Source organism: Theobroma cacao, chromosome 5 (assembly GCF_053813885.1).
Source record: "Theobroma cacao isolate CCN51 chromosome 5, ASM5381388v1, whole genome shotgun sequence".
NCBI lineage: Eukaryota > Viridiplantae > Streptophyta > Magnoliopsida > Malvales > Malvaceae > Theobroma > Theobroma cacao.
The window spans coordinates 14,358,166-14,430,254 of NC_142643.1; the positions used below are offsets into that span (position 1 = coordinate 14,358,166).

Sequence of the window (72,089 nt, forward strand, 5' to 3'; positions counted from 1 at the left end):
ATCCTTGATAACTGAGCATGAGAATGATTTTTGGTACGAGCCAAGCTTTTCAGGAAATCATAAGCCTAGTTGTTTATTTGGTTGAAATGAGTTGAAAGGTAGTGAAATTACAATATGATGACTTATTTTAATTCGTCTCTATTTACTCGCCTTTAGATAGTTTAGATGGTGTCGTTTACTCACTAGGTTTTTATAATCTCACCACTCTCATTTCCTCACATTTCAGGCTTGGAGAATTCCATAGTTAGCTGACTTTGACAAGGACCTTCATTTGGACTTGAATCAGCAAAAGTTGTAGGTTTTCAGCTTTCGATACATTTTGGTTAGAGGTGGACCCACGTGTCGCTGTAAAAGTAATTTTATGCTTTGGTTATTTGCTTTATAGTATATATGAATATAATTAACTTTCACGCTATAAGAATTATTTACTGATAGCTTTATAAAAAATTATTTTATAAGAAAATAATTTATTTTATGAAATATTTTTATTATATTCAAATGGTCAAATTTTCACTTCAAATGAATATTTTAGATACTTAATTTGTTTTTAAATCACTAAATATATATTTTCTACTTACCTACTAAATTTTTAGCAAGTTTTGAGATTTTCGATGAAAAATGACGAAAATGCCCCTATGACCCAGAAAACAATATGTTATGTTCTGATTTGGAAATGACTCGTAATCCTTTGAATTACGATATTTGATAACTATTGCTCACTGGGGAAGTGCGAAAGCTGATACGAGAGCCTTGCGAGGTTTTGATCAGTATTCGGGGTGAAGAATGTCTGTTGAGGCTTCGCGGCAGTTGTCACGGGCTCGATGGAAGTTCTGGGTCGTGAAAATTCAAATGGTATTAGAGCATGATTTTGGGTTTAAAAATCAGAATATTTGGTTTTAAAATTATTTGAAGAAATCTGCACTGACACTACATGGCCCGAGTTAAGTTAAGTCAAATAGAATGTATGAGTTTGCATATAAAGACCTGTTTGTTTTCAGGGTGTATAAGAGATTAAGTGATTGTCGTTTGATTTCATATAGGTTTTGAAGAGTGTTGGATTACGCTTAACATGTCTAGGGGGGACAGTGATTCTGATATTTCACAGAGTGTTAGTGAGGGACCAACATATTTCACTGTTGAAAGCCGATGGTGTCCTAAACTTAATAATCCAGAAGGAGATCCATTTAGAGTACCTACTAATTGGGCTCCATCAGATTTGGGAGCGAAAGTTAAATTAAGGAAAAGTCCTAATAATAGTGAGACTGATGAGAATGTTGATAGTAATGATGTAAATCAAGGCATGAGAAACTTTCTCTTAAAAGAAATTGAGGAATATGCCAAAGGGAGGAAGAAAATGAGGATAGCAGAAGAAGAATATTATAGTGAGAAAGCATTGGCATCGATCGTTAGACATTCTCCCCCAGACTGTGGGAGCAATGTAAGTAAATGGCAAGAGAAGAAAAAGGGAAAACTTGAAACGGACTCGAAAAAGGATCAAGATGATAATGATCTTAAAGATGTTTAGTGCCTTGTTGAAGCTTGTAATACTGTAATCCTAGGCAGATGTAGTATAAGAAGGATAATAATCCCTTGTATAAAAGGCTTAAGAGTTGACTTTTGTCTTGTATAATATAAACGGATGATGGAGTAGTTGTTTAAATGACAGAAGAGTATAAAAATCTTTTAGTATGATAAAGGTAGATTAGTAATATAAGTATTGAGGATGAATAATTATCTTAGTGGCAAGATCGATTATTTTAAATAAGTACTGAAGGTTGAAATAGGAAGCCATTAATGGTTCCAGCAATTATTAGATTTAATACGATTAAATCTTGTAGTACTATAAATTGATCACCAGTTAACGGGGTTAAGTCAAGGATTATAAATTTGAGTATAGAGGGAATTAGAAGGTGATATCGTAAAATTTTAAGATGAGAAATATAATCGGTTACGACTATGAGAATAGTGGGATACTATAAATAATGAATCATTAGGCGAGTGATGAAGTTGTGATCTATTGAACCATATGGGAAGATTGTCCTAAGGTGGGACATAGGACATGAGGATTTTTTAAGATGCTTATAGAGGGAGATATAAATTGTAAAGTATGTTTTCTCCCACAAGTTTTAATTTATTCGAGAAATTATCATGGTAAAGATATGTGAATATTAGTAGTCAAATATGCCCTAAGGGATAACTGTGGCATATCACATAGATAATATAGATACGTTGCGGTCAGTATCCCGATCATGCATCTGTGATAGAAAATTTACTTTGCTAATTGTGGTATAGACTCAAAAAGGAGTCAAGTCGTTGAGAACGACTAAGGTAGTAACTCCAAAAGTAAAAGATTTGTTTTAATTAAGTAGATTCTAACGGCTACATTGAAATAAATTACCTTGTGGAGTATTAAGATCAATAATGTATTGATCAAAGTCAAATCTTAAGAAATAAAGAGGATGAGAGATTAATGAGAAGGGACATCAATGTTAAGTAACGAATTTGTGAATAAAGGATTACGATGGTGGCATAGAAAATGAGTACTATAAAAGATTACTATGAGGATTTATAATTCTTGTATTAACTCAGTTGAACGAAAAGTGATTAAATGAAGCAACTCTTGTGATAAACAGCGAAATAGTGAAGTTGACGTAGAGTCTTGTTTATAGTCAGTGACTGTAGCACCGATTATAAATAGGAGGTTGCGTAGACTCTTTATCATGGAAAACCACCTAGCGTAATCCTAAATGACATAAAGATTCATGATTGAGAGGATTATTGCTTATCAAATTCTAAAGGGTAATAATAGATATAAGTGAAGTATTCAAGTTGAGTTGGAAATAAATATGAAGAGCAAATCAAGATTCCCTATAAAGGAGATAACAGGAGAAGTTGAGCATCGAATAAAAAGATAATACCCCACATTTCCTTTGAATTTGATAAGAGAAATTTTGAGGACAAAATTTTATTTTAAGGGGGGTAGTGCTATCAAGCCTAGGCCTAAATTATCTACCATGTTACACATGAGACTGATAAAGTAATTATATATTTGAACAGTCCCGAAAGAATATATAAAAGTCGGTATTGTGCTTAGAAGTACAAGTAAGTCGATTTATACCTCGAACTAATTAAAATAGGGACTTTAAGGTGAAATTAAGAGTTTCACAATCTAGGGATGACTCAAAATGGTAATTCGGAGTTCGAGGATTAATGTGGAGTCAAATCGAAATTTTCACTATATAGGGGTAAAATGGTTATTTGCCACCTAGGGACAAAATGGAAATTTTAGAAAAGATTTTTTGGCCCCATTTGACTTATTAGAGTATGATTTGAGTATTAGAGTATGATTTGAGGTTTATAAGTGAAAAATTTTAATTTCGATATAATTTGGAGTATAGGGGCGAAATGGTAATTTTACCATCTCGAGGGCAAATCGGTAAATTTTCACCCCCGACACTTGTCAAGTCCAAGGAATTTTATTCATCATGGAAATGGATAAACATGAGAAATGTGTGGTGGAGAATTAAGCAATTAAAAGTCAAATATTTAAAATTTGAACCAATAAGGAAATGCCATGTGTCTGCTTTTATTATTTGTTTGTTTCTTTATAAAAAAGGCATAAAAATCAGCCCATTTCTTTCATATGGCCGGCCAAACCAAGAGCAAAGAAGAACAAAGGGAGAAAAGAAAAAAAAACCCTAGGTGGAGAAATTCAAGGGAAAATTGATGAAAATTAAAGGAAACAAGTGACAAAAGGTAAAATTTCTCCTTTCCCATGCATTTCTCCTCGTTTTTCATTGTTAAATTACATGTTTTTATGATGAATTCATGGCTGGTTGGAATGGGTATGGAGAGAGAATGATGTTAGATTGATTTGATTCTAAATTATGTTAATGTTTTTAGTTAGTTAAGCATGTTTAGAAACAAAACAACAAGAAAAGAATTCATTTCTCCCATGAACCTTCAATGGCCGAACCCTATGTGAAGTGTAGAAGTAATGAATTGATTTTGTGATCAAGTGAATTGGTTGAAAAATTGATGAAATGATGATTTACGGTGAGAAAATGGAATGGGAAAATTTTTAGTGATAGTGCACCACAATGGCCAAAATTTTCAAGAAGAATTGTGAGGGTTGTTAGGCTGAATTTTAGATTATTGGAATTTTATTTAGTGAATTGAAATATTAGAAATGAAATGGAGCAATTTGGAGCCAAATCGGACACAATTGTCATTTAATAGAGTAATAGGCCGAATTAGGTCAATATCGCATTTAAGCAGTAGTCGGATAAGTTGCATATCATATCATGCATATACACCGAGCCGGAATTAATTTTATAATGGTCAAGTATTGATGTGGTGAATTATGTATTGTACATTGTGGATAAGTGGTGAGTAAATTACACTGGTAAAAGTACAGAGATTGTGCTTAGAGACTGAGATTAGGAGTACATCGACTTCTAGAATTGTGAGTAAACTTATTATCGTCTTAATTATCTAGAGTAGTTTTATACAATTGTGTGATTTTATGAAAAATGAATTTAAATGGTAAATTGCTATGTTTTAGGAGAAATTGTGATTTTATAAAATAATTTTATAAATTTTCTGGAAAATTGAATACTGTTTTTGAAAATAGAGTAATTAGAGACTGCCTGCTTGTATTGTAAATTTATGGTTTTAAATTGAATGGCTTATGACAATATATGAGCATGAATGGCTAAACTGATTTTTGGTGTTAGAATTATTTGTATTGTGTATTCAGCCTTGAGAGGCTAGGTTGTGATAAATTGCCATGTCATGCAAAAAAAGATTTTATAAATCAGGTGGTAGATAAAATAATCCATAGTCATTGCAGTGGTGGGGGTTTTCGTGGACTGCCTATGAGAGGGGCACGGTAACCCAATTATATATTTACCTTCAGGGGGAGATGTTGGATGAAGTATCTCCTGAGGTAAAGATTTGAGTGCACTTCCCGTGGACCACCGCGTGAGAGTGAGACTCAGACAACGCCAAGGCATGGCTAAAATTTAGGATGTAAAGACATTTAACAACCTTGACGGATTCGGTTGGGATAACCCTCGATCAAGGTATCCCTGATAATTGAGTATGAGAATGATTTTTGGTACGAGCCAAGCTTTTCAGGAAATCATAAGCCTAGTTGTTTATTTGGTTGAAATAAGTTGAAAGGTAATGAAATTACAATATGATGACTTATTTTAATTCGTCTCCATTTACTCGCCTTTAGATAGTTTAGATGGTGTCTATTTACTCAATGAGATTTTATAATCTCACCACCCTCATTTCCTCACATTTCAAACTCAAGGAATTTCATAGTTAGCTGACTTTGACAAGGACCTTCATTTGGACTTGAATCGGCAAAAGCTGTAGGTTTTCAACTTTCAATACATTTTTGTTAGATGTGGGCCCACGTGTCACTGTAAAAATAATTTTATGCTTTGGTTATTTGCTTTATAGTATATATGAATATAATTAACTTTCACGCTATAAGAATTATTTACCGATAGCTTTATAAAAAATTATTTTACAAGAAAATAGTTTATTTTATTGAATATTTTTATTATATTCAAATGGTCAAATGTTCACTTCAAATGAACGTTTTAGATACTTAATTTATTTTTAAATCACTAAATATATATTTTCTGCTTACCTACTAAATTTTTAGCAAGTTTTGAGATTTTCGACGAAAAATGACGAAAATGCCCCTGTGAGCTAGAAAACAATATGTTATGTTTTGATTTGGAAATGACTCGTAATCCTTTAAATTACGATATTTGATAACTATTGCTCACTAGGGAAGTGCGAAAGCTGATACGAGAGCCTTGCGAGGTTTCGATCGGCATTCGGGGTGAAGAATGTCTGTCGAGGCTTCGCGACGGTTGTCATGGGCTCGATGGGAGTTTCGGGTCATGACAAACAGTTAGTACATAGTGGCAACCAAATACTTGCATTTATGTTCACCCAAAACAATGTCAACCATTGCTAACTCATAGTGGCAACATTAATCAAAATAAACGTATACTGTTTATGACATGTATCTGAGTGATTTACATCACGTGTACATATACACAAGCAAAAGACTCTCGACTTCTAGCGGAGTGACCTTGGGTGAAGGTTCAGCTATTGAATGCCTGATACCTACCAAGGGTGAACACGAATGGACTCTTCAAGCTAGGTCCCAACTATCTACAAATATGAAAATATGCAATTTAAAAGAGTGAGTATAAACCTAGTGAATGAACATAGGAAGGGAATAAGCAAACGATAAGGAATGTGTAGAAATCATGATGCACCTATTTTAAAAACAATGCAATTTAGTTTGATTTCTTGCTAAAACCTTTCATTTCAAACTTTGATTAATAATCTCTTAGTGTTGAAAAACCCATGATCAACCATAAAGATAAATGAGTGAAAACCATAGTAGAATTCAAGCCAGGTAAGCATGATAGAGGGATTCTCGCTGCAGCGAAATTCAGAGCTGGATCCATGCCCAACCACCCCAGAGTTTCTTGCTGCAGCAAGATTCATTTTCGCTACAGTGAAATTCTAGCTAGATAAAAATTAAAGTTTTCACTGCTACAAAGAAAATCCACTCGTGCCATATTAAACATTAGATTGAACATATTTACAATAATCAAGTTTTCTCAATATCCAATACAATCACATATTATTTTCATAACCTTTTTATAACATATATAAACAATTTCATAATATATATGATTATCTCTATGGCATATATATATATATATATATATACAAGCATGTATACGCCTAACGGTCCTCAGCTCATGTGCCTTCCCACATTGCACATAGCTAGATATAGACCACTACCAGTCATCAGCTCATGTGCAGTCCCACACTGCTCACGGCTGGAATCCTCCACTGATCATCAGCTCATATGCACTCCCACACCGCACATTGCTGGAATCACCCGTCATTACCGGTATGTGCCCTCCCACACTGCACATTGCTGGAATCACTTGTCATTACTGGTATGTGCCCTCCCATATCGCACACACTTGGTTATAATTAGCACACAGTATTACTTATCAATACATATCATATATCATTATATATATATATATATATATATCAACATAATATAAGAGCACATGGATTCATCGTTTCACACATTTCACAATAGAAAAATGTTTCCTCAAGGGCTTGTTCCCATGCACGTTTTGAAGAAAAGATAATTAAAATTTTTCAAGTGATATAATCCAACATATATGCATTTATCCCAAACCATTTTAATGCAAGTTCACTCACCGGTCTTTGTTGATTTTTAAATCGACTCCAACTTCCACTAATGCCCCGAATGGAGATGTGGGGTCTCGTTGGAACCTGTCACACACAATAAGATCACAATCAACTCAATTCACATAAATATAATCCCAAAAGCTATTTCCTAAATCATGTTCTACTTATTCTTAACTAGCTTCCACTTACCATTAAGTGGCTATTTATTTTCACTATTCTAGTCACACTAAAGATGAATAAACAACCTCAACTACAAAACACTCACAAATCTAACCACTAGCCATTCTCAACAACTCAAAAATCAACTCAATTTCATTACTCACCTTGGTAGATTTATAATTGAATTCCTTCTCAAAATTTCTCAAGCTATTATAGAAAGTCTCTCTTTCTCTCTCTAAACACCTAGCTAGTGAGCAAGTATTAAGGTAAGACTTTTAAGGGTTTTAAGGTGAAAGAGTAAAAGAGCACAAAGGACTCTGTGAAAAGGTACACAAAAGCATGAAAATTGGGGTTTAACTTGAGAAAGTCATGGAGGCTTTTAAGGAGGTTTCCATGGAAGATAAAGAATGTGAAATGGAGAGAAGAGATGGGAAGAAGAAGAAGAGGTTGCTGAAAACTAGAAAAAGTTGCTAGAAATTTAGATATTTATTGCTAAAGTTGACTAAAGTTTCATTTATTTATAAAAATGTCATTCTATATTTGACTTTGCCTTCTTTCTTTCCTTTGGTTTAGCTTTTTTACTCTTTTAACACTGAGACAAAGTCCATAATAGTTTAGAAGTACTTAAGTTCACGAAAACTTAAAATTTCGACTCGAGATGCAAAATGATCATTTTGCCCTTTTCTTGGAAATCATTATTATTTCTATTTTCTTCATTTATTTTATCCTTATTTTCATCATTCATTTATTCCTTAGGCCTATTTAGGCTTTAATAATATTTGAAAACCTACTTCTAGGAGCTCACTAAGGAAAATGATGAAATTACCCCTAGTCCATTTTATCGCGTTTACTTCTAGTTACATGTCTATGGAGGTCGAGATTTTCATAATAGAATTCTTAATTTTTAATTGTCCAATTCCCTATTTGACTAGATATTGACACATTGATTGCTCTTATCGCAATTGAGCAAGGGGAGGACAATTGATGATAATGAACTCAAAGTTCGTAACTTGTGTCAGCTTGTGTGGAGACAGAGTTAGGATTGTGTCAAGCCGATGATTGTGATCACCACGACGCGTTGAGGCTAAAAGAGACGTTGTGCTTCCTGCAAACTCAAATGTCAACGGATAAAATGTCAAAGAAATCGAGGAACAATGAAGCACTTCTTGAGGACACAACTACCACCGATATGTTGCAATTTGTCCCATACTTCCCAGATGCGTAAAGCACACCTAGTCTTCATTCCATTGATCCAGGTAAAACGACACTAATGCGATAGTTTGAAAGTAGCACCTCACCATCATTGGCACTATTGTTGTCTTACGTCTAGTAGCATAGGTGTCTACTTACATATCTAACTAAAGCACATGGGTGAGAATGGCTAGCAAATATAGGGCAGCCCGTATGTAAACCCTATACAGCATCATCAAGATGAGAAGAACATGATGTCCGTAACATACGAAGAGTTTAAGAAAGATAAGCGGGTGAGATAAGGTACAAAATTGACATTTCATGCATGTGCATTTTGAATTAAATGAATTCGACCACCTTTTCTTCCCGAATCTTAGATACACAGGCTCAACGTCAAGATCTTAAGGAATCAAGGTCTATAGTTTTTAACACAATTAGAGAAACTCAATAGCCAAATGATGTTTAAACAAAATGACGCATGCGTTAACGTCATTTGCAAGTGCCTTACAAGGTTGAAGTCAAATTTCTCTAGCAAGTATTATTGCATGATTGATACAGCATTCTTTGTAAGTTTAGGGTTTGTGGCTCTGCAATTATGATAATATCTCTGTGCGTTATAGTTATGAAAGGCTAATAACTTTTAATATCTTTCATAGGACATCATCTGTATGCTAAGCATTCAAGAAGGGGAGAAGCTTGACCCCATGGCTTTGCAAATTTTGCTTCTGTTGGTGTCTTACGTGCAAGGTGATCTACCAAACTACGGAAGAAAATGGACAGATGTCAATTACATTCTGCCATCGTGTAATATGGATGAACATTAGATTATTGCAAAGATCGACTTGGTGAATTAAAAGATAAAGATGATGAACTTTGCACAAACTTCTACTACTATTGACTCCAAACTGCATCAGAAGCAAATGCAATGCCTTAATACGTTGATGCCCATCATATGCCACCAATATGGATATTTCAATTATACGCGACCCAAGAAACAAGATTTGATGCCAATGCCATTAGAGATAATGCCCCAAAATCTGCAATACATCGATAAAGGATCATTACAGCTGCAGGATGTTTACTGTTGCATATGTTAAAGACATTTTGCTATCGAGACATATCAAAGTGAAGCATAATATGATTGCCAAAAAGGAAGGAGTTTGCTTTAGAAATATTTTCAAACAGTTGTGAGGGTGAACCTGAAACTCACAAATGGCCAGTTGAATGAGCATTTCTGAATATATTTACTTTAATTGAATATACATACAGTTCACAACTTAATCCAATGTCTAGGATAACCAGCTTTCCCTTTTTGCATCTTTTGAAATAAATACGAAAAAAATTATCAAACTAGGGGAATGTAGTTAAAAGAGATTCATCAACTTGGTAATACTTGTAATATTTTGAGTAGCATAGATTTGGAGGGAAAGAACAACTAGATTTGGAGAATGAATGAAGATGGTGACTAAAATAGGGAGTTTTTACCTTTAACAAGTTCTTTTTAACTAAAAATACAAGATGTTATGGCAATTTGTGTTGGGATAGGGCTAATCATGCATCAAATGCAAATAAAACACAGAGGAAATAAATTTAAAAATTAAATTTGCGCCTCACCCTCCTAGGATCTCTTTCATGCTAAATTGAGTACAGAATTAAATTAAAAATAAAAGTATATGATCATATCACTTTACCTAAATAACTAAGGTTGATGAATCCTTTGTTAAACCACCAAATCAACCTTCGAAAAGCTCAACCACCTCAGCCCGGTTATTGTAAACCAAAGCTGTCCAAGGAATACTTGTGCAGCCTCTAATGGTGATCCACACTAATGAATGAGAAAATCCTTCTGTAAGGATTGGGAGCGCTAAGCCTTGACAATGTGCTAACAAAGATGAGTTTCATAACTCATAATCCACACAAAATTGTGGGGCTGAACACACAAAAATGAAGTGAATGAAAAACTATTTTTCTTCACACAATGAACGGCAAGACAAAAGAATTTCTAATGTGCCGTTCACTTCTCTCTTTCTTTTTCAGTCGTTTTCCACTCTCATGTTTGGAGGCTATAGCAAGGTATTTATACCTTGGATTAATTTTAAACCCTAATTACAAAACTATTTTGTAATTGCCAATTAATCCAATAATTTGATTAAATAATTTAATTAAGTTCTTAAGAAGCCCAATTAACTTAATTGTTTAATTTAATCAATTAGGCCCAATAACTTAATTAAACAATTTAATTAATTAAGCCCAACAATTTAATTAAACAATTTTAATCAACTAGGCTTAATGACTTAATTAAACAAATTTAATCAATTAGACCCAATAACTTAATTGTTTAATTTAATTAATTAGGCCCAATGATTCAATTAAACAATTTAGTTAATTAGGCACAACTTAATTAAACAATTTTAATCAAGTGCTTGAGAAGCTCATAACTTCTAATTTGATTAAGTCCAACTTAATCATCTCTCCCATTTTATTTTCAACATTCATTTTAGGTGTGTGACCCATTAAGCTTCTAACATGTTGGCAATGAACTCAACATATAATTCTTAAGTTAACTACTTTAAATTTATCATTAATCAAGTTAACTACCTAGAGTTCATAGACCAAGATTGGGATCTAGCAATCCATCATGGCCACCCAAATGTTAGAAGAGTCAAGATGGTTTGACTCAACCTTTCAATGATCAGCCTTTCAGTGTAATTCATTCCCTCATCATATATCCCGGAGATGATAAGAGCATGGTGCAATGTCTACTCTTACTGAACTCCATATTCGTTCTTAAAGTTTGATCATCAGCTTTATAAAGACTTATGAAACTCCTTTCATAATCTTTAAGTCACCCTGGCCAAGGACTTCAATAAGCTAATATCAACCAAGAACAGCTAAGATATGTCCCCTACATCACTTGGGGTGATGATTCCTATCTTGACCACTCATTTGCCTTCACATGCTTCATGCTATACCCAAAAGCATCCTGTTTTGGCATCCTTGGTTAGGCACCCATAGGGATGAAATCAAAGCATAGCACTCCACACATAAGACAACTTGGTGTCTCAAGTCTAGGGAGTATTTACACAACTGACACATGAGAAGTATTGCATAGACACTTGAGTGAAATACCAAATGCACTTCTCATGGCAGGTCATGTTTAGTGAACTTGCTCTCCTAGGCAAGCACTTACATTCTAGTCCCAAGTATCTCTATACTTCAACCTATGAGATCGGTTGCTTACTTTTCAAGTAAGGAATATAAAATGTACCAGTCTCTAAGTATCATTGATGTTCAGTCTCAATGATACATTGACCAGGAACATTTTGAGATTACGCTTTGATGCATAAAGATCTCATAGCTGCAATCCATTACAGTTCCCTTGCAAGGCATATTAATCTCATGGACTTCATCTAATTAGACTTATAACTTGTTATAATTGATGTCTTATTGATGAAGGAAAATCTTTAATCATTCAACATGAATGATGTTGTTGCATGATTAGAATCAAGCCTTAACCAATCTCAATTGGCTGTAGGGCTCATCTTAACATCTCCCATTAGAACAAAGCCAATTGTTACCTCATCGTATGTGGATTCAACTCCATCTAGCAATCATGTCTCTATGTAGACTCGTTTGTGCCCTTTAATGTGGTTAATTGCTTTTATCTATCTTCATGATGTCCACACATCACATTATGTCATATCACTATATCTAGATCCAATGAGACCCAGGTTCTACTATTATGGCTCCATTGTTACATTAACAATGTTTAGAACCCTTTATTAGTTCCATGAACTAGCGATCTAAATATCTTCCTATTTGAGCCCTTTATAATAGGATGTTTATGACTTTATTTATATACACGTATAATCCCTTTTGCTTATTGGAACCATTCCAACTAGGCTATGTTGTTTCCATCATATGCATGTGTCACTCTATGTTATACCATTTGGCCCTTTTAAACTTTTTATTATCATTGGGCTCCCACTAAATCCAAGAGCCTTTGTGAGAATAGTATTCAAACTCTTTTGAACATCCTATGATGCATGTACATCTCAATATATGCTTGTAATCATATTGGTTTGGAATATCATAATGGGCTTTTATGTTGGAGAAATATGGACCAAATCATATTGCAATATGAAGTTGTTTTCTTTCTTGAACATTCATTTGTATGTTTTGCTCTTAAGAAAGTTCCATTTTATATGAATCAATATTCAATATTTTGATCAATTGAACATATTTCATAATTGATCAAATATCATTGCAAGGATAAACATGAAGCTAGGATAATTGAATATGACATAATTATTCCAAATAATTATTCAAACTTGAAACATATAAGCTTCCACATCTAAATGCTAAAGACAAATGTTTCACCAGCCATTCCCATGGCAATCACATAATTAATGTTTCAAAAACATCTACATAAATTATCCAACATGTCGATATAAATAGGAGTGTAACCATCCAATGTAGCATCTAATGCCTTAGGTAGTCCATCCATGGGGTCACCTCCTCAGCCAAGATCCTACTCATCTTTATCTTTGGTCCCTACAATATGTCAAACATATGAGAACTAACTTTGAGGTATCATATACCTTTAATATATAAAGTAGAATTATTTAGCAAATGGTACCTAAATCAGAAACTTCAATAAGCTTCTTCTTCTTGCTCATAGTAGCTAGGTACTCCTTGCAGTTCCTCCTCTAATGTCCAAGTTTGCCACAATGATGGCAAATATCCTTTCTTTGTCCTTTTTGACACCTCCCTTAGGCTTTAAGGCCTTCTCATTTTGGGAATTTACCTTCTTCCCTTTTTGGGCTTTCTTCTTTTGTTGCTTCGTATGAGCCTTGGAAGAAGAAACAAGAAGCAATGATCCCTTATCTTTCCTGATGGACCTTTCTGCCGTGTCTAGCATATTCAAAAGTTCGGGAAGAGTGGCTTCCAATCGATTCATATGGAAGTTCAACACGAACTGACTAAAGCTGTCAAGAAGATATTGTAGAACTAAGTCTATACTTAGCTCATGATCCATTGCTAATCCCAATTGTCCAAGTCTTTCGATGAGCCCAATCATCTTCAGCACATGGGGTCTAACAGAACTGCCCTCTACCATCTTGCATCGAAATAGTTCTTTAGAGATCTCATATCTCTACGTGCGCCCCTCCTTATCGAACAGTTCTCTAAGGTGAAGAATCATGGATTAGACATCCATATGTTCATGCTGCTTTTGGAGCTCAAGGGTCATACTGGCTAGCATCACACATGCTGCCTAATCATCGTCATCCTTATGACGTTGATATGCTTCCTTCTCCTCAGCATTAGCATCAGTAGCAACGACTGGTGGAATAGAAGTGTCAAGGACATAAAATTTCTTCTCCTGTTTCAAGACGATCTTGAGGTTCCGAAACCAATCGAGGAAGTTTGGGCCAGTGAGTTTATTTACATCCAAGATGGTCCGCAGTGACAAATTATTAGCCATGTATATAAATGTAAAACCTGACCCTATAAACACATGTCATGACATACATGCACTGAGTAGCATGTTATTACGCTAGGAAAGCTCTTAAGAATAGACGAAACTCGGTATTATACTTAACGGTACACTTGAGTTGATTTAACCTCGAACTAGTTCAAATAGGAATCGTAGGATGAAATTTAATATTTTACAGTCTATGAATGACTAAAAATGATTGTTCGGAGTTCGAGGGTTCATTTGGGGAAAAATTAAAAATTTTGATGTTCAGGGGCAAAATCTTCATTTTGCCACCTACGATAATAATTTGATCATGGAGTGAAATTTTTGACCAAGATTAACTATTTGGAGTATAATTTAATGATAGGAAGTGAAAATTTTCAATTAGACAATTTTCGGAATATAGGGGCAAAACAAAAATTTTGTCGCCCCGAGGTAAAATCGTAATTTTCACCACCCAAAAGTTGTCGAAATCATATGATTTATTTATTTTTGGTATGAATAACTATGGTATTTTAAGTGGTGAAAAAATTGAAGTTTAAAGGATGAAATTTTAAAAACGGGCCAATGGAAAAGTGACACATGGCACTTTTAATGATTTAATATTATTTTAAAGGAAAGTCAGCCCATTTAAACCCCACATCAGGTGATGGTCGGCCATAAGGAGAAAATAAGAGAGAAAATGGAGAGGAAAGGAAGAAAAGAGAAAAACCAAAGGAAAACTAGAAAATTCAAAAGGGAATTCACATTTTTCGTCCGTTTACGCGTCTGACGGTAAGATTTTTCGACTTTAGCTTGATTTCTACCTTTCCTATGCCTTTGTTTCCTTTTAGCATGCTTGAGGAGAGAGATCAAAAAGTGATATCAAGGACTGGCCGAATTTCAAGGGGAAGGATTTTGAAATTTTTATGTTTTGATTCTTAGTTAAATTGGTAGTTTTAGTTAGTTAAATGTGTATAGAAATCAAATAGGGCAAGAAAGCATGAAATTCTCACAATACCCACCCTTGGCCGAATATTCACTGATGTACAATGATAATGAACTATTTTTATTCTAAGAGAAATGAAGAGAAAATGATGAAAAATGGTTAAATGTGATAGAAAAACAAAATGAAAAATTAACCGAGTTAATGTCCCAAATTTTACCGAATTTTCCAAGGAGGAAAGTGAGCTAATTTTGGTGATTTTAGAAGATTATTGGCTGATATTTAATGGTTAGAAATGTTGGAGAGAAAATGGGACAATTTAGAGCTAAAATGGAGCGCGTTAGCAATTTATCGGATAAAGTGCAAAAAAATAAGTTAATACCGCGTTTAAGCCGTTTTAGGCTATTGCATTTCATACCATGCATTAGTATAGGATTTAAGTCAATTATATACTGATTAATCATCAATGTGGTGAATCGTGTAATTTTTACAATGTGTTTAGGAGGAGAGCCTTCCGATAAAGGCAAGGAAGTCGTACCCGACGAACAGTGATCGGGGCACCTAGAAAGCATTTAATTTGTACAAACGGTGAGTAAACCTATTATTATTGTAAATTATCTAGAGTTTATTTTTAAATGCTCATTATGTATTTTATGAAACGAAAATGAGATTAAAATGGGACTTTTGATGTTTTAGAAATAAATGTGCCAAATAAATATATTGTGTTGATTATCTTAAATAAGAAACTTTTGATCATGAAATTGAGTAATTGGAGGCTGCCAATTATCTTGAAAAATATATTTTCTTATGAATGGCTTATGATATATGAGTATATGTGGCTATATTTTATAATTGCATTGGGAATTTATGTAAATTGTCTTTTACTATGCAGGCTGGGTAAATAAATAAAAACCACGTTATATTGTCAAAATTTTATTAAAATTGATGAGTTTAGTCACTGCAGTGATGGGTTTTCGTGGACTGCCTATTAGAGGAGTATGGTAAATCCGGTTACATAGTTACTCCGGTTGTAGAGGCTATGAGGGTAACTCTTGGGATAGTGTTAGAGCTCACTTCACGTCGAACCCCCACGTGAATGTGTAACTTGGCCAAAGCCAAGGAACGGCTTGTTTTCAAAACTAACATGTGTTTAATATGTAAATATCTTAACAACCTTGGCAGACTCGGTTAGATGCCTCGGCCAAGGTATCCTCGAGGACTAGTTTTTGGCTTGAGCCCTGTTTCTAATAAAAGTCATAAGCCTTAATAACTGTTTTGGTAAATTATAAATATTTTTATGGTTTAAGAAATAAATTGAAAACCTTATAAAATTGTTTGTGATTTGTTGTTTAAACTTGCCTCCATTTTACTTGCCTTTAGATATTTATGATAATGTCTGTTTACTCATTGGGATTGCAAAATCTCACCCACCTCCTTTCCAAATATTTCAGGCCTGTGGTAGCTTGTAGATACCCGATTTTGTCGAGGATTCCAGTTGACCCCTTTATTTCACAGACAGTAGGTTACTATCACCAACACTTGGTGTATTTATGGGCCACTCGTCATTGAAATTATTATTGTACATTATAACTTTGTAAATTATTGTATGTATGAATTTATTTTACTTCCAAGTTACAAAAGATTTCTTACACGTGTTTCTATAAATATTATTTTATATAGAAATGCTATATTTTAATCAATATTTTGAATAGTAATTGTTTAAAACGGAATGTTTAACAACGATTGCTCCCAAGAAAGGCAAGAAACTGATACGTAAGCCTTGCGGGATTCCGATTGGCATTTCAGGTAATGAGTGTCAATCGGGACGTTGCGACGGCTGTCATAGGCCCGAGGGAGGTTCTGAGTCGTGACAATAAATTATGCCTAAATAGATAAAATAAAGCAATAAGTAAACATCATGCATAAACTATTAAAAACAAGGTTTTAAAATTTTAAATAGTTCTCCCACTATTTTCCACAAGATGATAACCCTCCATATCACCTCAAGAGATCTTTACTAGGATCCTCTTAGTGGGCTAGGATCCCATCCACATAGTCATGGCCTTGAGTGTGCTCAACAAACCATGATAGGTAGATTAGGTAGGTAACTGAGCTTACCAATTGTATCTCTATACAACTCCTAGATCAACTAGGTGACAACACATTGCCTAAACATATCATATATGTTTCGCCTAGCCTTTGCCTCTAGTTTCCATAATAATCAAGTTTCCAAGCATCTGGATTTTATGAAACTAGTTGAGTAGGACCCACCAATAGCTCAAACATACTCATGTAAAAGTGTGGCCTTGAGTGTGCTCAACAAGCCTCCAATTAAAAGAGCAGCCAGGTTATCTTGCTATATGGTGGAAGGCAACTTAATCATACGTGGTATGTGACTCAATATTTATCGAGGGATTTTATCCTTTTCGTTTTATTAAGGTCTCATTTGATTAGCATGCATAACATTTAATATATAGCATAAAATTAAATCTATCACATGCTGTTATACTAAGATGGTTATGGACTTTTCTACTCTAGTTATGAACATATAAAGTAAACATGCTCAATATGATGATGATCTTGCATTTCATTTGAAAAATGTCACTCAACAATTGAGGATCATAGTTCAAATCATTTGGTGCTTAGGTTTGAAAAGATTTAGTAATATTTTTTTTTAAATTACTTAGTAAAGGAATTGATCATATCAAGGCCTTTAGCTAGCTCAAATCATATTTGAATTAATTCTTTTAGTAGGTTCTTTCTAATTAAACTTCTTTAATTAGAAATCTAAACCAATTTAGGAAACTTCCTAATTTAAGTATCTATCATAAACCATTTTAAAAGGTTTCATGATCCAAATCATGTGTCCTAAATATTTTAGAAAGGTCCTTATCCACCTTTTAATCTTGTATTATCCATTCACTAATTGTAATACCCCGCACCCTCGTTGGATACAAATAAGACCTTATTGATCAAACGAATGATCGTTTAATGTGAATTGGCGTGCTAAAGAGTGACAAAGGATAAAAGGAACGTTCAAGAATAAAATGCTTCGCGCGTGCAGAAATAATAATTAAATAATAATATTTACGTTGGAGAGGAATTAGTAAGCTAAAGAATGATTCGAAAGTAAACAGAGATGTAATGATCTGTTTCGAGACCAAAGAAGGCAAGTGAAAATTTTTGAAATAAAATAATATTAAAATATTAATATTTTATATGTTATCGGAATTAGTCATGAAAAATGGAATATGACTAATTTAAGTGGGGGAGAATAAGTAAAGAAGAATTTTGAAGGAAAACGATGATAATTATGTCAGCGTGATTTTATTAAATCGAGTTAACGTGGGTAAGTAAATATTTAAATATTATGGTGACACCGCGTTGAAATGCGATCTTGATATTTTGCTTATACACGTATAAGAAAAGGAAGATAGAAGGAAATTGGAATTTTTACACGTGTCAGAAGAATTAATTTTAAAATATGAAAATTTGAGGGAGGTGTGTTAAATAAAGTGAAGTTAAGGCATAATATTTAAATTTTATTGTTTTCAAGAAATAAAAATAAGATGAAAATAAAATGGATGATAAAATAATGAAAAAAATATAGTGAAAAGTCAAACCAAAGAATTCTAAGGTGAATGGCCGGCCATACAAAAATCAAAAGAAGAAAAGAATGAAAAAAAAAAAAAGAAAAAGAAGATAGGCGAAAAATCTAGAAAAAGTGGTCGGTCAAAGTTGAAGAAGAATAAAGGAAAGAAGAAAAATAGAAACAGCCGACCATTTGAGAAGAAAAGAGATAGAAGAGAGAAGTCGGTTATGAAGAGGAAAGAAAGAACCAAAAGTCGAGCACAAGAAAGGAAAGGAAAAAGGAACGAAACCTCTGCTCTTCTCTTGGCACGGTTTTGCTGCACTTTGAGGGAGGAAAATAGAGCTTTTTGCTACAATTTTTGGAGGAAGAAAAAGCTGAAAATTTTGAGGTAAGAAAGCTGATTTTTTTTTTAGGTTAATTGCTGAAATTTTTGAGGTTTTTATGGCTGATTTTGGTGCTGAAAATTCAAGGTTTTTGTTACTGAAATTGTGTGAATTTGCTGCTGGAAAATTTGGTGGTTTTGCTGCCATTGAAGGACAGCGTTGTGCTACCAATTTGAGGGAGAAAAGGCAACTTGGTGCTGCTAAATTTTTGAGGAAAAGAGAGTTGAAAGTGCTATCACTAGAGGAGGAAGAAAACGAGCCAAGGAGAAGAAAAAAGAAAAGGAACGCTCGCCTGAAAAAAAGAGAAAAATCTGCCAAGCCGAGAAGAAAAAGAAAGAACGTGGATGAGAGAAAAAAAAAAGGGGAATGGTCCAAGTAGAAAATAAAAATGGGCATGGCCCAATAGGAGATAAATGGGCTTAGCCCAAATAGGAAAAATTGAAAAAAGCCCATGAAGAGGGGGGGGCAAAGGTCATAAAGAAATGAAAAAGGCCCAATGGTAAGTTAATATTTTATTTTAAAGTTTATGGGTAGTTTAATATTGTGCATATTTTAGATGAAAAATATGCAAGTTGCTTAGGGAATTTCTAATTAAGTTGCTACCCATACAAATATGTGATTAAGTATACTGAGTTTAAATTATTGATAGGAAAGTTTGTCGTGGAGGCGTGCCGAACGAAGAATGTGACCGACAAATAGGAATAATTATATACGCGTACAAATCAATAGTGAAGTAATATCCCATTATTATAAGGTGAGTAGGGGGTGTCAATTTTAAAAATTTTGTATATATATACATGTACTTATATTTTACGTGAAGTGCAAAATTTATGGAAAGCATGCGTTGATAGAATTTTAAGGAATTGTGGGTGTAAGTTATTTTTAGAAATCATTTGGAACATATATATATATTATACGTAAAGTGTTTTAAACCGGGAAACAAGCTTTTCAAAAAGATTTACATCAAAGGAAATTGTGCCTTATTGTTTGTGTGGTGTGCATTCATGAAATTTATTACATATTCACCATGCTATTTTGATACAAAATATCATGCAAATATTTACAATGAACATTTTACGAAAAGAGAGTTTTAACGTGATGTGGGGATCGATATTTTGAGAAAGATTTAAAATATCCCCTTGAAGATCAAATTTGAATTCTTTTAAAAGGTGATTTCATTTTAACCAAGAAATTCAAGAGTAATTGGAGACTGCTACTTGTTGTGTTATAAATTATATTTTGAATCGAATGGCTTATGATAATGTAGGCATGATTGGCTGGATTGGTAAATGTGCTGAAAATGTATGAATTGTTGATTTGCCTTGAGAGGCTGTAAAATAAAATAATTACCATGTCATGTTATTGCAAATTTTATTATATGGTGGGTTTAGCTTGCTGCAATGGGCGGGTTCTGTGGACTAGCCTATTAAAGGGGCACGATAATCCTGTTATATTCTTACCTCGGTTAGGGAGGCGTGTAGGGTAACTCCTGAGGTACAACTTTAAAGTTCACTTCACCCCAAACTACCACGTGAGGGTGAACTAAGCTAACGCCAAGGAATGGCTATGTTTTCAAAATAAAAATATGATTTATGCATACATGACTTTTTAACAGCCTTGGCGGACTCGGTTGGGATAGCCCCAGGCCAAGGTATCCTTAACAACCGAGTATGAGAATGATTTTGGCACAAGCCAGGTTTCTAAGAAATTCATAAGCCATGTTGTTTGTTTTTGACAAAAATGTAATGGTTTTATATGAGTTTAAATAAGTTTTAATATTTTGAATTATATTTCTCTGCATGGTGAAAATGGAATTCAACGGTTTTTTACAGCTCCCCTATATGTTTATCTAGGAAATGAATTTGTAATTCCTCGCATATGGGGTGAGTTATGATTTGGGCATGATTTTAAATATTATTTGGTTTCGCGGGAGCTTGCTAAATTTTATTGATTTGATTCGAAAATGATTATGAATATATTTTGATGTGAAAAATTTTATTACCTCGATTATTTATACTTTATAAGAAATTCTCGATTTTTATATAAGGCACAAACCCTCGTTTGAAATGAGTTGATTTTATAATCTTGCATTTTTATATTCAACTGATCTGCCGTTTGCTTGTTTCCCATCTACGCCTTACTCGCTGAGTCGATGATTGTCACTGAGTCTATGAGACTCACACCCATTTATTTCCTCTGTTGTAGATAGGGATCAGTCTAGTGTGCAGTCAGTGACGCATTCTGTCCACCACGAATAGGTAAAGGCATCTCCTAGTAATTTATTCCGAGTCACTCCGCTGTTAAAGGTCAAGTCATAGCATTTTATTTATTAAGTTGTAAACGAATTCTAAATTTTTATATAAACATTAATTTGGAGATTATAGATTTTAATGCATATACTTGCGAATAAAAGGAAAAAGTTTGTATTGATTTTTATATTTATGGTTCAATTTAGTATATGAAAGTATCAATATTATATGGTGATTGAATGTAGTGGATTAACGAGCAAATTCTAGACAAGCTTGTTCGAGACTTGACGGGTCTCTTCCGAAAGTCTTGGACGCTGACAGCGACCGGGGAGAGGTCGTTGCAATAGTGGTATCAGAGCCCTAGGTTTAGTTGAGTCCTAGGATATTCTTGTGTCAAACAGCGAAGTAGTGGAGTCGACGTAGAGTCTTGTTTATAGTCAGTGACTGCAACATCGATTATAGACAGGAGGCTGCGTAGACTCTTTATCTTAGAAAACCACCTTGTGTAATCATAAGTGATGATTAAATAACAAGAATTGATTGCCAATGTCCAAGTTTGAGATGCCACCTAAGACACGAACTATTGTTGGAAATATTTTAAGTAAATGCTTCTAATGAAAGGGTGATATGATGATATACTCCTTTAACCAAGAGTGGAGGAAAGTGAAGTCGAACTAATAAGTCTGTAATAACCCATTCACTTGGTGGAGTTAAAACTTGAGCCATGATTGTCAATGGAAAGAAATTTGATGACTATGGATGATATTTGAGGATGATATAAAGGAAAACCTACGATAATGATAATAAGAGGTATATTTTGACTAGAATAAATAATGATCATTGAGATCCACTCGAGGTTTATAAATTTAAGTATTAAGGAGATGTAAACTAATGCTCACGTGCACGGAAGTTAGTGCATTGTGATGATTAAGTTTGTTCTACTTATATATATAAATGGTGCTGAACTTTCGAGATATTTTAAATGCGAATATGTGGTGTATAGCAGGTTAAATGGAGCTGGTTTTGAATCTAATTAAGTAACGATGAGATCCCAATGTTCTATGTAGTCAATCTTAGTCAAAAATTTCATCCAACACTCACATCTTAATCTCGGGTGGAAAAATGACCATTTTGCCCCTAGGTCATGAAAATTTCAATTTGACTCCAAATCAGTCCTCGAACTCCGAATCACCATTTTAAGTCATTCTGGGATTTTAAAATTCTTAATTTCATCTTAAATCTCTATTTGAACTAGTTCGAGGCTTAATTCAACTTAGTTGCACCACTAGGTACACTACCGATTTTTGACTATTTTTCGGGGCTTTTCAAGTATGCAAGCATATTGTCAATCACATGAATGACATGGCAAGTACTTTATAGGGTCGGGCTTGACAATAATGGCTATACACTTCATCATAATACTCAATCAGCTGTTGCTTTTGTTTCCCCATTGGAAAGACCTGGCTTCTCAACATGTTTGTTTTTCTAGCCATTCTTCTTGCCTTGTAAGCCACCTCTCTCACGTACCTGATCAAATAATCCATCTGATCTTACTTCTCCACATAGGCTTGTTTGTAGGATTCACCCTAATCTCGAATTCAGGCGGTTTCTTGCTTGAGGTGTTCATATTCTTATTGATAAGTTCCCATAATCCCCTCAAGCTCATCATACTCTTGTCGTAATAACTAGATGGATTATTGCTGGAATCTCACCTAGTTTCTTAATCCATCATTATATGCTTGAAGCTTATTGCCTCGATTTTCTTTCATTTGTATTTCCCTTTGGAGCTCCCTAGTTGTGGTGAAAAACCTATTATTTAGGCCTTTGTACTTCTTTTCCCAATCATTCTCTACTTTTCGAACCTTCTTCCTTTGTCTAGGTGCTTCCTTTTTCATCTTTTCACACTCTTTTTGGAGATATTCATATCGTTGCTTCTAATTGGCACTTCAGCTTTAGACTTTTTTCGAGCCAACTCACTCTCGAGCAAAGCATCCCAAGGTTTTGAATCAATTGGGTGATGAAATGAATCTTCCTTCAAGTATACCACATCCTTAACTCGTTAGGCATGCCACATCAGGTACCTAATAGTAACTTCATCAGTGTACCTTCCTTGGTTTACTTGGCTTGTCTTCTTCCATACTCGTGCAATCTCCTTAATTGTTTTCAAGAATCCAAGCTCTCCATAAGCAAACTCCAAAGTGTTGAGTCGGTGTGTCATCAGCACAAATTGCTCTGATCTGAATTGCCTTCTCACCATGAATAGGGCATAACTGATCATTCCTCATGGTCCCATTAACGGTACCCAAGGTTCATCTCTACATTTGTACATAACTGGGCGACGGGGTATCCAAGGAGCTCTCCACGTTACCTCCACACTTATGAGTTTTCTAAGCTTGGAAATCCATTACTTCTTAGTCTTGTTCTCTGGCCATTCACTCTCAAAGAATTCTTTAATGGGGGCACTTTGTGGATGACATGGTTTTCTGAACCGCTTGACTTTACATTCAAAGTGACTTATTATCTAGATAGAAAGAAGTTTTGCGCATCCCACAAATCGTCCTTCCCCCTTTCTCCGACAATAGTTCAGTGATCTGAGAGTTTCTGCTAAGATTAATGGTGAAAGATTGGCCTTGTTGATAACTTGCTCAAAGAAGTCTATAATTCCCACTTCTATATGCCCCAAGACTTTTGGAAAGATTACTAGCCCATATATTCCTAACGCCATCGCAAGCTAACCTTGCTCGGTGTCTTGATGCTTCATGATGTAACTGCGTAAAAAGCTCCATGGGATGCATTCATTGTTCCCTTTTTTCCTTAAGTGTTGGTTGACTTCCTCTAGAGTTGTACCCATCATTTTGGCTAGCTTTTGTCTATGCCCAATCTTTTGTCCTTTCCAAAATATTTTGTCATGATTATCAAGATCAATTTGGAGCAGAGTTGAATATTCTTCAATTGTCGGCACCATATCCACCTCATTCAAAACAAAACATCTATATGATGGATCCCAAAATTGCACGATGGCCTTCAACAATTGATCATCAATTTGAACCTTAAGGAGTCGGGCTATGTGGCCATATCTCTTATCAAAATTCCCTCGAGTCATGGACCTCCACCTTTCCCATATATTAAGCAAGTATGTAAAGTTGTTCTGTTTAAGATCAAGGTAGACCCTATTAGGTAGTGATGAAATGTGACCTTTTGCCAAGCAATCTCCCTCTCTCAGTTGAGGGCTTGCCACATGCTGAGTCAGTTCATATATCCCGTCATATCCCAAAAGTGGCCATGATGACTCCATGAATGCAATTGGATTCTCCCCGTCAATAGTTGTCAGATGAAAAATATGTTTCCTATATGTAATATTATGATGCAAATGTGCATATGCAAATAAAAAATGATAAGAAGCTAAAATCAGTATAGTAAATAAAATTAAAGAACATTAACTTGTATTTTAAGAAAAGCAATGATTCAGATCATGGGTATTTACCATGTCATCACGCGTTATTTACACCATGATTAATTAGTATTTTGGTGGGAAGTTTTAAAATAAAGGGAGTAAGAGAAGTTCCTTCACATGTGCTTAATCAAAGGGTATATTCTCATAAGTAAAGCTCTACCTAGAAAAAGGCTCCTCACGATATTCTGTATGTTGGGTTTGCATTTGACAAAGCAATAGGTTCCCAAACTGCTCCTCACTGTCATCTACTTGGACTAGTAAGGCACCCCGATCCTCACCCATTACAGGCTTTGATAAAACTGGGTTCAATTTGAGTGGGAGTCTTCAATAGCCCATGCAGAGGTTATCACCTTACGAGAGCGTAGCTACCAAACCCCCTCTTAACAAAAGATATAGCCCGGTAGAAGGCTTATGCATGAATGCAAGGTGTGTCGTGTGTGTGAAGGAACATACCACCCTTTGATCACATCCCTTTATCCTAAATTCCCCACAATTATTTAATGGCAATAAAGTAACAATAAGGAATTAATAAATGCAATAAATAGTAATGAACAAAGTAAATGCTCGAGATTAAAGAAAACACTAAACTATCTAAGGCTTAGGATAACTTATGATTAATTAATGGCTTGAATCTCCACATCCACAGTAGAGTCATTAAGCTTTCATAACATGCAGGTCCGGGAACCCAAACGTTAGATGTGGAAAAAAAGTTAGGAGTCGCCACTAATCTTTTTTTGACCTAGATGTGATTAGCCACCTGTTAAATTTGTTCTATTTGATGAAGTCCTAAATTAATTTTAGACTCGTCTAAAAAACAATAACCTAGTTTGTGATTTGTTTGAGTTAGGTTAAGGAGTACGGTTACACATGGGGAAGGATTAGCACCCCCGTGTCGCCCGTTCCATGAACGGTACCATTTAATCATATGTTATCCTACATAAACCTTAACTTTTGATTTTATTCCTATGTTTCCCTAATCTTTGTTTATTTATTTAATTCTTTATTATATTAGCAAATTAAATCTTTTTATTCAGTTTTATGGGTGCACATGATGCAGTTATGAAATGATGACATGATTTACCAATTTTAAATAATGAGAAACAAAAACCTTGTATTGAAAAATCATTCATAGACCATCCCAACACTTTGGTGAAGTCTCGAAGTTTTCCTCACCTAGAGATATCTTCGGAAGAACTTGTCTCTACAAGTCCTTCGAGGAAATCCCATCATCAGAGTTCCCGTCCTATTAACAAGATATATGTGTCATATGCTATGCCAAGATAAATATCGTGAATGATGATAAATGAGTGCATTTATAAATATAATTTAGTTGATTTATATATATTTTATAGTCTAATACAATTAATACCTCATTTATTTTTACTATATATATTTTAAAGAAAGATTTTATTTTAATCAACAATTTTTAATTAATATTCTAGGTCAATATATTTTTATTTTATTGAACTATCTTCTTGAATAAACAACTAATCTTTTATTTACAATAATTGTTTAAAGAAATTAAATAACTATATAGATTTTAATTTAGTTGGAACATTATATGAATTTATTTCTTTATGGATATAGCGTAATTGTTTGAATTAATCAGAATATCAGAATACAAAACTAGGATTTATCTTGAGACTTCAGAGAAAACCCTAATTGAATTCCATTCCTAGGAAAGTCATCTTAAAAGTAGCAACTCTTTGCCTTTTCAGATGAAATTCCATCATCGGAATTAATCCAAAGCAACCACACTATTTTTTATACTTATAATTCTATATTGTATCATATTTTTATATTTATATATACTTATAAAAATTTGTGTAATTAAATATTTCATATCTCTTGCCTATCTAACCTATTTTCATTTATGATTAAAATATATTTTATTTTTCTTATATTTTCTTTCACCTAATAAATCTATTTCTTCATAACTAGGTATTTTTTATTTTTTTATTTTTCCTATTTATATCTCTCTTTTTTTATTGAATATTTACTTACTTTTTGTATTTTACCACAACTAAACCTATTTTTTTACAGCTAAGTGTTTTTTATTTAGACATTTGTTTTCTCTCTATATATGTATTCTACTTAACTAAACTTATTTTATTATATTATTTTTATTTATTTTTTAACTAAATATTCATATAAGTTATTCTTTTATAACTAAATATTTTTTTATCTTTCACTTACTTGAATATTTTTAGTACTGAATATTTATTTAACTTTCTTCATATATATATATATATATATATATTTTAACCTAAATTTATCACTGCATTACTTAGCCATTCACTTTCTTCCTATATATACATATTTTCTATCTAACTAAATCTACTAACTTATAATTAAATATTTGTCTATCTTTTCATTTACAGCTTTATTTATATATTTTTACTTTTTGTGTGCATATATTTCATAAAAATAATGAAAACTATTGTATAACTAATAAACAAAGAAAATGATAAAAGGCAAATCCAACAAGGTTAAACCCAAATCAATATTCAATGAAAGACCCATTCCTTAACAAGTTGAAACAAGCCCAAAGTTCCGAATAGGTCCCGAGCTCAATTTGGCTTCAAGGGTCACCACTAGCTTGGTCCGGTTTTCAAGTGCCCAAGCTCCAAAATGTACCATCTGGTATGGTAAGGAAAAGGCCTCCCTTGGCAGCCAGATACGATGCTGTTTTAAAGACCCCAAACCCTAGGTACATAACTTATTTTTCTTCCCTTCCCCTTCATTTTCCTCTCTTTTTTTCTTTCTCTACCGTCAGATACTCTCCCTTCTCTCTAAACCTTCAACTCACTTCCTTCTCTCTCTTAGCAATAGCCTCCCTTTCCACCGAAGCCTCACTCCCTAAACCTTAGTGATTGCTTTTCCTAAAAAACGATTTCCCTAAAAGCCATAAAACCCCCTTTACTCACCAACCGCCGTATCCCACTTGTTTTTTAGTTTTTTGAGTTTTTTTTTTTTTGGTTATGGTCTTGCTGGTTGATAAAATAGGAAAGTTAGGATTTTTGCTCTAGGGTTTTCTAAGGGTTTTAGGGGTTTTTTGGCAATCCTAAAAGCTGGAACTTTTAGGTTTATCTTCAAAATCCCGACTCTTTTGTGAATTTTGGGGAAAATGGCAACTTTATAGCTACACTCTTTGAGTGTTGGGGGTGCTGGGGGTGCCATCTATGCTACCTCAGCCTCACGAGGCACTTGCAAGATGTGAATTTTTCACTTCTGATATGGTGGCGCTATCTTTGGCAAGGTGCAAAATGCACCGTGATGAGCCATGCCCAGCTGGCATCTCTAGTCTCTTTTTTTTTTTTTTTAATTTTCTTATTTTGTTTTCTTGTTCTTCCTAATTTCCAGAATATTCTAGAGCTTATTAAGTTTTAATCCTGGCTTATTAAACTTAATTTCATTTAGTTAGTTTGATCTATTTTAATCTCATTTTAACCAGGTGTGTCTGCTTTTACTAATAGGCTCAATATTTGGGTCTATTCATTAAGCCCATTAGACACTTAATAGAATTTCACTAATAATAAAATAAAATAAGGCACATAAAAATAAAAAGTCATATATAAATATTAATTATATATATAAAAAAATGGTGTCTACAATTTACAAAAGATTTCTCTGCTTGTGTCTTCTTGTGAAATATCTTATGCATGTTTCTACATTCAGTAAATGGATGACCCACCACACAATGGTAATCGCAATAGCATGGATTAGACTCTTTTTCAACCATTGGTGGTCACTATATGTAAGGCAAATTTACTTGTCCATCTATAATCCATTCTTGAATGAGTGCTTTTACTCTGTCAAGTGAAGCTGAAAATGGAAGAGGTGTAGTAATCTCTTCATCTTGCCTTTTTTTAAAGTTGTCGTGCCTTGGCCTTAAGTTTTCTAGAGGTCTTCTTCTTTCCCTACTTGCTTATTGGATTGTGTTCATAGTCAAGGTGTTCCTTTTGTTGAAGTGATTAGCTCCCTTTTGCCTAAGGACCGTATTATTGGTCTATCATGCAGCTTCAATTAAAGTGGCAAAAGTAAAAAGAGGTAAGCTTTTCAAATGCACCCTATATTCATCGAACATACCTTGGATACATACTTTGATGAGCTCTTTTTCATCATGAGCATCTTGTACATCCAATACGTGTTCCCTGGATCGTTGGATGCACTCCATAAGATTCTCTCTTGCCTTTTGATGTTCTCTCCACAAGTCAATGAGGGTCACATACTCATAGGTAGAAAAGAACTTTTCCTGGAACATCTTACACATCTGGTTCTAGGAGTCAACTAAGTTGAGAGTGAGATTAACGTACCAAGTGTAAGCTTTCTCAGTGAGGGACTTAGAGAACTCTTTCAGCGTTAAATTGTTGTCTAAGCCTATGACTCCCAAGGTTTCTACAAGCTTCATGACATGTTCTAGAGTATCACCGGTCTTGCCATTGAATTGTTTGAATTTCGAGCTAATGTAATCTTTAGGGTATGGCTTAGCAGCTACCTTAGCAAGATAAGGTAGTTTCATATCAAACTCTAAAAAGTTGAGACTCTTGTTTATTTGATCGAGTAGTCTCTCTAGCTTCTTCTTTGTGATAAAACTTTATGCACTAATGGAAGGAGTTACCATAATGGGATTGGCTACAATAGAGGGATTGGTGGTATTAAGGAATGGGTCAATCGTGCTCTCTCCATTTCTTCCATTTTCATTGTTCTTGACCACGTTAGTGACATTCTCTATTGGCATAGGTGGAGGTTGAAAGGTTATGGTAGTTGAGGATGCAAACTGGGTGATGGTCTCCATCATTCGCTTGTTGTTTTCCTTCAACACTTGCATCAGTTCTTAGAAAGCTTGGAGCACTTTCATGAGCTCTTGGACATAGATGGGAATAGTCATTTCTTGGTTATCGAGAAAACTCTTTATTCTTCTGATAAAAATTTTTGACTAATTTTTCACTTACTATAATCATTCCTCTCTAGTGGAGTCACCAAGATATAGAGGGTTCTTTTGGTAAGAAAAGAGAACATGTTGCAATGAGTGAATCAGAATGCGCTAGAGGCTATAAAGAGGAAGACTAGAGTAGTCCTTGAAGTGTAAGTGCTTTTGTAGCAGGTGGTGAAGGATAAGAAAAGATGAAGGAAGCAACAGATTACGGCGATTGGGAAAGGTTGAATAGAAAGAATGTTTGGAAGAGTCTTGAGAGAGCTTTTAAGACAATCTTTGTTGGGTTTCTAATGATTTTGATTGCCTCCCAAACTCCTAGGCTCTCATATTTATATTGTATAGGAGCACTCTCTTAGGAGTAGTTACGGAGAACACGTTCAATCATGAAAGAACGTGCTTGCATGGAAGGGCGGTTAAAGAATATCTTATGGGATATTAAGAGAATGATCATGTAGTTGGGTAGTGGACGTCAATTTTTTTGGTAATGGAGTAATGACACTTGATAATGTGCCACATGTATTCTTAAAAAAGGAAGAAAAAAAAGGGTTAAAGCACATATACTTTAAGGAAAGGTTAAGAGGAAGTCCTTTTAACTATCTCTATATTTGAGCCACTAAGCCAAGCTCTTTAGAACATCCCAAATGTGAAGGTAACTCATGAACCTTGTCACTCGTTCTGAGTTACTTTCACTTCTCCGCATAAATATCTATTCTCTGCTTGTTCTAGGGCTTTTCTACGCTCAAAACGCTCTTGGGCGCTTCCATGCTTGGAACGACCTCGAATGTTTCTGCATTGGAACTCCTTGATGTAATTTTTTCTATAACACAGTACTCGCATCATTCAAATTTTAGGTTTTTGGTTTTAGGAAAAATGTTGAATTTGGGTCTTCAACCAACTACATTACATTTAACTCCGTCATTTATGGGTTGTGTGTTGAAGGGAAAATAGCTGATGCAGTGATGTTGTTTAGTGAGATTGTTAGGAATGGTTATTATCAACCTAATTTGATTACTTATAATACAATAATAAAATGGTCTTTGTAAAGCAGGCCATACTAGTGGGGCAATCAGATTGCTAAGTAACATGGAACAAAGTGGTTGTCCACATTGTGTCATACAACACAATCATCAACAGTCTTTGTAAGGACAAGCTTGTAAGTGACCCCTTAAACATTTTCTCTAAAATGATAGGTAAAGGCATTACACCAAATGTTGTGAATTATGATTCCTTAATTCATGGTATGTGTAATTCGAGCCAGTGGAAGGGAGTTAGGAGATTATTTACTAAAATTGTTGCTAACAATTGCAAACCAGATGTCGTTTCTTATAGTATATTGGTTGATGCATTTTGTAAAGAATGGAGGGTTTCAGAGGCTCATGACATTGTTGAAATAATGATTCAACAAGGTTTTGACCCCGATACTGTTACATATACTACATTGATGGATGGATATTGTTTGCAAGGCAAAATGGATGAGGCTAGAAAAGTTTTTAATTTGATGATTATTAAGGGCTATGTACCTAATGTTTATGGTTACAACATCATGGTCAATGGATGTTGTAAATTTCAATAGATAGATGAGGCCATGAAACTATTTCACGAAATGTCTTGAAATGGATTAGTCCCTGACATTGTTACTTACACTGCACTTATAAATGGTATGTGCCAAGTACGGAGACTTTCACCTGCACAAAACTTTTTAAAGAAATGATCCTATCTCAACACATGAGAAAATAAAATAGAACTCTTCTATATATTCAAGAGGCGGCTAAGGGATTCTTTTATAGAGTTAATTGATCTACTTTATAACCAATAAGGATTATAAAATGTCTTGAGCTAATTGGGCATTTATTTAGTATTCCATCAAATCATATTTGATTTAGCTCAATACTTAATTGGATTAAGCTCCTATAAAATCAATTAGATCACATCCAATTGAACTCAAATTAACTTCGACAATTCACCTTATGCGTGTGATCCATTAGGTTCCCAACGTGTTGGCAATAAATATAAATTAATTCAATTAAAAATTTATATTTATATTTATAGATCATGAGTGGCATCTAGCAATACCTCATGACCACCTAAATGTCAAGAGAGTTAATATGATTTGACTAACCTTTTAGTGTATAGTATCTCAGTGTAATTTGATCCTTTCATCATATATCCTAAATAGATAGAAAGCCTAGCTTGGTGTCTACTTTCTAACTTATCCAATTAGTCTTCCAGCTTCTATATTGACCTATCAAGATTGCCTTGGCCAAGGACTTTCAATCAATATAAACCAGGTGCAAATGAGATATGTCCCCTTCAAATCACTTGGGCTAATGAATCCTCTCTAGACTAATCATTCATCTTCATATGCTTCATGCCATGCCCAAAAGCACCCTGTTTAAGCATCTGGTCATCTGCAAACTTGTAGAGGTGAAATCAAAGCATGACAATTCACATACAAGATGACCTGGTATCACAAGTCTAAGGATTACTTACACTACTGACACATGAGAGTATTTCCATAGACACTTGAGTGAAATACCAAATGGAACTCTCATAGCAGGTCATGTTCAGTGAACTTGTTCCTTAACAAGCACCCACATACTATCCCCAAGTATCTCACATACTTTAACTTATGAGATCAATTGCTTACTTCTAAAGTAAGAAGGCTTAGCCTGTACTAGCCTTTGAGCATTGTCAGTGCCCTTACTCTTGACAATACAATGACCAGGAACATATTTAGGAACAAGGCTTTGATGCATAAGAATCCCATAATTATAACCTTTATAATTTCTTTGCAAGGCCATTATGTTCCAAGGACTTTATCTACATAAGTCTCTCATAACTCCTTATAAATAAACTCATGGATAAAGAAATACCTTATACATTATATAAAATATCCATAATGTATTTAACATGAAATATGACTAATTAATATAGTGTTTTACAAGCACAAAATCGATTAGCTTGCAGGGCTTACACTAACATGAATTTCATTTTTTGGATTGATTTTATGGTTGTGAATTTCATTGCCATAGTTGTTGGTCGTTCGACTGGTCTCATGATCCTTGGTGTGGAAACTAGTTCTTGTATCATTTAAATGTCAGTAAGTTGGGCCAATTGAGGATCAATGTTTTAAACAGTTCCAATTAAGCTATTCTTAGGACATGTCTCAAACTGTTGTGCATACTTGATTTTTGTTTTTTGTGATTATGATACTGATAAAGTGAATACTCACTTGGCCATAGATATTGGATTGAAAGGTCTTTTCCAAAGTAATATTATTGGGATGTCTGATTAATTGAATAATATTTTTATTGGTATTGTTTTCTTTTACTTAAAGCTTTTTATGTTATATAGTTTCTTGTTCAATGCATGAACATGATCCATAGGGTAATTTTTTTAAAAAAAAAACAACTTACATTGTAGAATAAATATTAAACAATTATAAAAGTAATAATCATCAATAGTTTCATTCGTTAAATGCTAAGTTTTACATAACGTCAAAGAAAATAATAATAATAATAAATAGGGTTTCGTAATAAAAAAAATTTATTATTATAGAAGTGAAGTCTTATTCAGGAGTCTTTGATCTTTAAAGTAATAATTTCCTTATATAACCAATGATGGTAATTATTTTAAATTTAAACTCTAAATAAAAGAATTCAATATAAATTTCATAACTAATTAAGTAAATATTTAAAATTATAATATGATTTCTAATGACAATTTAGAAATATAATATATGTTGATTTCTTTCATCAATAAAAAATTTTAGATATATCTAAACTTATATATAAATTATAGATAGAAAACTACCTTCTATTTTAATAAAACTAAAATAGATGTTCCCAGTCAATGATCCCATATCTACTTAAACATTTCATTAGAGGATAGCCCTTTTATTATTTAGGTGATTAAAGAAAATTGATGATTCAATTGAATGTCGTGAAAGAGTTAATCGAAAGTAAGTTTTACATTTTCGTTTAATAAAACCATCAACAGCAAGAGGAGCAGAAAGCTGGCGTGAAAGATGTGAAATGGGAGAAAACTCTTCCAATCCATCATGGATTTATGGCGTTCACATAAGTCTTGTATGGTGTGACCAATGGCAATAAGTCCATGACCAACCTCAACCCAGTCTATAAGCAAGAAAAACTAAGCGTCTCTCAGTCAAGTCTCTTCCTGCCAAAATAGTCAATCATTATAAATTTAAAACGACTGGAAAAATCACTAAACGTTTCCATTTCCACTGAGTTTCTTTCTGCTTTCATGTTCACTGTTCTACCTCTGAATTTTCAACACGAAGAAAACAGACTTTTTCCTCCTCTTTTCCTTTTGACTTTTGCTTCGTTGGAGTCTTTGTTGGAAAAGGAGAAAGCAAAAACAAAGGACGAAAGCACATAGCAGGCTTCCTACCCGTTTCTTATGCTCCTATCAAGAAAGAACCCCTAACCCCACTCTTACATTCAGTGTGGAACTCAACTGACTAAGCTTCTTTCTTTGAGTTTTTCTTCTTCACATATGCCCTCAAGACTGGGATATTTTTACCTCCTGGGTTTGCCGTGCTTTGTTCTGCATGTTTGCATTTTAGGCTATGCTACTTGAGTTTTAATTCTTTCCTTTCTTGTTGTTTTTCTCTTTTCATTTCCTTAATATTTTCTCAATTTTGTATCTTTTTGGGGTGTTATCATTTTAATAATTGTCTCCCTTCCTGGGAAGGGGCTAAGTTTTGTAGATTGAGTTTTATGCAGAACCCTTGATAGATTGTAGATTTCTTTCTCTGATGAATTTCTGCTGGGACATGGCTTTGAATGGCAAAGCCCTAGCAGTTCTCGGGTATAACTTGATCTGCTTCGCGTTGGTATTGCTGAGTGGTAGAGTATGCCAAGCCACTCCGAATGATATAGAGTGCTTGAAATCAGTTAAGGCCTCTCTAGAAGATCCTTATAGCTACCTAAGCTCGTGGAATTTCAACAACGGCACCGAAGGCTTTATATGTAAGTTTACTGGTGTGGATTGCTGGCACCCGGACGAAAACAAAGTTCTCAATATCCGCCTTTCGGATTTGGGTCTTAAGGGACGCTTCCCTCAAGGCATTGGGAAATGTGAAAGCTTGACAGGTTTAGATCTTTCGAGTAACAAGCTGTCAGGCCTCATTCCTTCTGATATATCCGAGAAACTTAAGTATGTGACGACCCTTGATCTCTCAGACAACAATTTTTCCGGTCCCATCCCGCCGAGTCTTGCAAATTGCAGTTTTCTAAATGTACTTAAACTCGGCAACAATAGGTTAACTGGTGCAATTCCGCTTCAACTTGGTGTTCTCAACCGCATCAAGACATTCAACGTTGCTAACAATCAATTGTCAGGGCAAATCCCTGACTTTGGTCCCAATGTTACTATCCAAGCAGATAGCTATGCAAATAATCCTGGACTCTGTGGGAAAATTTTGCAGCCCTGCCCAGGTATTCCAATGAAATCTCGGGTTGGCACTATTGCAGCATCAGCTGTTGGTGGGGTAACAATCACAGCAATTATTGTGGGCATCATCTTATTCTACTTCTCTCGTGGAGCCGCTATGAAAAAGAAGGAAGACGATCCTGAAGGCAACAAATGGGCCAAGACCATAAAAGGCAAGAAAGGCATCAAGGCAAGTTTATCTGTTCAATATCTTGCAAAATGGTTGAAGTTGAATGTTTTAAAGTTAATTTCTTCTAGTTATAATAGCTTAACAACTTTGATGCTGGTTGTTAGCTTCTAGTTTTGAACAAAATACCTAAATAATAATAATAATAAATAAATAAATAATGTTTTTCTATTTATAGGTTTCGATGTTTGAAGAGTCTGTCTCAAAGATGAGGCTGAGTGACCTGATGAATTCAACTAATGAGTTCAGCAAAAGCAATATCATAGGAATGGGAAGAACGGGAACAATGTACAAGGCGATGATTCCTGACGGTTATTGTCTTATGATTAAGAGGCTGGAAGACTTTCAACGTTTGGAGAAAGAATTTGTGTCTGAGATGAATACACTTGGGAGTGTGAAACACCGCAACTTGGTTCCCCTATTAGGTTTTTGTGTTGCAAAGAAGGAGAGATTTTTGGTGTACAAGTACATGGAAAATGGGACACTTTATGATAAGCTACATCCAGCTGAACCTGAGGTCAGGAACATGGACTGGCCCTTGAGACTCAGAATTGGGATTGGAGCAGCCAGAGGTTTGGCATGGCTTCATCACAATTGCAATCCCCGAATAATTCATCGAAACATTAGCTCAAAATGCATCTTGTTGGATGGGGATTGTGAGCCCAAATTATCTGATTTTGGACTTGCAAGGCTCATGAACCCTATCGATACTCACTTGAGTACTTTTGTCAATGGGGAGTTTGGGGACCTCGGATATGTTGCTCCTGAGTATCCCAGAACTCTAGTAGCTACCCCAAAAGGAGATATTTATAGCTTTGGAGTTGTTCTCTTGGAATTAATTACTGGAGAGAAACCCACCCATGTGGTCAATGCCCCAGAAAGCTTCAGGGGAAGTTTAGCTGAGTGGATCACACAGCTGTCAAGCAGTTTTCTTCTTCAAACTGCCATAGATAAATCTTTACTAGGAAATGGTTTTGACAGTGAAGTAATGCAATTCCTGAGAGTTGCTTGTAACTGTGTGTTGCCGACTCCGAAGGAGAGACCAACCATGTTTGAAGTCTATCAGCTTCTGAGAGCCATCGGGGAAGGATATCATTTCACAACTGAAGATGAGATTATGCAACCCTCTAACAGCAATAACACTGATGTTCCGGAACTTATTGTAGCTCAGGAAGCAAAGTAGGTTTAGTGAAGGAAAAAGGAGAGAGAGTTAGAGTGCTTGATGCCGTAAGAAAAGGCATCTGCAGATTTGTGATGTTTTTAGTAGCATGCTATAGAATATTATGCATAGATGAGATGTCTTAATACCAATCGATATATCTGTTATCAGTCATTAGGTTATGTGCTTGATACCATCAACTTGACAAGGAAATTTGCAGAAGGAAAATTCATTTGCATCAACATAGGGAAAGACAACTACAGTATATTTCTTACTAGTTGATATCATGATATAAAAGCCGCATAAAAAAGAAAAAGAGCGTATTTCCTAAAACAAGCTAGTAAGTTTAAAAGGGAGAAAGCACTTTCGCTATTGGATGTAAAAATTCACCTTGATTGCATCCTCAAGCAACCTAATGCAGCGATGAAGAAAATATAAATCTCACAAAAATCTCAAGGGTAAAAAGATGACATCAGGAAAAATAAAAGGAAATATACCTTAGTTGAGTTTGCCATGACCAGAAGCCATTTAAGAAATAAAAAAAAATTAGAATGGAAGAGAATATCCACGGAGAGACGTTGAATCCACACCTGACTCCCGCACCAGTGCCACTCTTCCAGTCCGTGTCACCTTCAACAAATTAAAAAAAAAAAATCCGAAACAGAAAGAATAAATGGCTGCCAAGCCAACAAATTTATATAAGGAAAAAATGATTTAAGAACCATTTAACTAATTCCTTTTGAGTTTTGACACAAGTGAGAAAAAGAAAACAAAAAACAATCACACATAAGCATACCTCACTTAGACCTTAATTTTACCTACAGATTCTCTAAAAGAAAACAACAAACCCGTTAATCATTAAGGCTTGATACACCACATTACAGTAAGCATTGTGCTCTTATAACTGCCCACATCAAGAATTTCCCAGGAAGAGGAAAATGAATTATGGACAATCGTAGTTAAAGAAAGAGCTAGTCCATATAAAACAACAAATTGATAAAAAAAATATTAATATTTTTTTAATTGGTAAGATGAATCATGTCAATCAAGAATACTGAAAATTCCTTGATCAAAAAAAAAAAAAAAAAACAAAAGAATACTGAAAATTCACACAGGTTGTCAAAACTTCATCTCTAGCTGTAGATAATTGATTTGGTTAGAAACCAAGGCACAAACCTCACAAATTCCATAGGGCTCTAATAATCTCTGAAGAGCAACCATCTTGTTTAAATCACCTGTGAGCTGGAGAGAGTAGGAATAGTTATTAGATTAGATAATAACAGAAACTAAAAAGGAAATGCATATATCAGTAAGTCCTGAAAAAAAAAGGATTCATAGCTCAAAGTTGATAAATTCATCTAACAAAGGTTGCATAATTGCTTGCTCATACTGATCCAGATATTTCCATGTTGCCATTCCTTATACTGATCCAGATATTTCCATGTTGCCATTCCTTCCAGAATCATTTAACTAAAAGAATAAGAAATTACAAGAAGAGCTTTGAACATGGGATGCTTAAGTGAAGCCTGCCAGATACAATGGCAATGAAGTCCAATTACCAATTTGATTGGCAGGTTTGGTACCCCCAAACTTCAGTGCCCTCAGAAGCCACTAGCATAAAAAGCACCTAATTTCACATGGTTAATCATTTTATCAATAAATCTTATTGCAAATACAAGACTGAGCATCCTTAAATCAATCAATGTTGTTCAAAGCTCCTCAACTGCAACCAGCCCGCAGGGAGTACTCAGAAGTTGTCTCTAGAAACTAAGAGACAACATAATCACCTCACTATAAGTTGAAAAATCTGAAAGACTATCCCAATCAATATTAGCTTTCCAATATGGACATCTTTAGATTTCTAGAGTTATGTACCCACACAATTCTTGTGCTAGGTTTATCAATTATGATAACAAAGATAGGGGCTTGCAGAACCAGAATAGTGAAGTCGGAGAATGATCATTAAAATATAGATCTGAAGAATTTTCTTAGAGGGGGAAAAGATAGAAGTTGAAGGCTGCAACATATGGAATTTGAGAAGGAGCATTCAATTATAACAAGATTTGACCTCAAGAGTAATTGTGTGATCAGACACATCAACAGCCTTTGCTCTGAATATGCTAGCAATGTCAAGGACATCCCTTCGAGCAGCAGTGTTGACAGCAACTTTTACCAACATCAGCTCTCGCTCTGCAAATGGTAAGTGCGTCATATCCTGCACCTGAAGCACATTTTTTAAGTAAGCCATTCACTGATTCAGATCCTAAAAAGTTGGAAGATGGGAAATCAGTATTACAATGAAGAATATATCCACAGGTATATTATTAACCATCTAACTGCATTTTTGGTAATAATATAAAATGGGGAGCACTGATCCTATACTAACAAGACAGTAGTATTTTTTTCATACTGCCGGTCAATACTGTCAACAGGTATTAAGAGATATAATTCCACAAAATGAGGAGTGGTTTAAGATAGTTAGTTTTCCATTTTTTTCTTTCTTTCAAGGTTTTCCTTCTAGTTGTACTTGATTACTTTGAATGCTGTGAATTTTAGATTGCTTATCATATTTCGATCCCACGCCTCTTACCTCATAAAGATCTACTAACTTCTGAAGTTGCTGAACCAATTTTCCAATTGTCTCATTAGTTCCAGGAACAACAGTTGTAATGCGAGAAAGCTCATCTCTTTCAGCAGGCCCCACAGCTAGACTCTGGGATAAGTCTTACATGAGCAACTCACCAAAATTAAAAGGCACAAAAAATGCATCACCAAGGCAAAATCAAGCTGACCTGAATATTATAGCCTCTTCGGGAAATAACCCCCGTAACCACATTGAGAACACCAGGAGTGTCGTTCACAACCATAGATAAAGTGTGTGACTGAAGCCCACTTGACTGAAACATTGAATGATTCACATAAGGAATAAATGTGAGAAGCGAAGGTACAGAACAAATTGTAGTACAGATGTGAAGTACTGCTTCTGCCATCCCTAACTTTTGTAGTCAACAGTTGTAATACAACAGCAACTAATTCTACAGACATTATTCAAAAACCAATTTACTAGCAAGAAAGGTCAGTAAAATTACCCATTTAAATACCAAAACTGAAATACAGAAGTCTTATGATACTGAAATCACACCACAATGATTAACAAATATCTTAATTGACAACTAATGGACTGACCAGATACATGGTCAAAACCAAGAAGCAAAGATAAAGCTAAGCAAGACATTATGCAACTAATGGAAAAGCTCACAAACAGCTTCACAGCACTCAGGACAACTGACTTACTCAGAGAAATAAATGATTACCAAAGCTAAAATTTAGAAGACAAATCTATGTACCAAACAAAAAGATTTAGAAGACTAAATAATAATGTAAAGAGCCATCAGAGATAAACAAGTATCTTACATCTTCATCAAAGAGAACCCCCCAATGAGCATCAAGAACTTGATTTATTGGGAAGTCATCATAAGGTTCCACAGGATATACATCACCCTTCATACAAGAAATAAAACTTAAGATTATCCAATGTTCTAGGACATGATCCATGGTGAAAGTATGCAAATTTGATAAATTAAGAGTGTAGAAGAATTATAATCCAGATTGAGTAAAATATGAAGACCAAATTATTCAATTCTGCTTGCCAACTCTTAATTTTATCATTAGGTGGAACTTTGGACATATAAATCAGAAAATATTCAGTAAGCCAAAATCTAGCAAATTTTGTTAACATGCAAGCAAACATATTCGTAATCCAGCTCCAAGCTGTATTCCATCTTTTAGAAGAATCTGCTAGGCTTCAGAATCCAAAAATACAAAGTCATCATGTGACTCTAGGGTTCATTTGGTGCAGAGAATAATGGAGGCAATAGGATAAAATAAGACAAGGAAGTGGATTGGATATGGTAAAATCATCCTATCTTATGCTTGGTGTGTGCAAATACTAAGAGCAGGTTATATTATGTTAATCGATCCTATGTTCGGTGTATGCAAATACTAAGAGCAGGTTATAATTATGTTTATCGATCCTATGTTCGGAGTGTGCAAATACTAAGAGCAGGTTATAATTATATTTATCGATCCTATGTTCGGTGTGTGCAAATACTAAGAGCAGGTTATAATTATGTTTATCGATCCAATGTTCGGTGTGTGCAAATATTTAGAGTAGGATAGAATTATTTTTTATACTATCAAGTGTATTCCAGATTAAGAGTAGGATAGCAGATTCTTGTTACCCCCTATACATATCGTCCCATCCTATGAGATTAAAATAATTCTCCCCTTTCCCTTGGGATTGAACATCCTATCCAAGGAGGATGACTACTATCCTCCACTTAAGGCGAACATAAAAAATGGGATAGCATGATTTGTATCCTATCCAATCCATTATCCTACACATCGAACATAACCTTAAATCATAATAAAGAAAAGTTTATATAAGTATTTAGCATATGCAATGCAACCTCCAAATTAGTTCCATAAAGGTACATATCAAGGTTTAAACGTTGAGATTCGAAGACAACCCAGCTCATCTTTTTCCCCATTCAGTTCAGTGTGTAGTTTTACTAGGTTAGTTATTTTGACAACCTCAATTAAGCTTCTTTCTAGGCATCATCAATAATTTGGCATTTAAGTTTTAAAAGTCAATTCCACACAACTAGGGAAAAAATGGTCAAATACAACTATAGACCCAGAGCACTTTTTGCATGTAACAGGGGGAAGGGGGAAAGAGAGAAAAAGCTCGAGCTAGTGTGAGAAAAAATGGAAAGGAGAGTGAAAATGCTCAGGCTAGTGTGAACTGGTAATCCTCCTAGGTGTTAGAATATAAATATAAAAACCTACCATAAGTGGAGATAAATTTATATAGCCCCATATAATGAGCAAAATGACTTCTGGTGGAAGAACAAAACTAAAAGAGGCATGGAACAGAGAAGAGAATGCAAAGCCTTCCTAGTATAAATAAAAAGGATATACCTTTGAGTATGTATGGGCATTACCGTTAAGTAATTGTTTGGCATCCCTTATAGAACCACCATTAGTTGATCTACTGTCAAGATCTGGATAAGAGGCTGCAGAAAATCCCCAAAAAGGAGCTGTCTGACCCAACTTTTCACGCCTCAAAGCGATCTATCATGATTGTCATGTTCAAATCTCAGCAAACATATAATGGTTTGATAGCTTGATAAGAGACCTCAAAAGTCTAATTTTCATCCATTACTATAATTTAAAAATACTTTAATATCACAGTGACAATAAGGTCACAAAAGAATGACATTAGAGTAATATGTGGGAGATGAAAATCAAAGGAAATCTTTTTGTTCTCTCTCTCTCTCTCTCTCATGCAAAGGCAGATAAATAAACATGGTCAAATACAAAATAATTATACCGTACAAAGCCACACTTGATTAACATATACCATAACTTCATTTAAGACACATTTACAAATTACATCTATAACACATGCCAAGGAGAGGAAACATTGTCGACATAATCCTTCTACCATACCCCCCAAAGGCACCTTTCCCAATGTAAATGGGGTTTTTGTAATAGGGAGAGGAAGCGTTACAAACAAGTAAAGGATGCGGCGGAGGCGGTGGAGAGGAAGATTGGAGCAATTCCTAAAGTATTAAGTCTTGTGGCAGGTAGAAGAGACTAAGAAGATAATTAGGGAGTAGAAGAGAATTATAGAGAAAATTTAGAGAGAGAAGCTCTCTAGAGGAGAATGTGTTAACTCCGAGGGGAAGAGAGAAGCCTCTCTAAATGAATTGTGAGGCTCTACATATAGTGTTAAAAGTGACAGTTACTCAAGAATAGGTTTTAATGAGACTACTGATTGACATTATTATGAAGAACATTAATGTGAGTAACCGTTACTGTAATTAAGTGCAATAAGACTTGTTTTAGAGTAAAAGGTAATAAAGAAGAGGTACACGTGAAAAGGTACAAAAAAAGAAGTTGTACGAGAACAGGTACAAGAGCAGAAGGTGTATGCGAACAAGTATACAAGAATAAGGTAAGAGGGCGAAACACTTGTACTTCAAGAAAAGGTTAAAATGAAGACTTCTTAACTATCTCCATATCTAAGCCACCAAGCCAAACTGTCCGGAACATCTCAAGATGAAAGTAACCCACGAACCCTACCACTTATTTCCAGTTTCTTTCACTATCATCCAAGTAAAGTGGTTATTCTATACGAAGTAGCTATTCTACTTGTATTAGTTGTTCCATATAGAGTAGTGTTTTACTTATTCTAATTGTTCTGCGTGACGTAGTGCTTCACTTGTTTTAGTTATTCTGCATGAAGTAGCGCTTCACTTATTCTAATTGTTCTACGTGAAATAACACTTCACTTGTTTTAATTGTTCTCTATACAATATTATGTTATAACATAATTCTTTAACCAAAATCAAGTATCTACACCCAACTTCTTATTTTGCTCTAATAGTAGAATTAATTCCTCTAAAAGGCAAAGCAACCCAACTCAAGTCTAAAGTAACATCTAACAAGTTTGGGACAGCAACAATAATCATTTAGCCCTGCTCCCTATGAAACGATTAAACATGAAAAATGTAGTAAAGAACAGCAAAGAGAAAGGAAAGCATGACTAGTCCTTAGAAACAAAACAACAAAAGAAAAATTCAGCTCTTAACATCAAAACAAGCCAAGCATATTAAACAGAAGAGGAAGACGATCCAAATCATTTATAAGGAGAAAAAACAACCCACACAAAGTGGGATTGCAGAAAGCACATGTTCAATATTATAAACAGATTATGCTACTCCCCTCACTATGTAGGATGTAAATTAAACATTAATTTAAAAACAAGAAAGAAATTCAGATTAACAAATTCTCTGATGTTACTTCCCCTTTCTCACTTTCCAACAATCTCCATTATTGGAATAAAGAAAGCAATCCCTTGATAAGAATTAAAGAATAAGATTCCCAAGCTGAACAATGTGATATAAAAAAAAAGTCAATCCACTCAATTCACCACATCAACAATGAACAGATGAGCAATTTTTCAGATCTATGGTCACCTTAGGGATGTTATCAACTCTTTACCAAAAAACAAAAAAAGAACAAAATAAAGTGATAGCATCACAATGCAAATTAATAATAGTCCTGCACACGAATTTACAATTTACAAAGTTGGCACCATCAACTCCACTGGACATTCAGAACAACTTGTATCCAAGGTTATTTCTCCATCAAGAGTTTTGAAGCTCAACAATAGTCTCTAGAATCCTTACCTTGCTCATCTATGTTCGATCCCATGGATGATCTATTTTGTCCTTTAAGAAAATGATTGAAACAAGTTCATGGATGCTTATTTCTCCCTATCTTTATGTAGTTGTTTTTCAATTAAAATATCAATTTCATACCTTTCCGGTCCTTGCAAGTTCTTTTATCCCAAACTTGCTCAAATTTCTTTGTACAGCAGCCATCTTTCCAGGGTCTCCAGTGACCTAAGACGTGCACATGGATTAAGATCATAAACAAACTAGAAAAAAAATCAAAATACATCAATTTTGCTCATTAAGATTGTATTTGCATTGTAAGACTGATGATAAATCAATGTCCATGAATACATATTTAAAAATGAATTTTGTTTAGTTAGATGAAAGCAAATAATTACGTCAAGAAAAGGAAAAAGAATGAAAGTTGACCTATTATTACAAATCAAGGAATTTAAAAAATGCACTCTATCATCTGGCTCATCGGTCGATGCATGATCTCTCTCTCAAAAAGAGTAAGTTCGAAACCTTCTTCCCCAAATATATATAAAAAAAAAAGAAATTTAAAAAATGACACCTCTTAAGGTTTGATTCAAAATGAGAAATTTGAGTCTTCAAAATCCCTCATCCAAATACTAAGAATTTAAATTCCATTTTTTATTTTTCCAAGCAAAGTAGTTTTAATTTTAAATTTTGAAATCCTTTCTACCAATGATATCCCTCTATCTTTTATTTTGCAAAATACACACTAAAACTCAAAATAGAAAACCAACAAACTTTGGCTTAAAAACAAAACCTAATAGGATATACAATACCAAACAAGGATACTAAACCCAAATATAAATGTAAAAGGATAATGTCATATTTAGTCCTATAATTAAGAAAACGTCTACTGTGATACTTTTACTAAAAAAATGTACAATGTCGTGTCTGAACTTTAATTCTATTTATTAGATTAGTTCCCTTGTTAACACCTTTAACTCAATCTGCTTAGGTGGCATTGCACCAATAGTAAAATGCCATGTGTAAAATAAAGACTATGGAATATTGTTTGAATTTCCGTGTGAAGACACGTGGCAACCTTCCATAAGTAGATAAAGGTTTTTCAATAAAAATTTTTTGAAAAAACCTCATTTCCATTTGAAAATGTTTTTTCCTTTTTTCTTTTTTTGCATTTTCTTTCCCTTTCCTTCCTTTTTCTCTCTTCCCAATGCCTGGCCTAGCCATTGCGATCTGGCCTTCCTACCACTATTTCAAGTTTGGTATCCTCTCACTTATAGACAAAAGATCATAATGAACAAGCTTTTTTCCTTTCAAGTTTTTATGGGATCACTTTCCTACCACTATTTCTCTTTTGTTTTTTTCAAATCCATCCAATCTAATGCTTTCTTCCTTTTGGGGATTTTTTAGGAAGAAGAATGAAAGAAATAAGGGGGTTTTGGTTGTCTAATGTCTCTTTGGGTTTTATTAATTTTTATAATAATTTCTTTACCAATAAACTTGACCATAAATCCCCGAAAGTAAAGACCCAATTGTTTTATCACGTGTCAAACATGTGTGTGCAATACGTGTAGATATTAGATGGTCCCATGATGGCATGACATATTTTAGCATCCTGTCAAGTTTTTGTTGGTTAATAGACACATCAATAGATCTTTAATGGTGTTAGAAGTAGAGGTACATTGATAAATTGAAGAGCCATCTAAGCCTTACAAAGTGTGTAGACTCAACTAAATCTCAGTCAAAAACTAAACAAAGTCTTTCTCAATGGTCAAAATTATAAGCAATCAACAAATTGTATAGTTAGAACCAGTGGAGGTCCCATGACATCAAAGCATGCAATCTATAAATCAATTGCACAAAGCAAACTTTACAACAGATAAAATCAGAAAAGAAGGGAAAAAGAAACCCACTTCTTCCTAGAAGAATCAATTAACTTTTGAAGGCCGTTTGGTTCAAAGTAATCAAATCTATTCCTGAGAAGCTGGTAGAAATCCAAAAACATTACTAATTTTGGCAGTATAGTCTCAGTAATGTTGAGCATCAACTGACTCTCTACCAAAGGGTCCAGATTAGTTGTAAAATTTGGTAAAAACATTACCTCCAAAACAGTTGTTTATCAGAGATTACCAGTTTTGCTATTCCAGACTCTTTTTTGGACAATTTAACCCTTAATGAAATTTTTTCCAAACATGTTTACCCCTCCCCCCCTAGAGTGCAAGGACAACTTTGCCCTTCATGCATGGCCATTCATTGGAACATTTTATTTTAAAAATTAAAAAAATCCTAATTTGAAAATATTGCCTTTTTCAAAATATTAAAAAAAGAAGAAAGAAGGAATTTCAAAATTAGGATTTATTTTTAAATTTTTTATTTTTGTACTTTTCGAAAAGTAAAATTTTAAAATTTTCCCATGAATGAGATTATGCCACATAACAATTTAAAATATATTAGATAAAAATATTTCTCTCTTTATGTAAGTTTTAAAATATGCTACAATTTTTATAATCCAAAATCACACAAATGTGAATCTAGTATATATTAATTAATAATGGCTTATTATGGGGGAAAAAGGATGCTAAAAGTTGGATAAAATGTGTTGAAAAAAATATACAATTTTTTTAAGTCCAAGGGCATTTTAGGAAACTTATCAGATTACTATAGTCATTCCCAAAATATATTACCTTTGAACCAAACACAAACAATCTATTGACCAAACCAAACAATGGAACCATTTAATGCCTTCAAATGCCTAGGTGTATTTGAGTCCATAACAAGATGCTTGGGAATCCTATTCTAGTGGTAGCATTGCAAATCCTAGACTGAGCAGCCCCTTCAAAGATAATGGAAACTTAACATTCATAATCATATAACACGCTACGGTTGGCACCAAAAGGACACTCAAATTTGATATGCTATGAACTATCTCTTCAATTACATGTTACAAGATGGTCTACCATCTCTACATGAATGCTTTAGGTTCATTAAAGCCATAATGTCATTAGAACTTATGTCCACATGGTTAAAAACAGATTATATCTATTTTCCAAAATCATAGCATATACAGATGAAATAACCATAAAACATTTAAAGATCAAAAGGTCACCTCAATAGTCAAAAACTGTTCTGAAGTATCCACAATCTTTGCTCTGAAGATGTCGACCAGCCACATGACCTAAAAATTAAAGCAAAAATAAAAGACCATGTGCTCAGATGTAGGAAAAGGAAATAGAGTAAAATTCAAAGTTCGTAGTAACACTTAAGAGAATGATTTCCAAATTACTTGAGCAGATAATTTAAGTAGTTCATATAGTAACTTAGCTACTCCTAATGAGTGAATACCTGCTTCATAACAATACATTACCTCAGCACGAGTGTCAGCATCAGCATGAAGCTTTATAAGCATTAATTCACGTTCTACATGTGGTTCCTTGGAGATATCTTCTACCTGTTGCGTAGATAAAGTAGATATTGGTAATTCCAAGAAAACAAATTGCATATAAGCATTTCCTTAAAAAAAAAAAAAAAAGCCATCCAGGTAGAGAGAGTAATTAAATTCTATGCTTGTTGCTGGCAAGGGACAAATTTGAAAAATGTTAGTATTAGTTTGAGATGTAGGGAGACTATTTCAAGTTAATGCAAGATATCCCACCAGCAAATTGTTAAAAAATTAATTAGAGAAATTAAAATTTGAAACCTCTCTATCCCCTCTCTCCCCTTCCCTAGCCCCTGGTGGCCAGGCCCAACCCAGCCCTCCTCCCCCTCCTCCCTTGCCCAAAAGACTAAATAAAAGAAGAAGAAGAAGAAGAAAACAGTAAAAAAATGCAGGGAAGAGTAACAGAAATTGAATTTATGACCTTTATGACATTGACAAGCTTGTTAAGTTGCTCTACGACTTGTCGCAGAATCATTTCAGTCCCAGATACAACTATGGTAAAGATAGCCTTGTCCTTGTTAAGACCAACAGCAAGGGACTCAATGTTGTAACCCCTCCGAGCAAAGACCCCTGCAATCCTGTTTATTATTCCACTCTCATCTCCAACAAACACCGAAATAGTGTGGCGTTTCACCCTGAAAGAACAAAACTAAATCGGCCGTTACAATCACTGCATAAGGTAACATTTCGATAATAAAATCTTAATACAACTTGAAACAAGAAGAAGATCTCGGAAAACTAGTAACCAAAAAAAACACTAAGCATCTCCAATTAGTACAGGAAAATCCAATTAAGCAGAACCCAAATTGGGAAAAGAAATTTAAAAAAAAAAGCTGCATTTGTGAATTAAAAATGGTTACAAATCTTAGGATAAAATGAACAAATAGCGAAGAAATAGAAATTAAGTAAGTGAAAGACTGACTTGGAAGCAGTGGCGGGAGATACAGTCTCATTGAGAGGCAATGCATTGGCTTTTTCAGTAGTGGCAGAGACGACATGCAAGCTCCTTGACCTTGCTTTGAAGCCATTATAATAAATGCTACATTGCCTCAAATGTAGAAAACCAGTTGTCTTCCTTGAAAATGGAGGGTTTTGGGTGGGAATGGTGGTGGTAGAGTACGGGGAGGGGGAGACTGAAGCAGCCGCCATGTCTGGTTGTTCTGTAAGTTGTTACTGCTTCTGGTTCTTTCATAGAAAGAAACATGTCTACTTATCAGTTATGTTTAGTTGTCAGCTTCTTGCAACTCGTGGTTTTCGTTGTGAATCACGATAACGCCACCTGGCTGTGATGTAAACTTCACGTGAAACGTTTGTGTCACGCCAAGGAGCAAACCATACTCATCTTCTTTTTGTCTTTGACTTTTACCGATTTGCAAAACGTTTTAAATATATATTTTTTCTTTTCTCCTTCAAAGATTGCTACATATCCATCCATTATAGGATGGCAAAACGTTTTATACATGACCGTATATATCTGCATAAATTGTGGACTCATCATAGTATCATGTGACATAAAATAACATAAGGAATAAAGTGAAAATATTATTCTATATTTTGATTAATAAAATAACATAAACTAAGAATTGTTATTACAATTTATTATAATTTTTAATTCATAAAAAAATTTTGAAATAACAAAAGAATATGTGAAAAAAAGATAACAATACCCTTTATTATAATATATGATTATTTTATTTTATTTTTTAAATATTAACATTTTATTTATAATTTAAAATACTATTACAATTAAAATATTAATAATTTTAATTTATTTTTAAATTTAAAAATATTAATTTTTTATAATATATAATTAAAAATTTAAACTCTTTATTATAATAAGATTTATTTTCATCAAAACCAAAAATACTCTTTACATAATTTAGAAAAATTTATACCAAAAGACAAAATTAAATAAATTTTTTCTTTTTAAATCATTTAATTTTTATTTTCATTAAAATTTTAAAATTTTAATAATTTATTATTAAAGTATTAGTATAATTTTTATTTCGTTATTTTTTCTCTATTTGCATTTTCATTTTTTTAAATTTATATTTTCATTTAATAATTTTAAACATTAAAATATTTACATTTTAAAATATTAATATGTTATTTATAATTTAAACATTATTATGATTAAAATGTTATAATATTGATAATTTTTTTTTAATTTAAAATATTAATTTTATAGGTCTAGGTTTGTAATTTTTGAAAGTAAGGACATTTTAGCTTAAAATGTTTTGGACCTTATTCCCATGGGTGTGGAATAGCTAATACCATAGAAAAAATGATAATAACTATTTTAAGATTTTGCAAGGTTGTGAGAAATAGCCATTCCTTTGAAATGGCTATCCTTTCCTCCAAAAACAAACCACATAGAGGGAGAAATTTTTTTGAGGAATAGAGAAGGAATGGTTAAACATGCCAACTGTAGGCACCTTAATTTGTCCGAATGTAGCAAATTTTGAAAAATAACTAAAAAATATGACAATCAAGAAAATATAGAAAGAAGAGAAGAGATAAATATGAAAGATAAGATATGTTTACACTAATCCTACTTTTAGATTAAGTCTAAAAAAAGATTAAGATCAAATCGAAACTGAAAAACCAATTCAAATAGAAGTTCAATAGCCTCAAATTAAAAGGGAAAAGGAGGAGAAAAAAAAAGTGAGTTTTGGAGTTTCTTGAGTTTTGGAATTTTCGACTTTTATAGATCTAGAAAAATCGATTTGGTCTATAAATAAACTATTTCGATTAAAGAGATGAAAGCACAGAGAGGATTTTTTTTGAGAAAATTTGGAAAATATTTCATCGCCAATGAATGGCATCTGACATCGGTGGATGGTGGTGGACATGATGGTTGGTGACCGAAATTTGGATAAAGGAGAGATTTATTTTCTTCAAAGGGAGAAGCTCTCAATTAGATAAAGAAGAAGAAGTAGGAAAAAAGGAAAAGAGGGAAAAAGAGCTTTTATACTATAAGAAAAACAACGTAGTTTTATTTCAACTAAAGGGAGGAAGTTTTATGGGTTGAATCTCATCAATATGGCCCACTCTTGTTATTTTGGCCTAGTTCAATTTATTTAGGTAACTTTGACTCAATAGCTTGGATTTATTTTTGGGTTTCTCAACTTAATTAAGTGAGTTCTTGTATTTTTTTTATTGATTTGTTTTTAAATATCTTTAATTATTTTCTGTTATGATTTTTTATTTATTTATTTATTTATTTTGATTTTTCAAAATTAAGTGCTAATACATAATTTATGTAAATCCTCCAATGATGAAACCTCAAGAAAACCAAAAAGTGGCCTTTTGAGAATTTTTAGATGAGAGAATTTTCCAAAATTTTACCGTAAGTGTTTGGGAGATTTTAGAAAATTTTCAATATCAAGAATTTTTATTTATTTTGAGAAACTTTTACCATAAAATTAGGAAAAGAAATAAATAAAAGATAAAATTATAGAATTAAATAAATAAATTCTCCAATGACAAAATCTCAAGAAAACCAAAAGTGGCTTCTTCGAAATTTCTAAGTTAGAGAATTTTTCAAAATTTTACCATGAGCATTCAAGAGATTTTGAGAAATTTTCAATATTAAGAATTTTTATTTATTTCAAAAAACTAATAAATTAGAAACAAGAAAAGAAAATAGAATTAAAATATTAAATTAGATTTTATTTAATAATGTTTAAAAGGACACATAATTGATAGGGTACCAATTAAATGGATGTTGTAGGGTGCTAATACCTTCCTCAGATGTAAAGGACTATTGAACCTAATTTGCTTCGTAGACTAGAACCTATTATTTTTAATAAGCCTAAGTCAAGCCTAGGACCTCATAAAAAAATAGTTTCGCCTAGGTGGTCAATCGCACCTAAACAAAAAAAATTGATGGCGACTCCTTTTAAGTCGAACGATTGAGTTTCCAAACTCACCACATTATGACATCAGTGTCTTTGGTTCGTAAGAAAGAATAGAGTAAGAATGGAATAGTCATTCTATAAAAATAGAATAAGTGATGAATGATTATTATGCAGTTTGGTTTATATAAATGGAGTAGGATAAGAATTCCTATTATAAATTATTCTAATGTTTGGTTGGCAGGAAATAATTTTAAAAATAACTAAAGAATAAGTGATAAATGACAAAAATATAATTAGTTATAATATTTAATTTTTAAATTAAAATATTATTTTTTAATAATTTGTTAAAAATACTAATAAATTATTATTTAATTGTTAGTATGATTATTTATTTTAATTTTCAAAATGTTAGTAATTTATATTTCATGTAAAATATTAATAGTTTAAAATTAAAACACTAATTTAATTATTTTATTTTATTCTTTATTTTCAAAATACTAAGTATAAAAATTTATTATTAAAATTTTAATTTAATTGTTATGTTTAAAATATTAACTTTTTATAATTTATAATTAAAACTTAAACCTTTTTATTTTAAATTCATTTTAATTTTTTCTTTTTTATTTTCTTTTCTTTCTTTCTTATTATAATATTTAATTTTTAAATTAAGATATTTATTATTAAAAGTATTAATATATTGTTATTTAATTTTTAATATGATTATTTATTTTAATTTATAGAATATTAATAATTTATATTTCATTTAAAATATGAATATTCATAATTAAAACATTAAAATTATTATTTTATTTTATTTTTTATTTAGAAAATATTAAAATATAAAAAATAATTAAAATTTTAATTTAATTTTTAAGTTTAAAATATTATCTTTTTATAATTTATAAATGAAACTTAAACCTTTTTATTTAAATTCATTTTAATTTTTTTTTTAATTTTAAATTCATTTTAATTTAATGAGAAAAGTAGAAAGGTAGTTAAGTAAAGAGAGAAAGAAATTGCTAAAAATGAATAAATTACATTTTATATAGTATGATAATTCTTAACATTAAAAAAAGACCTTAGTATTGGCTATTCCCTTATCCCTCTGAATGGTCATTCTTTCCAACCAAATAAAGTGTTAAAGAATGATTAAGAATATGAGAGAATGGCTAGTCCATTCCCTCTAACCAAACATGCAAACCATGACATCCTCCCTTAGCTCCCCTCTAAGAGCTTCTTTTAAATATGAGATTTATGGTTCCTCTCTAAGACCATGTATTTTCTTTAACGTGGGATTCATGGCTGTTGGTGTCGTTAATATGTGCTAAATGGGGGGTGAATAGCACAATTTGGATCTTGATTGGATGAGGAACTAATTTTCAAAACAAAGAAAGTAAAAATAGAGTAGACAATAGACAACAATTTATAGTGGTTCAATCCAATACCTACATCCACTACCTTGATTATTCATCCAAGGATTTTCTCTACAATTCACTAAGAATCCGGTGAAATTCACAAGCTTCCACCAAGCTTTTACAATGGCTTTTCGCAGGTTTAGCCACAACCTTTACACTAGTTTTTCCTAGGCTAAACTAAAACCCAAAGTGGTTTTCCAAGGCTTAACCACAACCTATAACATTCAAGCTTTCCCAAGCTTAAACAACCCCTTAGAGTGACTCCCTCACTCTAAGTATACAAGAAGAAGTGATAAAAGAAAGTACCTATGATCATTAGATGATTTGATTGGTACAGGATTGAGTGCTAATCACAAATGCAAAGAGTAGGCGTTGAGGTGTAGACAAGTGCAGTGAAGGTTTTCTGGTTTTTCAACTTTCTATAGCTCAAATCTCATTCAAAGCTTCAAAAAACTTCTTTCTCATTGTTGGAAGACCCTTTTATACTTGGAGATGCAATTATGATGGCAGTTGGGCAGTTCATGCCCGTTGGAAACAGTTGAAGATAAGTTCTAGCTGTTAATCTATCTTGTAGTGCTCTTGTTCAAGTTGCAAACAAAAAGCTCTTAGTCGACTAACTTGGTTGACTAAGTTGATTCTATTTCTGGTTTGTAGATTTTGGCAGAGGACACTTAGTCGATTGACTTGGTTGACTAAATTGGTTCTGTTTCTCAAACTCTTCAGCCCGTCATTTCTCCAATTTGAAATTTGGTCAACCAATGTTCTTCTTTGTTTTACCAATAAGCTTCTTCCTTGTTATTCAGTTATATCTTGTTGAATTTATCCTTCTTTTTCTTTCAAAAATACTTTTTGAAAGGTCAAGAGCTTAATTTCATATAATAATTTCCTACACACTTAAATAAAGGAATTAGACACAAATGAGTGGGATTGTTTTATTATCATCAAAAACTAATGGAGCCAACAATCTCTCTCTTTTTGATGATGACAAAACAATCATTGATTAATATCATGGTGTCCTTTTGACTTATTTTATTTTTAGTAGAAAATGGGGATTGCTCTCCCTAAGTATAAGCTCCCCTTTAGTGTGTGCATAATTTGCTTACTTTATTCTAGCAAGTTTTGTTCAATGTTACATGGAGGGAATGACAATATACATTTAGATTCTATATATGTGTATATACATGTTCATCAATGGAGAGTGATTTGTAGTCAGAAATTTTCAGTTGAAGTTTTGACAGATTTTCATTAATATTCCAACTGCTGTTAACATTCAGATTTTGTCCACATTATTCATGTTTCAACTTGTTGATAGTACAAACCATCTATATCTATTTATACCAGAAATTATCCATAATTGTATAACAAAAATCATCTATCAGCATGTGAATCCATATCAGCATAGCAGCAGTAAATTTTGTTCATGGTAGTCAAAATGCTCAAATAATAAGATATCAGTAGATTTCAATTTTTAACAGTTAAACAACATAAACATGTCAGCATTCATGTTTCACATACATCCATATAAATAACAGAGTTAAAGCTAAGTGTTTATGTGCCACCAAGGCATAAATAACAGTTAAATAAAAAGTATTTCGAAAATGCCCCTGGACTAGTTATGCTTCCTGTCTCCTATTTCTCTAATTTCATGCTCCTTGGGTTCTGCTTTCTTTCCTTTTCTAGGTTCTTAGTTCCTCTACCCTAACATTTTTTTGTTTTTAAACATTATTTTATGGTTCCTAGTTTCTGCTCCCTTGGTCCCTGGTACCATACTTCTCTCCCTTTTTGTCAACAACAAAAGAGGGGAATTCTACTCATCGGATGAGGCAAAGGGTGAGGATTCAATCCCATAGAAGGGATTAATAGGGAATGGAGAGGGTTCTCGAAGAGGAGATGACTTTTTAGAAGAGGGTTCTAGAGTGGACTTTTTTGAAATGTGAACTAGACTGTGAGGAGAAGAGGCTGAGGCTGGTTTGGACTTTTCTGCCAATTTGGAAGACTTTCTTCTTTTGAGAAAAGTTGTTTTGGTTGCTATAGTCTTCCTTCCTTTGGTTGGTTGTTTTGCCTCAGCTGGTGGTGCTGTGGTGGCTTCTGGTTTCCCTGTTTTGGTCTTTGGTTTAGGAGTTGAAGCAGATTTCTTTCTTTTTCTTACATTTGCACCATCCTTTTGAGTTGCTGTCTTGATAGTGTCTTTTTCAGCTTGTTCCTCTCTAACAATTTGGTGAAAAAGGTCCATAATTGAAACTTCCTTTAAATTTGGAGAAGATGCTTGTTGTTTCTCAGTTTCTGCACTAGCTACCTTAGTCCCTTGTTTTGAGTCATTTTTACTTTGAGTTTTAGGGGAGGGTGATTTGGTTGGCTGATCAACTCCTTGTGGGGAGTCCTCAATTTGCAGAACAAGACTGGCAAACTTGTAGGTAGAACCTTCAGCTTGAGTACCAGAACTTGCAACTTTTCTACTGGTTCTGCTGAACCTTTAGCACCTTGTTGTGCAGGTGCAGTGCTAAATGTGGCTAAACTATCTGTAGCCACAGGTTCAGATGCCATTTTTTCCTTCTCTTTCAACTTGTTTTCCAACTCAGTGATCTTATCTTCTATTTTCTGTAGCTTCACTCCTTGGTCAGTCAGTTTACCGTTGATCCTCATAAGCAAATTAAAAATCATCTCATTCGAAAATCTGAAAGAAGCTTTTTCAGGTTGAGCAGGTAGACTGTGATATTTTCTTGGGCCAGTTTTGGAGGTTTTGATAAACTTTTCTCCATCGAGCACATACCCCATTTTAATTAAGCTGCCATAATAAATGGCTTGGTCTCTGGTTTTCACCAGGTCCATATCATACATTTTAGCCCATATTCCTTTCTTCTGCACCAGGGATGTAATCACATTCCCATATGGCACATTGACCTTATCAAGTTTGCAGGCACTTCTCATTTTCTAAATCATGAATCTCCCCAGATTTAGAAACACTCCATTAAAAGCATGCTCCATCAACCAAAGATCCTACAAGCTGATGTAGCTAAAACTTCCACTCCACCCTTGAATATATACAGCAATAAAGTAATGCAATATCCTAATCTGTGGATTGATTATCAGTCTTGAATTACTTTTAGAGGAGTTTTCTTTTCTTCTAGTGATGATCTCCCATAGTGAGGACGGATCATATTTTTCTGGAAGTTCAAATTCACCTATTTCACCCTCTATTTCCAACAGATTCCCTAAGTCTTCAGCAGTTACAATAAACTTTTTTCCATTCAAATAGACATTCAGCCCATCTTCTACATAGTCATCAGATTTTGCTAATTCTTTTTCTTTTAGAGCAATGCTAGAGTAAAATTCTTTAACCAGACTTGGACTATATGACATATTCTTAAAGGTGTTGTAACCTTTAAGTTTAAGTTCATCAAAGTACTCAGATAGACTAATCTGGATTTCTACATTTTCCTTAAAACTCTTCTAGTCAATGAACTTTTCGTAGGAGATTGGTGCATTTTTTATATTCTTGAATCAATACTCATGCAACTTATTTCTAAATTTCGAAGAAGAAGAGGAACTGATACCTTTCTAGAGTAAGGGTTCTGTATCTTTCTTTTTGCGCATTTTTTGCTTGTTTTCCCTTAGCTTCTCGGCTATTTCTTTCACTGAGGCAAGCCCAATTTTCTATTTCTTCTTTTGACTTTCTGTTCCAGTTTCTTCTTCCATTGGCCTTTTTCCTTTCTTCTTCTCTGATACTTCTTTACTATGAGAAGTTCTGGCCATTTTGGTTTTGGAAATTTCTAAAAGTGTGAGTCGGTTTTAAAGGCAACTAAAAAGATTTAGGTTTTTGTTTTTAGAGCAACGGGTTGAAGAGAAGAGGGAAGAAGAGGTTGGCAGCAGTTATTACTTAGAAAACTTCTCATCTTCCTAAAAAAACTGCCTTACTTTTATTTCTTCATATTTTCAAATCTCCCTATAAAATTTTGATTATTTACCTTGGGTAGCTCTGCTCTACTTTTCTTTACACCCGGTAAATTAAATTTTTAACACAATTTACTCCTATTTATTTAAACTCACTAAGTTTCATTATTTAAGAATATCAAACCCTCTCAGTTGACTAAGAATTCCTTAGTCGACTGAATGCATTCAGTTTTCACTGTGAGAGCCAAAGATTTTCTTATAATTCCTTCACATTAACCATCCCCAAAATTCTTTTAATCTCACAAAATCTATCTTCACTCAGTGGTTTGGTAAAAATGTCTGCTAATTGATGTAGAGTATTCACAAAATCTATTTTAACATCATTTTTCACTACATGGTCTAATAAAATGGTGTCTAACTTCAATATGCTTTGTCCTAGAATGTTGCACAGGATTTTTTGAAATATTGATTGCACTTGTGTTATCATAGTATATTGGTACACTGTGCATAATTATTCCATAGTCTTTTAATTGTTGCTTGATCTAAAGGATTTGTGCACAGCAACTACCTAATGAAACATATTCAGCCTCTGTTGTTGATAGTGCTACTGAGTTTTGCTTCTTGCTGGACCACGACACAAGCATCCTTCCTAATAATTGGCATGTTCCACTGGTGTTTTTCCTATCAGTTTTGCTATCAGTAAAGTCAGCATCTGAATATCCAACTAAGTTAAAAGTTGAGTTTCTAGAGTACCATATTTCTAGTTCTTGAGTGTCTATGAGGTATCTAAAAATTCTCTTAATAGGAGTTAGGTGTGATTCCTTAGGCTGTGACTGAAATCTAGCACATAAGCACACACAAAACTAAATATCTGGTCTACTTGCTGTTAAGTAAAGAAGAGAGCTGATCATACCTCTATAGAGCTTTTGATCTACATCTTTACCTTTTCCATCTAAATCAAGTTTGGTGGATGGACTCATTGGTGTGGAAATTGATTTCAGTTTCAACACATCAAATTTCTTGAGCATATTGTGAGTATATCTTTCTTGATTGATGAAGATTCCTTCCTCACTTTGTTTAATTTGAAGACCAAGGAAGTACTTCAACTCTCCGATCATGCTCATCTCAAATTCACCCTGCATTTCCTTTGCAAAGTTCTTGCATAAAGCTTCATTAGTTGCACCGAATATAATATCATCCACATATATTTGTACAACAATTAAATCATTTAGATATCTCTTAATGAACAATGTAGTATCAATGCTGCCTCTATCATATCCATTTTCAACTAGAAATTTTGAAAGCCTCTCATACCAAGCTCTAGGAGCTTGTTTCAATCCATACAATGCTTTGTGAAGCTTAAAAACATGATCAGACTTTTCAAAATCTTGAAAACCAGGTGGTTGTTTTACAAAAACTTCTTTTTGAATTAGTCTATTTAAGAATGCACTTGTTATATCCATTTGGTACAACTTAAAATTCATGAAGCATGCAAAAGCTAGCAGCAACCTTATGGCTTCAAACCTAGCTACGGGAGCAAAGGTTTCATCATAATCTATTCCTTCTTTTTGATTGTATCCTTTTGCTACCAACCTAGCTTTGTTCATAACTACATTTCCTTGCTCATCTACTTTATTTCTAAATACCCATTTAGTACCAACAATAGGATGATTTGAAGGTCTAGGCACCAATGACCATACTTGATTCCTAGTGAATTGATCAAGTTCTTCTTACATGACCATTAGCCAACTTTCCACTTTTTCAGCTTCTTCAAAGTTTTTAGGTTCAATTTGAGATATAAAGGCTGAAAACTCACAAGTTTCTCTAGTTGCTGTCCTAGTTCTAACTCCTTGTGGAATGTCACCTATTATTTGGTCTTGTGGGTGATCTCTTACAAATCTCCAACTCCTTAGTAGATCATCATGCTAATTTTCTGCTCTTTGCAGATTTTCTAGAATTAGAGTTTCATTTTCTCTTTTAGATGAGCTTTCCTCATTATTTTTATTGTTCTCTGAGCTCATTTCCTCCATTTGTTTTTCTAGAATTTCTATATCATCATCATCATCATGAACTTCTTTTTGTAAAGTGTTTGACTCATCAAAAACTACATGGACTGACTCTTCAACGGTTAGAATCCTTTTGTTAAAAACTCTATAGGCCTTTGAGTTTAATGTATGTCCTAAAAATATTGCTTCATCACTCTTTGCATCAAACTTCCCTAGGGACTATTTTTCATTGTTTAATACAAAGCATTTACAGCCAAAACTCCTAAGGTGAGAAACATTTGGTTTCCTACCTTTGTAAAGTTCATATGGAGTCTTTGAAATCAAGGGTCTTATTGAGACTTTATTAAGAATATAGGTTGTTGTATTTACTACCTCAGCCCAAAGATATTTAGGTAAGTTGTTCTCACATAACATGGTCCTAGCCATTTCTTTTAATGTTCTATTTTTCCTCTCTACGACTCCATTTTGCTGAGGTGTTCTAGGTGCAGAAAAATTGTGATCCAACCCCTTTTCATTGCAAAGCTTTTCAAACTCATCATTCTCAAATTCTCTTCCATGGTCACTCCTTATGCTGACTATGGCTAGTCCTTTTTCATTTTCTACTTTCTTACAATAACTTAAGAATGCTTATAGAGCATCATTCTTATGAGCAAGGAAGTATACCAAAGTATATATAGAATAGTCATCAACTATTACAAAGCCATAAGATTTACCTCCTAAGCTAGTTGTGCTTATTGGACCAAATATATCAATGTGCAACAATTCAAAAGGTCTTGATGTTGACACTATTTTCTTAGTCTTAAAGGATGTTCTAACTTGTTTTCCTAGTTGGCAAGCATCACATATCCTATCTTTTTCAAATTTCAATTTCGACAGTCCAGCAACAAGATTTTTCTTTATTAATTTAGACATTGTATGCATGCTCACATGTCCTAATCTCCTATGCGATAACTAGCTATCATTTTCAGCATTTACAACAAAACAAACTTCACTATTCACATCAAGGTCTTTAAGAAAAATTACATACATATTCTTCAACCTTTTTCTTACAAATGAGATTTTATTTGTATTCATATCAATCACTTCACATTTAGTTGAATCAAAGCATACTTTAAATCCTTTATCACATAATTGACTAATACTTAGAAGATTAAGCTTTAAGCCTTTAACTAGCAACACATGACTAATTTGAGTTTGAGGATTCTTACCAACCGTACCTATACCATGGATTTTGCCTTTTGAATCATCTCCAAAGGATACGGTTCCTCCCTTTCTCTTTTTCAACTGAGCAAACAGCTCTTCATGTCCTGTCATGTGCCGTGAATAGCCACTATCCAAGTACCAAGGCTGTTTCTTCCCAAGTTGAGCTCTTGAACATGTCTCTTTTAAGTTCAGCTCAACCTACAAAGCAAAATTTCAATTTTTCTTTATAGGTACCCATACTTTGATGGGTCCTTGAGTGTTAGTTGCAGCAAAGGATCCCTTAGGAACTCAAATTTTCTTAACTTTCTGCACTTTCCTTTTCTTAAAACAGTCATATGACAAATGACCATGTTCACCACAAGTATAACATGTAGATAATGCTTTAGTTGAATATTTATTGTGGTATGCATCTCTTTTTGAAGATTCATTTTTCAAACATTTAAGAGCTGTGTTTTCATCAAGAGTTATTTGCAAGGTTTCAAACGTATTATCCAACTCTTGTTTTAAGGACTCAAAGTCTGTTTTTGAGTGTTCTAACTCAACTTGCAAAATATTTCTTTGCTAAAAAACAAAGGTGAATTCTTGTTTGATTTGTTCCAAATCATTTTCAAGTAATGTAGCCTTTTTCTTCAATGATTTGTATTTTGAAAAAAGTTTTTCAAATTCATCATAAAGGCATTCATATTCATCTTGTAAATCATCATAAGAATTAATGCAGGGGGCCGAGGGTACCTTTGTTTCATCCTCTTGTGCCATTAGATAGATGTTTGCTTTTTCCTCAAATTTTTCATCATCAGTTTCAGAGCTTGATGTGTCATTGTCCGACCATGCAGCAGCCACCATTGCTTTCTTGGATCTTTTATTTTTCTTAAGGGTTTCATCTTTCAGCAATGGACACTCAAACTTAAAGTGACCAAGTTTCTTGCATTCGTAGCAGATCATCTCTTCCTTTTTGTTGGAGTCATTTTTGTTCTTAATTTTCATGACGCACCCTGGTCTTTCCTAAAACCTCTTCTAGTTAGCCTTCGATTTCTTCTGCTAATTAGTTTTCTGAATTTTCTTGCAACTAGAGCTAAATCTTCATCATCATCATAGGAAAGCTCTTCCAGCTCTTCTTCAAGAATGCTGGCTTTAAGTGCAATGCTCTTTTTCTTTTCCTTTATTTCCCTTCGGTCTTTTTCTTCTTCTTCCTTGAGCTCTAGCTCATGAGTGAGAAGAGAACTACATATCTCATCGAGAGTGATGATGTTCAGGTCTTTAGATTCTCTAATGGCAGTGACTTTTGGTTTCAAGATTTTGGTAAGCATCTAAGCAGTCTCTTAACTAATTCATGTTCAGGGATAAGCATGCCTAGCTGACTTAACTTATTTGTAATATTTGTAAACCTATCAAACATGCTGGTGATGTCTTCACCAGGCTCTATTTTGAACATTTCATAACTATGTGTTAAGAGAGCAATTTTGGACTCCTTTACTTGAGAAGTCCCTTCATGGATTATTCTAAGTTTTTCTCACACTTGTTTAGCTATTGTACAGCTTGAGACTTTGTTAAATTCAGTGGGGGTCAAGGCACAATGTAATGTGTTAATGGCCTTAAAATTTACTTGAACCTTCTTAGTTTCAGCCTCAGTCCATTCTGACCTTGGCTTAGGCATCAACTCATTTGTAACTACATTTATGGTTGAGGGCATAAAGGGTCCATCAGTTATGACGTCCCACATTTCATAATCTATAGCCCTAATATAAATTGACATTTTAGTGCTCCAATAGGGATAATTAGAGTCATCAAACAGAGGTGGTCTATTTGTTGATTATCCCTCAGCAACTATGGTTTTTTGTTGAGCCATTTGGATCCTCCCAAAAGATGTTAAGCCTTAAAAACAGGGAACTAGCTCTGATACCAATTGTTGGTCCCGTTAATATGTGCTAGAGGGGGGTGAATAGCACAATTTTGCTCTTGATTGGATGAGGAACTAATTTCCAAAACAAAGAAAGTAAAAACAGAGTAGACAATGGACAACAATTTATAGTGGTTCGGTCCAAAACCTATATCCACTACCTTGATTATCCAACCAAGGATTGTTCCAACAATTCACTAAGAATCTGGTGAAATTCACAAACTTCCACCAAGCTTTTACAATGGCTTTTCATAGGCTCAGCCACAACCTTTACACTAGTTTTTCTCGGGCTAAACTAAAACCCAAAGTGGTTTTCCAAGGCTCAACCACAACCTATAACATTCAAGCTTTCCCAAGCTTCAACAACCCATTAAAGTGACTCACTCACTCTAAGTATACAAGAAGAAGTGGTAAAAGAAAGTACCTATGATCATTGGATGATCTGATTGGTACAGGATTGAGTGCTAATCACAAATGCAAAGAGTAGGCATTGAGGTGCAGTGAAGGTTTTCTGGTTTTTCAACTTTTTATAGCTCAAATCTCATTCAAAGCTTCAAAACACTTCTCTCATTGTTGGGAGACCCTTTTATACTTAGAGATGCAACTCTGATGGTAGTTGGGCAGTTTATACCCGTTGGAAACAGTTGAAGATGAGTTCTAGCCATTAATCTATTGTAGTGCTCTAGTTCAAGTTACAGATAGAAAGCTCTTAGTCTACTAACTTGGTTGACTAAGTTGATTATGTTTTTGGTTTACAGATTCTAGCAGAGGACACTTAGTCAACTGACTTGGTTGACTAAGTTAGTTTTATTTCTTAAACTCTTCAACCCGTCATTTCTCCAATTTGAAATTTCGTCAACCAATGTTCTTCTTTATTTCACCAATAAGCTTCTTCCTTATTATTCAGTTATATCTTGTTGAGTTTATCCTTCTTTTTCTTTCAAAAATACTTTTTGAAAGGTCAAGAGATTAATTTCATATAATAATTTTATGCACACTTAAATAAAGGAATTAGACACAAATGAGTGAGATTGTTTTATTATCATAAAAAACTAATGGAGCCAACAAAGGCTCCTTACTAGCACTATGACATCTTGCCCCACTTCAATAAAGGCTCACTGTCCTTAGTGGCATATCACTAGTACCCTAGAGTTTACTTTGATACCAACCGTCACGATTTATACCAACTCTTGTGAGGTATTATTCATTTTGACCTGTTGGTCTTACATTTTTATCCCACAAAAGACACTTGTTAAAGGTGGTGTGAACCCTTAAATGCCCAGTATCATTTTAGTACACAATTAATGTGGGATTCATGGCTCCTTTTTAGGACCATGACATCCTCTCTTAGCTTTCCTTTTGGAACTTATCTTTGATGTGGGATTTATGGTTCTACTCATTACGAGCATACAATATGGGATTCACATGGATCCCCACTAAGATCGTGACATTCTTTCCCATTTTAACAAGGGACCACTATCTTTAGTGGCAAATTGCTAGTACCCTTAGAGTTTATTCTTATATCAATTGTCATGGTTCACTCCAACCCTTGTGAAGTATTATCCGCTTTGGCTCGCTGACCTCATAGTTTTATCCCATAAAAGGTGCAACATAGATTAAAGGTGGTGTGAACCATTAAATGCCCAATCTTACTTTAGTGCACAATTGATGTGGGATTCATGGCTTCTTTCTAGGACCATGACATCTTCCCTTGGCCCCGCTATAGGAGTTTTTTTTCGCTGTGAGATATATGACTTTTCCCTTAAACAATGTATTCTCTCTAATGTGGGATATTTCAATGTGGGGTTTATGGCTTCCCACTAGGATCATGTATTATCTCTGATGTGGGATTCAAGGCTCCTCGTTGGGATCGTGACATCCTCCTCCGCTTTAACAAGTACAAGACTTAAAATTAAATATTAATCATTTGCTTTAAAAATACAAAAAAAATTCTTTTTTTATTTCTCAACTATATCATCTTTTTCTCCTCTTTTTTGATACATTAACAATATAAATATTACTATTTTTCTAAATAAATAATAAAAATGATTTTTTCTCTCTAGCTCCTTCTCACTTAATCTCCTTTTTTCTTTTCTTATTCTACTTCCCTTAACAACAAGGAATCCAAAACCTTAAATCTTAATTTTGATTCTTGAAAATAATATTTATTTCACCTTTTTTCTTAGTTTATTATTTTAATATTTATGATCTCTTATTTGATTAACAAAAGAGGATTTTGAACACTTTTGAGGCTTAGGTCCAAACTTAACACCATTGTTAGTGTAGAAATCTCAATGAAAAATATATCAATAAGGGGGTTAGTTGATTTATTAAAAATTTCTTTAAAAAATATAGGTATAAAAAATCAAAGTTTTTTCACCCAAAAATGTTTTCTTGTATCAAAATCAAGTTTTCAACAATAAATATGAACATAAAATTAATATACCAAAATAAAATATTTTTCCTAATTTAAATACTAACTATGCAAGAAAAAAGTGAAAAATAGTTTTCTCAATATAAAACAATAATCAATATAAATTTATATTTTTAAGGCAAATATAAACAATGAAAAATAATGCAAAAAAATCAAAAGAGACAGAACTTATAGTGGTTCGACTTTTTCGATGCCTACATCCACTCCCTTCGTAACTAAGAAATTTCAATCCACTATCAAAGGTTTTTGCTTTTTAACAAGACAAAGTGATAACCCTTACACAATCCACAAAGGGATTCTTGCTTTTTAACGAGATCAGTCACTAACGAAATTAAGTGGTAACTCTAACAATCCATAAAGGGATTCACGCTTTTTAACGAGATCAAGCGATAACACACCAACAATGGTTTTTAAAGGATCAACCACAAACCTTTACAAATAGCTTTTTAAGGTTAAGTTAAAACTTTTATAGTGGAATACAAATTTCAGCAAGAAGATGCCTTTGCAATGGCTAAGTGTCAAGACTTAAAGTTCTGTTACGACCCGGAACTCCCATTCGGCTCTTGACAAACGCCGCTACGTCCTGATAGGCACTCATTGCCCCGAATGTCTATCGAAACCCCGCAAGGCTTAGCATCAGTTTTCGTATCTTCCCGGTGAGCGACAATTATTAAATCTTGCATTTCAAGAAATCATAAGTCATTTCCAAATCAAAATAATAAAATATTATTTTTTTGGCTCATAGGGGCATTTTCGTCATTTTTCTTCGATAATACCGAAACTCACCAAAAACATGGTGTAAAAGCTAAATATGTTCATACATATTTTAAATCAGATAACGAAAGTATAAAATTACTTTTACAATGACACGTGGACCCTCAACTAACCAATAAGATGCGAGTCTGTGAACCTATAATTTTGACAATGCAGGGCTAACTGAAGTCCTTGATGCAATCGACCATCTATCGACTATCCCGAACCTGAAATGTGGGGAATTGAGGGTGGTGATATTATAAAATCTCAGTGAGTAAACAGACACCATCTAAACTATCTAAAGGCGAGTAAATGGAGACAATTAAAAATAATTAACTTCAGCAAATTTTTCACATCACGAATATTTATTTCAACCAAATAATCAATATGGCTCGTGAATTACTCAAAACTTGGCTTATGCCAAATCCTGTACTCGGGGACACCTAAACTAGGGGTATCCAACCGAGTCCATCAAGGCTATTAAAAATTCATATTTCGCATAAATCATATTTTTATTTTGAAACATAGGCGTTTCTTGGCGTTGGCTGAGTCTCACTCTCACGCGGTGGTCCACGTGAAGTGCACTCAAAAAGCCCACCTCAAGAGATACCCTACGAGCCTCTACGACCAAGGTGAGAATATAAAGGAGTTTACCGTGCCTCTTTAATAGGCTGGCCCACGAAAATCCCCCACCACTGCAGTAGCTAATCTTTTATCTACCACCTGATTTATAAAATCATTTTCTGCATGACATGGCAATTTATCGCAACCTAGCCTCTCAAGGCTAAATACACAGTACAAATAATTCTAACACCAAAATCAGTTTAGCCATTCATGCTCATTTATTGTCATAAGCCATTCAATTTAAAACCATAAATTTACAACACAAGCAGGCAGTCTCCAATTACTCTATTTTCAAAACCAGTATTCGATTTTCTAGAAAATTTATAAAATCATTTTATAAAATCATAATTTCTCTTAAAACATAGCAATTTACCATTTAAACCCATTTTCTATAAAATCACACAATTGTATAAAACTACTCTAGATAATTAAGACGATAATAAGTTTAGTCACAATTTTCGAAAACTAAATTCGGGTACTCCAACTATTACTCTTTGGGTGCAATTTCTTTGCCCTTGCTAGAGGATTCACCACCTTGACAAATTGGACAATTAAGAGGTTTACTGCTTTGGTACTAAACCAAAATAAACTAATTTATACTACTAATGCATGATATGAAGTGCAAAATGTCTAAATTTTGCCTAAACGCGATGTTAGCCTATTTCGGTCTTTTACCCGATAAATCGATATACGTGTTCGTTTAAACTCCAAATTAATTTTTTTTCAGTTTCTATACCTCAATTGCACCCAAATTGACTTAATGTCCCTCAGTGTGGTGCAAATTATCAATCCCGATAGAAAATTACAAAAATACCCCTAGTGGGTAAAAATTCGTATTTTTGCTCCGAAAATTCTCATTATTTTTCTAGGCTCATAATTCATCATTATTCATCATAATTCCTCAAACAAACATCAAGATCAGTAGCCAATATTCCCCTAAAAAATTCGGCATAATGGGTTTCATTGGGAGAAAATTATTTCTCTAGCTTATTTTTGCTATATTTCAATATAACCTAACTAAAATCACTTAATTCAATTAAAATCAACAAAAACTCAAGCTCAAAACTCATCCATGGAGGTTTGGACAGCATGGTTGTCCATACCCACTTTCTAATTTTGCATGGAAATGAGAAAAAAATGCATGGGTAGTGAAAATCACAAGGAAAATCAATGAAATTTATCTTTTTAATACTTGATTTCTTGATTTCTCTTGATTTTCCCCAAATTTTTCAGCTAGGGTTCTTATTTCTTTTCCCCCTTTTTTCTCCTGTTTTGGACAGCTTGAAGAAGATGAGAATTCTGGAAATTTTGACCTTTTTAAAGGCTAAAATAATATAATATTATTTTATTCATTTTTTTTGTTTTATTAATTTCTTAAATTCTAGCCATCCATTTATTTCCAAATTTTCACCATACACTTGTCCCACATATCCATAGCTTAGAAAAAATTTTCAGACTTATCCAAAGTCTTGGTGGAGTAATTTTTGAAATTTACACTTTTACCCCCGTAAAAGTCAAAAATTATATTTTTGCCCCAAAAACTGAAAAATTGCCCATAGAGATATTTTTCATCCCTTATACTCATACCATTCTCCAATTTGTCAAATGTGATCTAAATTCTCTCAAAATCTCAAATTTTGTTTGCGGGTGCAAAAATTACGATTTTGCCCCTACACTCCAAAAATCACTGAAATTAAACTTTTTCACTGTCAAACCCTCAAATTATACTCCAATACTCAAATCATACTCCAATAAGTTAAATGGGGCCAAAAAAAATCTTTTCTCAAAATTCTCATTTTGTCCCTAAGTGGCAAATGACCATTTTGCCCCTAGATAGTGAAAATTTCGGTTTGACTCCGAATTGATCCTCGAACTCCGAATTACCATTTTGAGTCATCCCTGAACTGTGAAACTCTTAATTTCACCTCAAAATTCCTATTTGAACTAGTTCGAGGCTTAATCGACTTAATGGTACCATTAGGGGCAATATCGTCTTTTAACGATTCCTCGAACTTCCTAAACATGCAAACATTCTATTGAGCATGTAAATGACGTCGTAATTATTTTATAGAACAGGGTTTGACAACACTACCCCCCTTAAAATAAAATTTTGTTCTCAAAATTTCATTTATCAAACTCAAAGAAAAGGTGGGGTATTTTCTTCCATTGTTTCCATATACTTCCTGTTTATCTCACAGGTATGAAATATCAATCTTCTTAATCATATTAATCCATCTCATGCGGCTTAACCATGCTATAGATCACATTTCCTTGATATTATCTCCTTGACTATTTCCCAGAGTCTTTTATGTTCACATAGTTCAATTTCTGATAAAATTTCTTATCATGGTACTACCTACATCACTCATCATATATTAAGTTTGAATCTTAATTCACTAAAAATCATTCTTCATTTTAGTTAATCACAATATCAACCCCACATATGTGTAGATGCCTTATAATCCCATTTATGCTTCCAAGATCTACCTTGATTTGATCATTGAATACGATGCAATATCATAATTTCTCAAGGTCATCTTTTATCCTTAATCATCTTTCATGCCTCTATATTACCTTATATCTTTCTTGCATTACGATATTGATTTGTTACTTAAGACTCAAACTCATTTGAATCATGTATACCTCAAGCATTTTCGAATTCCAATTTTCGTAATGTATTAGGAAAATTTCATTATCTAACTTCATTTTCAAGGTTAACTTCTATCATCCTTTGTTCTACTCTTTCATATAAATATAACATCATTCTTCCTTAATCAATTTACAAATTGTACCTGAAATTGTAAAACTTGAAACTAGATTCTCCTCAAGTATTTTTCAATATTAATATGAATATCACTTTTAGCTTACAGCTTCCTTTTTATAATCACATAACTTAGTGTTTGCTTTCACGAAATCCGTAGCAAAACTCTTCTTGAGTATTTCATTAGGAATATCTATCTTAGACTTATGTCTCACAGCATAAAATCACTTAACTTGTGACTTAGCCGTTAGGCTCCTCAACAAGTTTTAAAATCACACATCTTATACTCATCTCGTATAATGTATAATTCTTCCTCAAAGGTATTTAAATATTCTTGAAACACCTAATCACTTATTTGCTCTTTCATACTCCAAGTATATCATTTCCATAAAGGTATACCCAACTACTTATATTTCAGTTTATCTCCAAGAGTTTCTAGCATGTCACCTAGTTTACTTGTGTTGTTACTAATCCTTTCCTTTCAACAAAGTTAAGACAATATCAGTATATTCTCATAACAATATTCTATATCAACTCATTTGCTATATCATTATTGAAATCTTTATTTACATTTTTCCTCACTTGGTATTGACATCTCTTATCAGTATCTCATACATTCATCTAACCTTTCGCTCGCTTCCTCATTAGTCTTTAACAAGACTTAATCTTTTATCTTCCTTATTTCTTAAGATTTGACTTCAGTCATCATATTATTCATCTTAACACCCCCCATGTTAATTTATTTTTACGTAACCATCTCAAAAACTCTCTAACTTTTCTTTATCTTACATGCCAATATACAAGGCAATAAAGAAACTTTATAATTTCACTCATCATCTTTATCTTAATACCTCCCCAATGCACTTAAGATTCCAAACAACAAAGCTTAGCATGAAAACCAATGACCATTCCTCAACTCGTAAGTTTCATCTTCATGCCACTCTCAATTTGCTCATGCTTGCTAGCCATTAGGGGTTCTTAACGCGACAACGTTTGAGAGTCAGTACTGTGGCATTGCAACTGTTTGATTTCACTTTATCCCAGCAACTCTTCTACCTTTAAAGCTACTACCTCAATTATTCACAATCGTGTGGCTTCCTTCTAAGTCTATACCACAATTAGCAATACTAACTTTCTATCACAAGTATTCAATCAGAACATTGATTTAATGTCTTTATTTTGCCACTAATATTCATATATCTTTACCATAACATTTAGTACGAGTTTGCTTAAGCAAAGATCTCCAAAGTTCTTCATAGCTACATGTATCTCAGATTGCACATCACTTATCATCAGTCAATAAATCTCACTTTAGAATACTCTTTTCATATTGTATAGTAACTTCACCATATAGTATCACGGCACTCTGTTCCTCCATTCTACTATCATGTATGCTCTACAAAATTTAATTAGAATATTCACGTACCTTAACTAATGCTAATTCCATTTAATCATATCTTAAATACTTCAAACTTGTAAATTACAACTCCAAGTGTATGTCCATATATTGATAATCCTTATATATTTAATAAAAACTACAACTTACAAACTAGCTTTCTATCATATGCACATTATTAGAACATTAACTTCAACATGTTTAATTCTCCTTTGGTGATATGTTAAGATCATTCCTGGATATATTTTCATATTAACATTGATATGCTTTTACCATAGCATTTAGTGCAAATTTGATAAAGAAATTGTCTCCAAATAACCCTTAAATACATAATTATCAAATTGTATACCACTAATCATCAAGATCTTGACTTTATTCATCAATAATCAATTACATTTATTAAGTGAATAATTTACTTAGTTATTACACCTTGCCTTTGCAATCATAAGATCAAAGTTGTCCTAAACTTAGGATGCAGAAGTTCTCTCTCTTAGAGTATATCCAAACATCAACATTTTCTAAATTCCTTGCTTTGGGGAGATCACCTTTAAGACTGATCATTCGTATCATAGACCACACTTTGAATCGAATAAACTTTTAAATTGATCTTTCAAGTAATTCATATATCAATCTCAATTATAGAACTTCATATGACACTTAGACTAGATTCGACATTTCCAAGTCATTTAACCTCAAGCTGCCAATTTCATATCTAGTCCTTTAATCCCTTGGCTCTTCCTTACTATGCATAACAAAGTTCAAGCTCATCCTTAGAGCAGATTTGTTTACTAACTTCTTACTTCATGACCACACATCAATTATAGTAATCATTAGTACTCACTCTCGAGTTAGTTCACGTGCTTATATCCATGAACTATAATAGATCCAATCAATTTTTAAAATCTCACAATCGCTTAATTGAAATCAACACTACTTTTATATGGTCATAACACGCTCAATTAACATAGTGTTCTCATCTTCATACACATATGTATGAATTTACTCTTACCTCAATGCTTAATTTGTACACTCCACCAAATGAATAAATTATCATGGCTTATTTGTCTAATTCCAAATTTCTCCATCCATAATCGAAGGGATATATCATTTCATTAATCTTTCATTAGAAGCATTCATTTTAAGATCTCTCCAACACTGGCTCGTGTCACAGGTGGCATCTTAAACTCGAACAACGACCTTACTTATGACCTTTGCATGACATTAACAAGGAAATGAATTACTGGGAACAAGAGTTCCTATAGCTCCCATAAGATCTATAAGAAAAACCAAAACAAGTCTAAACAACTCCAAATTCTATATGCAGATGCACATATTCTATTCTACCTAACCTGACTTAACTTAACTTGACTTGGGCCACGCAGTGTCAGTGTGGATTTCTTAAAACAACTTTAAAATCAAAAACTTTAAAATCCAAAACTTTTAAATCAAAATCTTTGATCTTTAAACCATGCTCTGATACCACTTAAATTGTCACGACCCTGAACTCCCATCCGGCCCGTGACAACCCCCGCGATGTCTCGATAGGCACTCATTACCCCGAATGCCGATCGGAATCCCTCAAGGCTAAGCATCAGTTTCCGCATCTTCCCAGTGAGCGACAGTTATTAAATCTTGCATTTCAAGAAATCATAAGTCATTTCCAAATCAAAACAATAAAATATTATTTTTTGGCTCACAGGGGCATTTTTGTCATTTTTCTTTGATAATACCAAAACTCGCCAAAAACATGGTGTAAAAGCTAAATATGTTCATACATATTTTAAATCAGATAACGAAAGTATAAAATTACTTTTACAACGACACATGGGTCCCCAACTAACCAATAAGATGCGAGTCTGTGAACCTATAATTTTGACAATGCAAGGCTAACTGAAGTCCTTAATGCAATCGGCCATCTATCGACTATTCCGAACCTGAAATGTGGGGAATTGAGGGTGGTGAGATTATAAAATCTCAGTGAGTAAACAGACACCATCTAAACTATCTAAAGGCGAGTAAATGGAGACAATTAAAAATAATTAACTTCAGCAAATTTTTCACATCACGAATATTTATTTCAACCAAATAATTAATATGGCTCGTGAATTACTCAAAACTTGGCTCATGCCAAATCCTGTACTCGGGGACACCTGGACCAGGGGTATCCAATCGAGTCCGCCAAGGCTGTTAAAAATTCATATTTCGTATAAATCATATTTTTATTTTGAAACATAGCCGTTCCTTGGCGTTGGCTGAGTCACACTTTCACGCGGTGGTCCACGTGAAGTGCACTCAAAAAGCCCACCCCAGGAGATACCCTACGCGCCTCTACGACCGAGGTGAGAATATAAAGGAGTTTACCGTGCCCCTCTAATAGGCTGGCCCACGGAACCCCCCACCACTGTAATAGCTAATCTTTTATCTACCACCTGATTTATAAAATCTTTTTCTGCATGACATGGCAATTTATCGTAACCTAGCCTCTCAAGGCTAAATACACAGTACAAATAATTCTAACACCAAAATCAGTTTAGCCATTCATGCTCATTTATTGTCATAAGCCATTCAATTTAAAACCATAAATTTACAACACAAGTAGGCAGTCTCCAATTACTCTATTTTCAAAATCAATATCCGATTTTCTAGAAAGTTTATAAAATCATTTTATAAAATCACAATTTCTCTTAAAACATAGCAATTTACCATTTAAATCCATTTTTCAT

The 72,089-nt window shown here is 33.6% G+C and overlaps 3 protein-coding genes and 1 pseudogene across 6 annotated transcripts; 2 read left to right on the plus strand and 2 right to left on the minus strand.

Annotated features, from left to right (window-relative positions):
• Positions 1-13,309: 13,309 nt before the first annotated feature.
• Positions 13,310-13,744, minus strand: LOC148762474 (uncharacterized). The gene has a single exon (XM_088806607.1). It carries the CDS (start codon positions 13,742-13,744, stop codon positions 13,310-13,312), a length of 435 nt encoding a protein of 144 aa, XP_088662733.1.
• A 16,558-nt stretch (positions 13,745-30,302) lies between these two features.
• On the plus strand, positions 30,303-31,357 carry LOC148762475 (uncharacterized; annotated as a pseudogene).
• Positions 31,358-33,810: 2,453 nt separating this feature from the next.
• Positions 33,811-36,601, plus strand: LOC18598512 (probably inactive leucine-rich repeat receptor-like protein kinase At5g48380). Its single transcript, XM_007028062.3, has 2 exons — positions 33,811-35,293; positions 35,469-36,601. The coding sequence occupies exons 1-2, from the start codon at positions 34,427-34,429 to the stop codon at positions 36,471-36,473; spliced, it is 1,872 nt and encodes a 623-aa protein (XP_007028124.1). The 5' UTR covers positions 33,811-34,426; the 3' UTR covers positions 36,474-36,601.
• A 220-nt stretch (positions 36,602-36,821) lies between these two features.
• Positions 36,822-48,315, minus strand: VAT1 (VALINE-TOLERANT 1). 4 transcript variants are annotated; one of them, XM_018121867.2, is made up of 13 exons: positions 48,049-48,315; positions 47,548-47,761; positions 47,055-47,138; positions 46,797-46,865; positions 43,838-43,921; positions 41,430-41,582; positions 39,864-39,950; positions 39,242-39,346; positions 39,040-39,162; positions 38,518-38,664; positions 37,626-37,691; positions 36,947-37,079; positions 36,822-36,861 (listed from the first exon to the last, which is right to left on the minus strand). In XM_018121867.2, the coding sequence occupies exons 1-12, from the start codon at positions 48,273-48,275 to the stop codon at positions 36,996-36,998; spliced, it is 1,443 nt and encodes a 480-aa protein (XP_017977356.1). In that variant the 5' UTR covers positions 48,276-48,315; the 3' UTR covers positions 36,822-36,861; positions 36,947-36,995. The 4 variants fall into 4 exon arrangements, with proteins under 4 accessions (XP_017977356.1, XP_007028126.2, XP_017977357.1 ...); XM_007028064.3 differs by having other exon boundaries at positions 38,518-38,670; XM_018121868.2 differs by lacking the exon at positions 41,430-41,582 and having other exon boundaries at positions 38,518-38,670.
• Positions 48,316-72,089: the final 23,774 nt, after the last annotated feature.

Bases quoted from the DNA above. Each gene is read 5' to 3' on its own strand.
- LOC148762474 (XM_088806607.1), bottom strand. From the start codon at position 13,744: ATGGTAGAGGGCAGTTCTGTTAGACCCCATGTGCTGAAGATGATTGGG.
- LOC18598512 (XM_007028062.3), top strand. From the start codon at position 34,427: ATGAATTTCTGCTGGGACATGGCTTTGAATGGCAAAGCCCTAGCAGTT. The intron at 35,294-35,468 runs GCAAGTTTATCT...TTCTATTTATAG, and splicing joins AAGGCAAGAAAGGCATCAAG to GTTTCGATGTTTGAAGAGTC.
- VAT1 (XM_007028064.3), bottom strand. From the start codon at position 48,275: ATGGCGGCTGCTTCAGTCTCCCCCTCCCCGTACTCTACCACCACCATT. The intron at 47,762-48,048 runs GTCAGTCTTTCA...TTGTTCTTTCAG, and splicing joins TCTCCCGCCACTGCTTCCAA to GGTGAAACGCCACACTATTT. The intron at 37,692-38,517 runs GTCAAATCTTGT...TACTCTCTCCAG, and splicing joins ATCACACAATTACTCTTGAG to CTCACAGGTGATTTAAACAA.